We start from the raw sequence: 69,250 nt of genomic DNA, 5'->3' as shown, positions 1-69,250 counted from the left end.
AAAGGGGGATAACATTTACACTCACACCGTCGTGTCCTGTAGTAACAGCTGTTCTTGGAGGAACAGTCAGTGAACAGTGAGCGGTCGGCTGGGAGCCGAGTCCCTCCTGTGGACGACGTCCTGAGATGCAGTCCAGTGATCCAGGTCCCTCGTCGGCCTCCTGGCTCACAATCTGCTTCTTCAGTCTTAACCGGGCCTCAACACGCGTCGACAGCGCACGGCGGCACGAGACACGAGACACGATGACAACAAAGTTGCTCTAAAGATGCAACTAATGAGAAACAGCAACAACCGTGTTTGATGTTTCACAGACCCGATTGTTTTGGTGCAGCTGACCTTTGACCTTATTGTCCTCGACCTCAGATTGCCAGCGCGCCGCAGTGCACACGCTCCCACCTGTCACCTGTCGCGCGCTGACACGTAGCCGCCCGACGCATCGACCCGCACCTGGCCGCTTCTCACGGGAAGGCGACACACACGACCCCCCCGCTCTGAGTCCAACGGCTGCAGAGTGTCCAGGACGTTTTTCCCTCCGCTCGCTTCTCCTCGCCTGCCGACCCTGAAACATGCTGATCGCGCTGTTTTTATCCCTCCTGGTGTCTTCGGCCGCGGAGAAAGGTAAATCGATTGTATTCTCGAGCTCTTCTCTCTGCTTTTCAGTGCGGACGGATCAAGCGTGCCTTGAAACTCAAATACGAGAATCTACATTTTGTAAAAGTTGTTTGTCTCGTCAAACCGTCAAATGTTGTGCGAGTGTGTACGGTGTGTGTGAGCTGAATAGTCTCCTATTGACCACGTGGTTGACATCTCCGGGTGGATCGCCATGAGCAGACGTTCACGGTCACCAGATGATGCACCTTGCCTTGACTTTAGTGATCCCTCGACTCGCTTATCTCGTGATCTCAACACCGACTTGATGGATTGCCCCATAATATTGCCCTCAATGTTCAAGTAGTTCCCACACAGTGAATCCTATTCTGTGGAGATCTCCTGAGGTTTCCTGCAGAGACACTGTGAGGTTCACATTTGTGGTGATACTGTCGACACGAGGACTGAGACTGTCAGCTCCAAAATATGTTGAATTGTGTATTTTTCTGTCCCAGACGGTGCCTTTCCCAGACTGACTGACACCCAAGCTGTCGAGGCCTTCGTGGACTCTGCTGATGTGGTGGTCATCGGATTCCTGGAGGTCAGACATGAAAATTGCATTGAAAGAAACAAAAAAAAAAGTCTAAACCACAGGCTCAAAAATCATCTTTTTGACATCTTTTATTTAATAAGCCCACAGGGGGGAGGGGCTGTGTTTGATGGCTGAGTTCATTATGCCAACAGGCACGCGGCGAACAACACACGATCAGACCAATTAGCTGCGAGCGAGACTCAGAGGGCTCCGAAAACACAGCTTCTGTTTGCACCCTGCTGTTTGGGATGCTGTTGTCACGGCTAGAGTTGGAAGAAGAATAGATTTCCCGCGGCCACACCTTTGGCAGCGCTGGTGCTACGAGGACGGAGAGAAAGAGAGAGAGAGAGAGAGAGAAAGAGAGAGAGAGCGGCTCGCCATCCCACGGAGGCGAGCCCTTTGGCCAGACTGTGTGTGTGCGGGGGAAGATGGCGGCCACTTGACAGGAAAGACATGCATATCTGAGGACTTGTGGGATTGGCTTCATTGGCTTTCTGGTAAACAAAACGTGGGGAGAAGGATCAAGAGAGGAGGAAGGGAAGAGAGAGCACATGAGGATAAGGCACAGCTGGACCAAAATATTGGTGCCGTGACTCACTGGGAAGGAACACACATTACAGGCTGCGAAATGATCAAATGCGATGCCACAGCTCCTGCAACGCTGCCTCAGAATAGACGTGATTCACCTTCCTTTGAGTCTGCCCCCACACTCCCGGTATACTCCTCTGTTCCTCCATTCCTTAATCTTTAAATGCCCCCATCACTTTTTTTAAATTTACGTATTCTTGGTGGAAAGAGGATGAGCTACAGGAGCCAGTTTTAGGAAGCTACGCCGCTATCGACCGCTAACGGAACCATCCGGTAGAGAACGGTCGTTTGTTAAAGATACGATTGATCCCTCGACTTCTAGTAAAAAGTACAACATTTTCCTGGAGTGTGAAGTATAGAAACACTTATATAAACAGAGCAATACGACACATATCCTTGTCAGGGGGTCTCAGAGGGCTACCTGGATTTAAAAGACAAGAAATGTCACTGCAGATAATAATGACTCTGTCCCCCCTCACAGGGAGAGGAGAGTCGCGGCTATCAGGAACTGGTTTCAGCTGCTAAGCTCGTGGACTCCGTCCCTGTGGCCTTCTGCACCGTGAAGGAGGTGTGGGCGGACTACAGCCTCTCCTCAGACACCATCAGCATTTTCAGAAAGGTATTCTGCACCACCGGGCCTCTTTTTCAATGAGGGAAGTGATAAACCGGCAGTGATACGCGAGGTAGACTGAGAACAATGAGCCTTCACGTTAGCCTGTAGACGATATTGCTTTAAAAAATTACAGTAAAAGGAAGATGGAATAAAAATGATGATGATGATGATGTGTCATGTGATCCAGGCGGATAACCACCAGGACAACCTGGTCGTTGACACAGTCAAGAAGTTAGAAGCTGACGGTCTTGTAAACTTCATCACCACCAACGAGGTCCGATACATCACAGAGTACAACCAAGTGGTACGTCCCGTTCATGATGTCATCCACTTCCTGTTAATGTGTCCTGCTCATGCTGTCATCTACTTCCTGTTAATGTGTCCTGCTCATGCTGTCATCTACTTCCTGTTAATGTGTCCCGTTCATGATGTCATCCACTTCCTGTTAATGTGTCCTGCTCATGCTGTCATCTACTTCCTGTTAATGTGTCCCGCTCATGCTGTCATCCACTTCCTGTTAATGTGTCCCGCTCATGTCATCTACTTCCTGTTAATGTGTCCTGCTCATGATGTCATCTACTTCCTGTTAATGTGTCCTGCTCATGCTGTCATCCACTTCCTGTTAATGTGTCCCGCTCATGCTGTCATCTACTTCCTGTTAATGTGTCCCGCTCATGTCATCCACTTCCTGTTAATGTGTCCTGCTCATGATGTCATCTACTTCCTGTTAATGTGTCCCGCTCATGATGTCATCTACTTCCTGTTAATGTGTCCCGCTCATATCATCTACTTCCTGTTAATGTGTCCCGCTCATGTCATCTACTTCCTGTTAATGTGTCCTGCTCATGATGTCATATATATATATATATATATATATATATATATATATATATATATATATATATATATTATATATATATTTATATATATATATATATATAATATATATATATATTTATATATATATATATATATATATTATATATATATTCCATATATCCTATATTTCAGATTATTATTCATGAAGCAGCATTACCAATGTTTTATCTTTCTTAGTTACACAGTTTTGAACTACTGTTGCGTAGTTATTCCTTGACAATGTATCATTTAAATAAGTTAGATTTACATTTTAAAAAAAGAAATATTTCCCTCTGAAATGTAGTGTAGTACTACATGTTTAAAAGTTGTACTTGGGCGACTGTGGCTCAGTGGTCAGGAAGTATTCAACATGAACGGCGGGAAGTAGTCGCACAAATGTCAGTGCAAAGAGAAAACAACACAATGACCATATGATGACGACATGAAAATAAGCCACTCATCCCTCACCCTGAAAAAATATATATATATGCTGTATATATACTGTGTATTATATGACCCCATCTTGTGTCTCCTCAGACCGCAGTGGGCCTGTTTAACTCAGAGGTGAAGACGCACCTCCTGCTCTTCACCACCAGGGGGAGCAAAGACTTCACTGAGCTGAAGGAGCGGCTGGGCGCGCTGGCCCCGGACTTCACGGGCAAGGTGAGAATACTCAAAACGACTTAGTTCCCAATACTGCCGAGTCATCTTTATTCGATTATAGCAGAAGTTTCATTTCTGTGTGATTTAACCCTTTGTTTGGTGTTCGGGTCTGTGGGAAAAATAATATGATGCATTATTTTTTCAAACTCAGACTTATTGCCCCTGGCTCATTTTCTGCAAAGAACATATATCAGACAAAATGTTCATCGACCACACACCATAACCCCCACCCTCTCCCCAAACACACACACACACACACACATTTATATTACATACAGGGTGGAAATTGTGAACCTGAATGAAATTATTTACCATATTTGCTGTTTATATCGCTTCTAGTTGGGATGAAGAAAACATCTGTTGAGTATTTTAACATCAAATTGTTTGATTGTGTTGAATTAAAAAATTCAGCTGGTCCAACAGACCCACAAAAAAAAAATGAACACCATACGAGGGTTAAGTCCTGAAATCTGTGTCCCAGTTGTTGTTCGTGCTGATTGACGGAGCGGTGAAGTCCAACTCCCGGTCCCTGGGCTACTTCGGCCTCAAGCCTCAGGACCTCCCACGGGTGGGCATCTACGACGGGGCCTCTGACATGAAGTGGCTCCTGCCGGCCGGGGAGATCTCCACTGAGCGCGTGCGGGACTTCTGCCGGTCCTTCCTCCGAGGGGAGCTGAAGGTGAGCTGCTGGCCTCCGGAGTGAATCACACACGGACGGTTCTGTGTTACAACCACGACAGCCGGTTAGCATTTTTCAGCAAATTGAAGTGCGAAAGCGGCGTTGAGTCATCGTGAAAGTAGAAGTGTGAGTGAGGTGCAAGCGCGGCAGCAACGCTCAGCACGTCTGACTGTAAAGTACACACAACACAACACACAGGGAGCCTCACGCTGGGCACTAATGTGCTGCGTGACGTCGCGTCTGAAGAGCTTCAACGACACAGAAGGACGAGAAAACACTCAAGTCCTTTGATATAAGAAGCTGAAATAATAAGAATGTAGGTGACAGATGTCATTTAAATATATATATACATAATATCTGATGTAGATCAGTTTGTGATGCACAATGCAGTTCAAGGCAGGCGTCACATACACCAGGTTTCCAACAGATTTAGAGGACAGATGTTATTTTAAATAGTCTCTTCAGTATTCCCTCAATGTTTCAGTACAATTATCAACAACCAGCCCAAATCTCTGGTCCTGTTTTCAGCCTTGAAGCTGTTCTGTTCTGGCTCCATCACAGTTTCTTCTGCTTCCTACAGCTTCACCGCTTCAACAGGAGGACTGACACTCCTTTGAAACCGTTGAGTAAACTCTGCAAATGTGGTTAATAATTTGATTTACATCGCCCCAAAATCACAATTTGGCCTCAAAGGGCTTTTCAGTCTGCACAGCAGATATTTAACCCTTTGAGTTTCTCTCTCCTGTTGAATCGTTGAATATTCGTCTGAAACTGAGTTACTTCAGATTCCTCTCAGATGGAACTAGAAGTTGGAGACACTGGATGCATCTCTCAGAGCTTTCCTCTGATCGTAGCTCGTCTACATTAAACACACCCGTGGTGAACGAGTGTCACGTGTTCACTCTTCTTCTGTGGTGTCACTTCTTTGTGTTTTTCAGGAGGTGAAGCAGGCGGGAGCAGAGGCCAAAACAGAGCTCTAGACTCCTGGTCTCATGTAAATGAACTGCTGTGTGTGAAATAAAAAGAGTCTTTCTCCTGTGAAACGACTGTGTGTGTGTGTGTGTGTGTGTGTGTGTGTGTGTGTGTGTGAGAGAGAGAACAGAATGTCTAATAGATAGAGAGAGAGATAGAGAGAGAGAGAGAGAGAGAGAGAGAGAGAGAGAGAGAGAGAGAGAGAGAGAGAGAGAGAGAGAGGGGGGGGGGGGGAGGGGGGGAGAGAGAGAGAGATGGATGGATGGATGGATGGATGGAGAGAGAGAGAGAGAGAGAGAGAGAGAGAGAGAGAGAGAGAGGTGGATGGATGGACGGGGAGAGAGAGAGAGAGAGAGAGAGAGAGAGAGAGAGAGAGAGAGAGAGAGAGAGAGAGAGAGGTGGATGATGGACGGGGAGAGAGAGAGAGAGAGAGAGAGAGAGAGAGAGAGAGAGAGAGAGAGAGAGAGAGAGAGAGGTGGATGGATGGACGGGAGAGAGAGAGAGAGAGAGAGAGAGAGAGAGAGAGAGAGAGAGAGAGAGAGAGAGAGAGGTGGATGGATGGACGGGGAGAGAGAGAGAGAGAGAGAGAGAGAGAGAGAGAGAGAGAGAGAGAGAGAGAGAGAGAGAGAGAGAGAGAGAGATAGATAGATAGATAGACGGATGGATAGATGGATAGATGGATGGATGGATGGATACTTCATTAATCCCCATTCATTTGTCATCACAGACAACAACAGACAAAAAACACACGACAAGAAAAAACACCAGAACTTGGCGTATGAAAACAACAAATGAAACAAGACAACAAGACTCATAACCGACATAGAAAGACGCTTAAATCTAAAAACACAACTAAAGGCGTTCATTAAGAAACGGAACGCTTTGGCATCCTGAATCTCACTGAGTGAACCTCTGAGTCCAAAACATTGACTTGTATGTGTGTCATGCGTCCCCATGTATTTAACTGTGTGTGCGTGTGTGTGTGTGTGTGTGTGTGTGTGTGTGTGTGTGTGTGTGTGTGTGTGTGTGTGTGTGTGTGTGTGTGTGTGACCCCGGCTGCGGTCTGGTCCGCGGGCCACAAGCTGTTGGCCTCGCGTCGCAGAGACCTGGCGCAGTTTGTGTGTCTGTCCGCTCACGTTAATGTCAGCGGCACAACACACACCGCCCTCACGGTGACTGACAGGGGGGCGGGGCCAGGCCCGTAAAGTTTCAGGACGGAGTCGTCCTGGACAAGAACAAGCATGTCAATAAATACATGCACATGATTAAAAAAAAAAAAAGTACCAACGATGAATAGCGAGGAATCCCACGCAGCATTTGACTCAAAGACATATCGGCCTCTAAATGCGTGTTTCGCAGTAAAAAAAAGCTCTATAAAAGCCAAACAGACGGGTTTTGGAGCGCAGACATCAAGAGGGAAAAGGTTGTGAGCTCGGCCCAGAAATACGCCGTCGAGCAAGAGGGGAATTTCACTCGGGACCAGTGTAATTACTGGTGCTGCTGCCAGGCGGACGCGTCCGGCGGGATGGAGGAGGCCTGGCGGGGGGACGCTGCGCACGCGCCGGACGGGAACATGGAGCGCGTTCACGGCTGCGGATGAGACATGTATGACGTAATGAAGGCAGCAGCAGGTCACCTGTAACTTCAGGTCACGTGTGTGACGGGTTCAGTAGCATGTTGGTGTTTTATTACGCGAGGAAGAGACGCAAAGATCAGCAGTTAGGGTCCAAATATTGTACAATAATTGCTCTAATTATGTTATTTTCAAAAACTATTCTTCAGTGGTCTGTGTGTGTGTCTGATAGATAGATAGATAGATAGATAGATAGATAGATAGATAGATAGATAGATAGATAGATAGATAGATACTTTATTAATCTCCAAGGGGAAATTTGTTGTCAGAGTAGCGCCCAACACTTTACAGACACCAAATGTAATAAACTAAACACACAAAATAAAATAAAATGAAAGAACAGGGATGAACAATATAACCAAAATAAATAAAAAAAATATTTATATATATATATATATATATATATATATATATATATATATATATATATATATATATATATAAATATATATATATATTTATATATATATATATAGTTCATTATTCTATGATTTTTCTTCTTGACTTGATTTCTTATGTGAAACAGTAGATTTTTTTCTTCTCTTCTACACTGTAAAGCTCATGAAACCTTTAAATGAAAGTGACGCCACAAACAGACGATGATTTTATAGATTACAAGTCATTCCTGTAGATGAAAAATTATAGAAAGTAAAATGAGCCCAACATCACACACACAACCTCCAGCGTTTCTGAAGGAAGATCGTGTGAAACACTGATGGGGGCCATTTTCTGCACCATGAGTACTTTTCTGCATACTATGAAGTACATTTTGCTTACTTTTACATCAGTGTTTTCACTTAGGCTACTTTTACTTAAATACAGGAAACTCAAACAGTAGTCGGGTACAGTGTGGTTCATTATTAAATGTTTTACATGTTGTCATTAGAGTTATGTCTCTCTCTGGTCCTGCAGGAGATCTGCTATCAGCCCACTAAGCTGATAAGATAAAATAAGATAAGATAAGATGTCTCCTAGTAGTTTCACTGTCTATGATACGGAGCATCATTATTGAATTAATTGCAAAAACAAGTTCACTTTTAAATCCACTCTCCCTTTAACCTCCGCACTGTTACATGCTGCTCTCGCTCCTATTTTACATTCATTCACGTTCCTCATCCATAAATCAGAATCCATCCTTCCTTGACGTTCAGTGGGTGTTTTACAGGAAGTTAAGTGACACCTTGCTGAGGTCACACACGCTCTTCTACCTACAACCGAGACTGTTGTCTGGCAGCCGTGAGCCTCCACACACGCACCCGGAGGTAACGGTTTGTAAAGGAAAGTCTGAACGCTCGCCTGCAACTGATCATTTAAAGCTTGTTTGTTGCAACCCAGTGATGCGTGTCATGCCAACGTTGTCTCCAGACCTCTTTTCCCCTGTGTTTGGGTGGTTTTCCCCGTGTTTGAGTCGTTGAGTTTTGGGAAAAAAATGTATATCTGCAAAAAAAAATCACTTTTAAAAAGATTTTTGGATTGAACATCCAGCATGATATGAGCCGGATTCCCCAAAAAAGCCTCCTGGCGCGTCAATAAGACACCTTTATGGAAAGATTAGGACGTAAAGAATCAGAATATGCAACAAAAATCACAATAAAACAAAGTCTTGTCCTGTTAGGAAGAAGTTTCAGTCAAAAAACTGTGTTGTTCGGCTCAAAAATGGAAAAATTATGTATTTTATGCCAAAAGATTGTCTGAATGGGGCATGCTGGGAGTTAAAATGGGCGCAGGAGGATTTTTGTGTACGATTTCCAAAAGGTTAAACTTGCAGGCAAAGACAAAAGAAGATGAAATAAAACATTGAAATACTAAACAGACTCTTTGCTGTTTGGTACACTTTAAGATAAACCTGCTGCTAACTCGGATCCCTCGCCGTTATTGCTCGTATAGGATTCATTCATTTCTGATTTTAATAAAAAACCTTCTGAAGCCGCGTCTCCACATGTCAAGGTCCATAAACAACCTGTAGATTTAAAGGATGGGAAGGAGAAGAAAGTTACAAACAACTCTCCAGCGCTGCGATGAGAGGAACACACATGGGAAACAGAAAATAAATATATATAAAGCGATTAAACACAATAACAAATATAATAACAATGGTTTAAAGTCATACTGCGCTTTTCTGAACCCTCAAAGACGCTTTATACATGAAATCTTCACACACTGATGAGAGGAGCTGCCACATCAGGATTATTTAACTTTCATACTACGTCGTCGCAGCTACGGGAGACATTTTGGGGTTAAATGTCTTGCTCAAGGGCACGTCGACCCTCGCTCGCTTTGGGGATCGAACGGTCACCCCAAAATAATATATGTGATGCAATATAACATTTTAAACATAAATGAAATACATTATTCATTTATGAGCACCCTCTGATATTATGCATATGAATACATGCATGACGGGATTGTATTCATTATAAAATAGAAGAACTTTTAATTATAAAAAATGTCATTATAAATTAGCTATAACTTTATGATTATGCTTAGGGTTTCAGAAATACCACTGATGGTGACACATTCTTATCCAACAAGAAAAAGAACTAAAATTGATTTTTAAATGAATTTAAAATCTAGTCGTAACCTGACAGGGAAACAATGTAGTGACTTTAAAACGGCTGAAACGTGTTTTCTTCTCATTCTGGTCCTGGTGTTGTAAAGATTGGGCCTTAAAATATTTGACCAGAGAGGAAACCACCTGATGTACAAGAAGACAAGAAGATAAGTTGCACTTCAAGGTGTTATTTCATCACACGGTCTCTCCGTGCACCTGTGCGTGTGAGTGCGTGTGTGTGTGTGTGTGTGTGTGTGTTACGCCGGACACACAGGAAGTGTGTAAACCCAGACTAACAGTAAATAAAAGAGAGCATTACTCATCCCCCAAATGAAGTGATTTCAAAGCCAAGATGCAAAAACAACAACAACAGGAGTCAGAAACCAGACACTGTATTTCCAGGGATGCTGTGGCATTGTTTCCCCCCCCCCCCCCTCCCCTAAACCACAGACATGGACGCCGGACCAGACACTGAAATTACACGGCATGCAGTCCAAGACAAATCCCTGACACCAGGAATAACGCTAGACTCTGTGAAACACGAAGGACACCAAGGTCACCCTGCAGCAGCTCTTCTCAGAAGCTGTCGCTGTGGGATGGATGGAGCTGTTTGGGGTCCCTCTGGGGTCTATATATACACACACACATGGAGTGATAAGTGTGCATAAAGCTTTGGGTATGTAGTCAGTATTTACGTTGCAACACGGTCCAGGACCGAGCTGCAGACTCAAAATACAACATTTAGTTATTTTGTCATCGCGCAAACAAGAGGAGCTGCATCCAAAGCCGCACATGCACCATGCAGTTCGTCCAACGCGCTTATATTTAGCCGTATATATATCTGCTGGAATACATCAAGCGAGGCCACGCACCGGCCACCGGCTGGCGGGTCGAGGGCCGTGCCTGGTGTGCATCTGGCCGGCAGCTCGGCCCAGGATGCGTCTGTAAATAGCGACTGGCTGCGGTTCTGGTGGGACTCTGCAGCACTCTAATTAAGCTCTGTCGCATAACGAGGCTCCCTGCTGTCCCGTGTCACCCGATTAGTAGCCTGTGGTGGGGCCGGGCTGTAGTTTGGGGTTTGTGTGGGTGGAGCGCAGCGGAGCAACACAACAGCGATGGCAGACCTCATGTTGGAGAATCAGCCCTGCAGCAGGCGCCCCGATCACAATCCAATCACATTGGAAGGGTATTTTATAGAGATCAGTAACACCACCGGTTTGGACTTTTGAGGGGGTTTGTTGCATTATTTATACTCCGGTGATGAGGGCAAAGGAATTTACAGGAGCGGTAAACACGCCGAGTATAAAAATTGATTCGGTTTGACCTCGAGGGGAGTGATTGACAGGGAATGAAGACATGCTGTGGGAGGAAATATGAGAAAATTACTGTACCCAAAAGCCAGAGGGAGAAACTATTTTAATTCAGGAATTCAGGAATTAAATTCATCTGTGGGAGCTATTGGAGTTCTTTAGAATTAAAAGGTGAAATATGTCCCAGTGTGTGTATTTGCATGTGTGCATGTGCAGAAGGGGAATCCCCTAAAGTTAGTCCTGCTTCCATCATGTCACTCCGATTGTCTTGGATCGGCCACAAGTATATGTTTACATACAGTACACGCACTGTGCATATACTACATGTACTGTACACGCACTGTGCATATAGTACATGTACTGTACATGCACTGTGCATATAGTACATGTACAGTATATACACTGTGCATACAGTACATGCTCTGTGCATATATTGCATGTACTGTACATGCACTGTGGATATAGTACATGCACTGTATACACTGTGCATATAGTACATGCACTGTACATGCACTGTGCATATAGTACATGTACAGTAGATCACTGTGCATATAGTACATGTACTGTACATGCACTGTGCATATAGTACATGTACTGTACATGTACTGTGCATATAGTACATGCACTGTACATGCACTTTGCATATAGTACATGTACTGTACATGCACTGTGCATATAGTACATGTACTGTACATGCACTGTGCATATAGTACATGTACTGTACATGCACTGTGCATATAGTACATGCACTGTACATGCACTGTACATACAGTTGAATGTCTGGAATGTTTGTGGCCGTGTACGTTTCCGCGCGGGTGAACGGGTTTTTTGGGACTCTGTGCCAGGCCTGCGTGGGCACGGAGGGAAAAGCTTCATGACAAAGTGGAAGCGGAAACGTTGACGTTGGATTACCCCCTCCCTCCCCCGGCCAATCAGAGGGCTCCCTCGGGTCAGAGAAAGGAGGTGGACTTCAGTATATAGTGACCTGGAATCGGGGGGAAAAAAGCAGAGCAAATTCATCGAAGCAAAGAAGAGCGCACAGTCAAGAAAGCAACTTTTCCTTCAGAGTGAAAGCGACTACGAGGCACCATGAAGACTCTGATCCTCCTCTCCATCTGTGCCCTCCTGTCAGTGTGCTGGTCCATGGGAGGTAAGGACAGACTCGTCCCATCGCCGCAGTGATTCCTGAGATTTACCTCCGTCATTTGGAGCGATGCAGACGTCTGCAGTGTCTCTACTAAAGTGTTGTTCTCTGTGATTCCCCAGCTGTTGAGCCAGAGGTTGTGGTGGACCCTGCTGCCGACACAGAGGCCGACGCTTCACCCGCTGACCCCGCCGACATCGCTGACCCCGCTGACTCAACTGACCCCGCCGACATCGCTGACCCCGCCGACCCCGCCGACCCCGCCGCCGCCCCAGATTCATCCTCCTCTTCCTCCTCCGAATCCGATTCGTCCTCGCCGTCCGACTCCAACTCTTCCTCAGACTCTTCCGCATCTGACTCCAACTCCAGCTCCAACTCCTCTTCCTCCTCCTCTTCCTCTTCATCCTCCTCCTCCTCCGAATCGTCCTCCTCTGAGTCCAACTCCTCAGCATCCGACTCCTCCGCCTCCGACTCGTCCTCCTCTTCTTCTTCGTCCTCCTCCTCCTCATCTTCATCCGAGTCAGCCAGCGCGGAGGTCATGCAACATGCTACAGGTAGAATCTTTGCATGGTTTTTAAACTATTTAAAGTTTTGACTGTAAAACCAAGAAAATATATATTTTGCTGAATGATTTCGTGCTGCTCGTCCTCGCAGCGTCTCCTGTGGTGATGAAGAGAGACCTGGCTGCTGTTCTCCTGAGGAGGAGACGAGCTGCTCCAGGAGGAGTCCTCACCCCCTTGCAGCTGGAGAGGTACACTTATCTACTCTGTTCCTTAATGCAAAGTTCCTGTTAGACAAAACAACCCAGAACCCAGAAGTCTGGGAGGTTTTGCATCCCTTCTTACCCCCCCCCCCCCCCCCCCCCCCCGCTCTCCTGCAGCCTGAGCGAGGTGTGTGAGCTGAACATCGCCTGCGACGAGATGGCCGAGACCGCAGGCATCGTCGCCGCGTACGTGGCCCACTACGGACCCGTCCCCTTCTAAGATGAAGAGGCCAGAACTGTTTGTTTTTTGTCGCAGAACAGTGCGGCAGCAAAAGGTTTGGCCCATGTTACGTTATGATGCGAGATGGAGATTTTATTTTGAATGCGCACGTCGTTGCACAAGTGACCGGCTTTAATGGTCGTGTAAGAAGAGGCCTCGTCCAGGCTTTCAGAGAGAGGCACATGGAAACACAAGCCTGTGAAGTATTTAGGACACAAGATTATATTATTCTCTACGTCCGTAGTATAATGCAATGAACAAGTGAAGATGTATGTTAATGTATTGGTGTTTTTTTACTTTGTGCTTCAGCATTACTTCAATTAGAAGTAGTAGTTCCAGTAAGTAGTGGACGCAGTGTTGAGGCGCTGTAGTTTTAGTGTAGTGTACAGTGTGTGTAGAATGCACATCAGTTATCTGTAAGGACTGTAATCAACTGCCTCTGGGTTTGAAAAATAAATTATTTTGTTTTGTCAAATTGTTTGTCTTTCCCTTGATGATTAAAATGTTTTGATGGGATTCTGATGAAATGAATGACATCACACAGGTGAGCTTTCCCTTCAGGTTCCTCTCTACAAATGACACCTTACGCATGCAAGTAGTCCTGAAATCCATTATTATTATAGATAATATTCCATATTATTGATGCTGACTAAGATATATTCTGCAGAGGACTAGAATGAGATTATCTCTCATACATAAACATGCACAATACACATGGCTTCATCATCAGACAGAGCAACAGTGCTCCATACAGCAAGCATGCTGTTCTCATTTTGACCACTAGAGGGCAGCGTTGATCAGTCAAACAGGTGAATAAATTATATGAATATTAAATTATAATCAAATCCCGACCGAAATAATCATATACATTATACACAACATTGTCCAGATTCCCACTTTGACATTTATGGATCACATTTCCATAAATTGTGATTCTAATAAGACGTAATTCTGCGCAGAGAAAAACCAAACAAAAGGCCTCGCTCTATCGGTACATTTCATTCTTCAAACAAGATGCTGGAGATGTCAAAAATATTCTGCCTCAAAAGATGCCGGAGCGTGAAAAACATTGCCGGGAAGAGATAAGATAAACCGTGTGCAGCCTCATCGTCGGGCGTGGCCTCTGCTCATTCACTGGGGCGGAGGGACACGTGGATGAACCGCTGTGTGGCCGACTTAGTTCAGCCCAGATTAGATTAGCAGTTATAAGAAGTGTGAGGAGATTTATGCATTGCTAAAAATCCCTTCTTGCATTCACAGTTTGAACAAAATAATGCCTCCATTCATAAAGACCAGTGACGGTGACTTCCTGTTTTTAATTGGACGGTGCAACCGATTTACACATTTAGTAAATCTTTACTGAAGCGTTCATTAGGTTTGATGGTTAAGTACCTGTGCAACAATAGCAAGTAAAAGTCCTACATGCATTAAGAAAATACTTCTGTGTATTACTGTGGAGCTGATGAACTTCAGTACAGTTAGTTTTTCCAGTGGTTCCCAGCATAGGGGTCGGGTCCCCTTCGTAGGGTCACAAGATAAATCCAGAGGGTCCAGAGATGATTAATGGGAGAAGAAGAAAAAAAAGACCTTTTTTGTAGGTCTTTCAAATATTTGCTTCTCTGAAATATTGTATACTTCTACCTCTTTGGGCCATGGACAGGCATTTGAATGAAACCATGCGAGAAGTTGAGAGGAAATGTCTAAAAACTCCCCGACAAGATATTGCTTTTTTTTTTTTATCTCTGAGAAGTCCCAAGCTAAAGCGTTCAGGTTTTAATGCATGACGTTGGGTGTGACCTCAACATGTACTTGAGTACAGTACTTGAGTAAATGTACATATTCAGTCGACCGTGTAGGAAAGAGTCTCGTGGTTGTCCGTACGCTGCGGCACAGTTGTGCGGCCTCGATATTGACATATTGATAATCCATCTCATGTCATGTGCAACTTTGTTAACAACATGACAGCACAACAGCGTCCTGAACATGGGCTGAGTTTCATGCCCAGATACCTAAAAAACACATCAAATAAAGGTGATTATTGTTGATAACGTTTATGATACTTTGAGATAAGGAGCGTGTTTGTCACGCTGAACTGTGCACTGAACTTTTTTTTCTTAAAATTCTTCATTTCAATCATGCTTCACTATAGATAAAACTGACAGGAGAGCAATAAATAATCCCTTATCATAACCATTATACAGGGTTAAATAGATTGGATAATGAGGAAACCTTTCAAACGATGACTCAAGGGGTTCCTGGAAAAACATCTTTCAATCAGGTACCATTTTGATTTATTTTATTTCAAAATCATCATTATGGAGACAAAATATACAACTTTTAACATCAAAAGTCAAAATCAATTAGTTAGATGCACATTCATCTGTTTTCAAACTACATATTCCTTGAATACAATTATCTGTCTGAATTAAGAAATATTTTTTACACCTTAAAACGATGCGATAAGGATCTCAAGGTGTCTTTTATACACCGTAAGTTAAACATCCGCAAGTTTAGTGCGGATGTGATCCTGGCTGTCTCTACCCAAAGACTGAGTGGACGTCTACAGCTGGGAGAGTTTTTTAGTGTCGCCAAATAAATCTGCTGAATTTCTTCCATCGTCTATATATATAAAGTTTATTTCTGCAGCACACCTTTGAGACAAGTTTTCAATCACACGTGCATTAAACAAGGTTGATCTTTAGCTATACATCTCTTCTAAAGGGCTGGTTCATCTGTTTCATTTATGGATAAGGCCTTTTTGTGAACTGGGCCGTGATGGTTTGTCTTTTCTTTTTTTAAGTGGCTCCTCCGAAGCTGTTCCACTGTGTATTCCACTGAGTTTCTCATTTTAACGACATAAAATACAACACAACATTTGCATTGTTCTGCTCTTTCAATAACTGTTCCCTCCGAATGTCACATACATTTGTATTTCAGCATATTAGTAATCTCATAACAACAAATCCATCTGAACATTTTTAATGGTGATTTATTCTTTCATGCTATCAAAGTGACACGTTATTCCGCCTATTACAGCGAGAGTTAGAGACAATATTCTATTTATTTATTTACTCATTGTATACAAACCCCTTGAAAATTCCTCCATGACACGGACCTCTTCTTTCTTAAATTCAAAACCCAATGCACCATTTAATTTTGTTTGAGTAATATTACTATAAATTGCAGTGTTTAGCTGCTTAAATTTTTTTTTTAAATGAATTGAAAGTATTTTGTGAGCCGTTTTTAAAATGTGCGTGTTAAGCAGAAGCCAACTGGTTCGATGCTTGAGGTATGGAAAGTATTGGAGAGATGTTGTGGGATTTGTTGACAAAAGTAAAAAAGCACAACCCTGTGCTTTAAAGGTCACTTCACTTCTTGTTCTTTAAACGTTGAGATGTGGAATTCCCTATATAACCACTCCCCATCTTACTTGAAAGTAATAACATAAATATTTCAGAAATTTTAGAGTTTCATCAAAACGTGTTTGGTTCTTGTCCCATGACCAATGCACTTCTTTGAATCATACACAAATAGTCACACACGTCATATGTGTACCGCAAAAAAGTCGGTTTACAAGCCGCTAGTACCTTCGGTGGGTGTCCCCGCTAGCTTGTCGCTAGCTCGCCGCTGTAGTCAGCTAGCGCTGCTGCTAGATCTCCACTAGAGCTGCTGCTAGATCTCCACTAGAGCTGCTGCTAGCTCTCCGCGAAAGCTGCTGCTAGATCTCCACTAGAGCTGCTGCTAAATCTCCACTAGCGCTGCTGATAGCTCTCCACTAGAGCTGCTGCTAGATCTCCACTAGAGCTGCTGCTAAATCTCCACTAGCGCTGCTGCTAGCTCTCCACTAGAGCTGCTGCTAGCTCTCCACTAGCGCTGCTGCTAGATCTCCACTAGAGCTGCTGCTAGCTCTCCACTAGAGCTGATGCTAGCTCTCCACTAGCGCTGCTGATAGCTCTCCACTAGAGCTGCTGATAGCTCTCCACTAGCGCTGCTGCTAGATCTCCACTAGAGCTGCTGCTAGCTCTCCACTAGCGCTGCTGCTAGATCTCCACTAGCGTTGCTGCTAGCTCTCCGCGAGAGCTGCTGCTAGCTCTCCACTAACGCTGCTGCTAGCTCTCCACTGGCGCTGCTGCTAGCTCTCTACTAGCGCTGCTGCTAGCTCTCCGCCAGCTCACTGACAACCACCGAAGAAAGCGGACCATCGGCGGCTCGACTCGGGCAGTGGGGACGCGGGCAGTAGCAGTAGTAGCAGCAACAGCGGGGGGCTAGCAGCAGCGCTAGCTTGCTACAGCGTGGACACCCACCGAAGGTAGGAGCGGCTTGTAACCCGACTTTTATGGTATGTACATTCTCAAAGCCGAGTCATTTTTAGAATCTTCAGCTCTAAATCCATCTCATCTTCCACCTCTTTCTCTGCACTCATTGCAGGGTTGTCATACACCTCTGTGTGTGATTTATTGTTACTTCCCGCATACTCTTCCTCGGCGGGTTCTTGGTCCTCGGCAGCCAGCTGGCAGCATTTGCAGCAGCAGCAGCATTTGGCGGTGCACACACCAACCACTTTGTCCCAGGGAGCCAGGGAGTGGGCCCAGAGAGGGAGGAAGTCCCAGGATCGCAGCGCTGCAGGCAGACACCCGGGCTTCCTTTTCTGCAGCGCGTTGATCACCAGGATGACGACCAACAGGATCACCAGAGGTGCGCCCACGCCCACCAGGACCTGCCAGCCAGCCAGCGACAGGCTGAAGATGAAGAGCGGTAAAACTAGGAAGAAGGTGATGATGTAGACGGCAGCAAACCAGCGGTAGGAGGCCGTGATGTTGCCCAGGCTTTTCGCCAGCCGGATGGGGATGCGGGTGAAGGGGATTGGATACCACAGAAGGATGCCGGAGATGTTGAACAGGAAGTGCACCAAGGCAATCTGGGAACAACAATAACACACTTCATTGATATGCTTCAATCATTGTTTTTCTCTTCATAAAATAAAAATAACTTACGATGATACTAACACACTGTATTTGATAAAAAATAAATGGTGACAGTTTATTTCACAAGTTTGTAAATTCATAGTAATTTCTAAGGAAGTTTCATGGAAAGGACTATGTACAATGTATGTGACATGTGTTACTCGATAAAAGAAGTATTTCAATAATACACTTCCAACTATTTATTCTAATTAATTCTCAGTCAACAGTTAAACATGTAGAAAAACTACAAATCTTGTCCAAGAGTCTAAAGATAAGATACAAATATATAATTTAAAATAGGTCATTTGGATATAAAAGTTTAAAATCAAAGCAAAGGGTTCAAAGGGTCTGTGTGTGTGTGTGTGTGTGTGTGTGTGTGTGTGTGTGTGTGTGTGTGTGTGTGTGTGTGTGTGTGTGACTGACCTGTAGCGCATTAGCCAATGTGTCTCCTGGACTAGCCATCGCTGCCAGGATGGCTGTGGTGGTTGTGCCAATGTTTGAACCCAGAGACAATGGGTATGCTCTTTCTATGCTGATGACACCAATACCTTTTTTTTTTTAAACAGGAAAACAAGTTACGTTCTTGTGCTCGAGTGATCCCTTTTGTGCAAAAATGTTATATAGATAACAAGACATAGAGATGAATGCAATGGATGGATGACCTCACCAACAAGTGGAGTAATAGCAGAAGTGAAAACCGAACTGCTCTGCACAATGAAGGTCATTCCAGCTCCGACAAAAATGGCAATGTACCCGACGACCCAACCGAACGGAAAAGGGAAATCTGCACGCGCACAAAAAGACACACAAACGTTCATGTATTAGTAACCAATGCTGTCGCTTTGAACGCGTTGCACATGCACAGTTTGCTACTCGCCGGTGTTGAGGATCTTCTTGATGACTGCAGCCACCTGCCCCTTCAGCATGGAGTTGAGCAGCTTGACGATCAGGATAAGGCAGGAGCAGAGCACCAGCAGAGAAAGAGCCAGCAGGATCATGCCCACTGCCAGGTCAGACAGGTTGGCATTCACAAAGAGATGCTTACCTGTGGACACGCAGAAACACACATGGAAGACACAACCAGGTGATGCTTTCATCCTTCGTATTTTCACGCTGTACAAATAAAATTCATTCTAACCAAATGGGGTCAGAAAATTTCTGCAAAGTTCCATTAACACGAGGATGATGTTGCCATAACTGCACATCTCAGCTGTTTGGTTGAATGAGGCCATGCTTATCATGGTGAGAATATTGTGCATTAACTTAATTACTTAGATTACAACAAAAGGAGTATTAAAACACTGTGACAACTGGTCTTACATTTCTCGACATTGTAGGTTTTGGAAATGTTCTTTAGCGTGAAGGTGTAGTTGCCATCGACCCAGCAGAGCGACGGGGACGTGCAGTTCTCAATGCCGGGAACTGTGACGTTCATTAAGGTCTGAAACGCAGCAGCATTTTGACAATAAGACATCTAATCCCCTCCATGCTTTTGAAATGTTTGGCACGCCGCCGCTGTGCTTGGGTCTTACCGTGTTGGTGAAGGTTCGGCACCATTTCTTGATGAGGCTCTTGTTCCTGGCTTCTGGGTCTCCGTTGGCAATCCCGCTTATTACGGACTCGTCCAGCTAAGTTGGAGGGGAAAGAAGATGCGGAAATGGAAAACCAAGATATAGGTGGTTGTGTTAACTGTTATGTTATGTTACATGGCGGTATTTTGTTTCTGTGTTACACTGACCGTTTCTTTAACAGAGTTAAAGCAACACAAATTCCAAACAAATGTCTGAAGTATAATGTCAGCGAGGCAGTTTGCAGAAGCGACATCATCGGGTGTGACATGTCACCTGTATAATGGACTCAGTGAGGACGTCAGTGATCACGTTTAACAGGGCCGGGGCCTCTCCACTCTCAATGTTGAAGGAGTCGATGATGAGCTTGGTGACCACGTACAAGTAGCCAGAGGCGACTTCCAGAGGCAGCAGCACGAGCACAGAGAGCCAGTTAAAGAAGTCGTGAACTGTGGCCCCCGCAAACGCCCTGGGAATGTCCAGAAAGGAAGTAGATAAATGTAAAGTAAAATTATCTTTGATCTTTCTAATGGGAGCGACATATTATTGCTGTCCAATGAGTCATTGTAACAAGTTAAGGATAACTATTTAAACAGCAGTAGTGGAGCACTCCTGAAGACTATTGTTATTGTGGATTCTTACAGTTTATTTATATTACTCTTTTTTACTATGTGCACTTTACCCGTTTGCTGCTGTAATCCTACAAATTACCCCACCGCGGCACTAATAAACTAATATCTTATCTTGGTGGTTTCCCCATTTTGTGATTTTTTTTATCTTGAGGATCATAACTTACAGGTTGAAGAGAAACAAGGTTGTTTTTTTCAAGCTTTTCGCTAAACGACATGGTTGTACTGTGATGAAACACATCAATCCATGCATCCATTATCTGTAACTGCTTATCCTACATGGGGTCGGGCTGACCCCCGCTGACATTGGGCGAAGGAAGGCTGCACCCAGGGCGGGTTGGCCAGCTCACAGGGCAGACACGTAGAGACAGACGGCCACATACGGGCGTTTTTGAGTCATCGGTCCAGCTGCATGTCTTTGGACATTGGAAAGGAAGCCAGAAAAACACGCTGACACGACTTGTCACCAATGACAATCAATGCTGGTGTTGATATTTACCTTTTAAACCAAATTTATTAAAAAGTCTGCATTTCTTGGTTGAAAATGGCTAAACACGACATCCTCTGACTCTATGGATAAATTTAAAGGATGTTAAAATCTTCTTTATTTTCCAAGCTTCTTCCGCCTTCATATTTGCTGACGCTGCATTAACAAGAGGTGAAAGAGGTTTTATCTTTCAGCCTCTTGCCCACTCGATAGCATTTTTCTGAATGATGCAGTGTGTGTGGGCTCAGACCTGGCGGTGAAGTTACACCTTAAATATTGAATATTTGTCATTTGTCTGATAAAGGGAAGAATTTCATTTTGAGCATTAGATATTGAAGGCCTAAATGTATTTTTTTTTAAGTTTTCTATGGCTGCATGTGAAGTCGACGGACACAGCAATACAACATAATGCAAAGGAGAGTCAGAGGAAGCAATCCATCAAAGACAAAACAATTACCTGCGAAAGGTGTTGCGGTCACCTGCCTGCGTCATGGCGACCAGTGTGTTGGTGACAGAGGTGCCAATGTTGGTGCCCATGATGATAGGAACAGCCAGCTGGACCGTTAACACTGCCAAAGCAACACAGGTCCCCTTCATCATCATCATTACCATTCATGCATTCTGTACATGGATGTATGTATGTGTGCGTGTGTGTATGTCGTTTGAAGTTTCACGGAAATAACTATTTTTGAGATAGCTTTTGATGTTTAAAGTATTTTTTTGTGTTAACAAAAAAATATCATGATTTTAGCAGTTGAAATCATGACTCTAGACCCTTCAGAAAGGATGGTTCCCACAAGTGTGGTACAGGTCAGTGGTCCCCATGGGGTCATAAAGACGGGTATGTGTGTGCGTGTGTGTGTGTGTGTGTGTCGTACTCACGTCCAGAGGAGACCATGCTGACCACTATGGAGGAGGAAGTGGACGAGCTCTGGACCAGCAGGGTGACCAGAACCCCGATGACCAGCCCGGCCAGAGGGTTGGACAGGACCGTGTTGTCCTGAAGGATGTCGCCCGCTGCTTTACCTGGCCGTGGGGAAAATTAGAACTTGTGAATATCAAAGAAAAAATTGCTTTTGTATGCGTATGTCTGAGCTACTGGGATATCTGAATGGAACAAAGCCGTCGCTCATGTTATCAGGAACAAAGTCAGAGTGTCGTCTGTGGTCCGGTTGACGGGCCTTCGTGACCGTAAAGCGTGACTGTGTTTACCTCCGACGAGCTGGAAAGCTGAGCTGAGGACGTCGAGGGAGCAGATGAACATGTAGAGGAAACCCAGCAGCAGGATGAACTTCCCCACTGACACCACAACTCTCCACACCTTCCCTTTGGTGCTCAGAGCTGGAACACGCGAGACATGAATGGGATCATCAAGCAAGAGGGAAAAGAGAAAAGTTTTCTACACTTTTATATTCGTCGTAGCAGGAAACACAGAGGTGTGATTGAAGCCATAAACATTAGCTGTGTTACATCTAAGCGTCTCAATGGGTTTGTCTAGTGAGCCAGCATGCAACCCTGGGACGGTTAAAGCTAAATAGAGCGCAGCCGCTTGTTAATATTAGTAATCACAGCTATGGTTTTTGCACTATTGGAAACACCCGGTGCCTGCAGTGTGTTGGCACAGCCTCAGCTGTTTGTCCGGCTACTGTCTTTATCACATCCATTACTATGCTTTCTAATCAGATTATAAACTCTGATGTGATTAACTATCAGTCTCTTGATGCCTTGGTGAGTTGGCTTAGAAAGAGTATGGAAGTTTTGAATCAAAGTAGATTAACTGTGACTTTTCTGACGCTGCTGAACGGAAGAAAAATATAGAATAATAATAATAATTTAATGTCAATACCTGTAGTGATAAGATTGTTTTGGTCTGAGTGTTGGAGGTATCAGCCGTAGAGAGCGGCGATATGATAAATATTATGTTACTCAATCCACGTATTGTGTTGTGAGCAGTTTCATGTAGGAACTATTTCAGTATTATTTTAGTTAGATTAGAGAAAAGGCAGAAGGCCAATACCTCCCAAAAATGAAATAGGCAAAATTTGAATTGATTCTACTTTGATTTGATGTTGGTGATTAAAACATAAATACTTACAAACACTTTTTATTCATTGCACTGTAAGAGGAAGTTATATAGATTGTGAATAAACATTGGACATATAGCTATGTGCTTCATTATTAGACTGCTCAAAAACAGTGTACTTGATAGCTCTGGAGGTTATGTAACGACGTGTGGGACACTTTATCACATCGACTGCAGGCTACGGAAGTAATCCATGAGGCGTGTAAATGTATTACTTACTGATCATGTACTGTATATCTAATCAGGACAGCCGTGTTCCTTTAACGGCACAAGGATAAGACAACACATGTCCGAGTTGTAGGAGCTATTTATTAGATATTATGTTATTTTACTTAATTATAATGGTTCTATTTTTGATGTATTAGAATATGTTTTTCTTTTGGTAGTTTTTAGTTAAATCTAAGTATTTGTAGTTGTAGTCTAGATTTACTTACTTGTTTGTTAATCGGGTAACGCTGTGGGCACCTTGGGTTTATATATAGGAGTAGATACGTACAGGACCAGCATGCACCTGGGTAGGCCTATGTTTTTTTTCAGGCAGCATGGGGAGTTATTTTGTTCTTTTTCATTTGTTTGCTTGTTTTGTTCAATAAATGATCAGAAAAACTGAAACCTGCACGGACAATGCATTCTTTTGCATAATCCACATACCCACGGTGTGACAATGTCCCTTTGATTTATGTTTATTTTCTTTGATTTATTGGACAAATGGCCTCTACACGAGTAATAATGTGACATTACGAGTCCCCACCTGACCATGGGACCCCGGTGTCCTTCAGCTCGGGCATGTCCCACAGGTCCTCCTCTTCCTCCACCTCCTCGATCAAAGCCATAGTGGAGTGTGCAGGGCTCGCTTTGACGTCTGGGACAAACAAGAACCCAGAATAAACCATGTACATTACATAAAACTGTTTTTTCAATATATTCATCGATAGCTAATACACTATGAACATTACTTATGGTCTTGCTTCCACGTCTTTCCTTGTGGTCTTCGTTGCCGTTTTTTTGAGCAGCTGTTGGCTTGAAGAAAAAGAAAATGTCATCAGGGTGGGGCTTGCTTTGTTTGTAACTATTTCAAGGTTGCATATAATTCTCTCTAGGAACTGTATGCAAATAAAAGCCTCGGTGCTTTTCAAATAAAGAGATTCCAGTGAAAACAAATACGTCGACATGCATCATACTGCTGGTCGGCATCATATCGTGTTATCAAATTTGTCAATCTGTTGCTTGATAATCAAGAGTCAAGATGTTTTACTGTCATATGCACAGATAGCAGACAGTTATTCTAGACAATGAAAAGCTTATTTTGCTCGGTCCTCTTAACACACGATTACAATAAACTTAAGGTAAAAAATATATTAAAAATAAGGCACAAAATATAAAAGATATAACAGTATTGCACAAAAATACGATAATAGCATTGCTATGATAAAATACAATAATAGTATTGCTCATTGTCTCTTAATACACTATGCATTGCTACAACTACTAAAAAAATCACAGTTGGACTATTAGGGCATCAGATTAAAAAGTGTCACACACACACGCACACACACACACTCACACTCACACTCACAAATAGACACTTTCCCCTCACATGCCGGGGTATTGATCGTAACGTCACGTGGTCTCGCTGCAGTAAAATTCCATTCACAACAGTATGTCATAGAAGGAAAGCTAGCTAAATTGATATTTTAATAAAGTGTTGCTTTTGGGTATATACATGTACTAATAATATATTATTACAACAAAAATATCTTTTATGTATAATTGACCTAATTACTTAAGTTCATAATATTAATACTACACATTTTATTGAAGATGAATTCTGTTTTTTAGTGGTCTTTTCCATGCTAAACGTCATATGAATATTAATACAGAGGGTCTAGCGGTCTGTCATGTATAGAGATTCATTTTGCCAGGTGAGTTCAGAGTCCAGGTGCACACATGCGTTGTGGTCTGCTTAGACGCTCGTACGTCATTTGTAAAAATATCAAGAATAAAAAACACTTAATTTAAATGTATTTCTATGTACATCATAAAGCAAAATGTAACTTTTATATGTTATCATACATTAAAATATGTTAACATCCAAATAGCAACAATGCTAATAATGGCAACATGTACAAATATTAACATTATGTCATTGGTAATAAGCTTAACAATAACACCATTTTTGTATTTTAATGTATCCTTCATGCATATTATTAAAAGTACATTGATACAAAATGAAAGAAATGCTTGTCCTCACCTGTGGCAGGCGGAGCGAGTCCATGCTGCCTGTGTGTGCTGAGCTCACCTGCAGGTCCAGGAATGAAGGCCGAGGTGGTTGAGGTGTGGGTGGGTGGTTGGTGGGTGGAGGGTGGAGGAGGAGGAGGAGGAGGGGGGGTTGTTTAGGGCAGAGGAGAGTGTGATGTGCACCGTTCACATCACCGGGGGACACTTCCGCCTCAGAGATAAGCGCACCTTACAAACCTCGATTATTCTTACGCTGACACTGTAGTAATCGTTCTGAGGAGATGTGTCGCAATCCAACTCACAAAGTACCTGATAAGCTTTGAGTCGGTGGTGTTTAAACCGTCACTGTCACCTGCTGTTACTGATATGTGTAACTCACCTAAACCCCCTGCTGGTTTTTACGCCGCAGATTCCTATGTGGTGCTAATGTCTTGTTAGTTCGCTTTGAAAATATGTCTATCCATTTTAAAATATTAATAGAAAAATTCTGCATTGCCTTTTAGAAAAGAAGAAAAAAGAATCGGTGATAGCTCCGGCCGGTGGCCCATGAGGAGAGGAGTGGCAGAGATGATGGCTCCCCTGGCCAAGGTTTAGTCCACTGACAGATAGACCACATGGTGAGGGGGGGGGGGGGGGCTTGCCGGGTGTGCACTGTCCCTAAGGTCTATTTTTGGCACACAATGAGATTTTCTTTTTTTTTTTGAGAGGAATCTATTGATTCTTTTAATACAGCTACCCATTGTTCAACACTTGAACATATCAATGACCCGCGTTTAGGCCCGTACAACTATTAATAATAAATTATTAATGATAACTTAGGGGAGAGAAAGACAGCCGAGGACACGCTGAGCCGATGAGTTTCCATGGAAGTTGTGACCTGACATTGTTAAGAGGGGGACGTCATCTTCAACAGCTTTTATCCGTCTTTCTCTCATTGGGACACACATTTCCTTTGTCGGAAATTAAATGAAATTAAATTCAGTTTATTTAGTACAGCCCAAAATCACAAATACAATATTTGCCTCAGAGGGCTTTACAATCTGTACACATGACATCCTGTCCCAGGACCTCTCATTGGATCAGGAACAACTCCCCAAATAAAGATAATAAAAACTCTTTCACAGGAAAAAAAAGGGAAGAACCTTCATAGAGCAACAGAGGAAGATCCTCTATCAGGATGGACAGAAGCAACAGATGTCATGTGACCAGAATGAGCAACGTAACAGAGTTACAGCAAATTACATGAATATGACAGAAATTATTTATATAATGAGCAGTATGCAAATGATGAATCCATGCTTGATTTCTGCCTTTATACATCGCTGCCAGTATATTAGGTATATCTAGCCACAACAAATGCAGTGTAACGCATCCTTGCATTAAAAGGCGTACCTGAGTGGCCCAGGTGTCTATCTGATTAGCTCAAGCGACCCCACAATGACCCGAACGATTGTCAAACTGCTCCCGTCGTGCTGCTGTGATCGGCCTTAATGCCCCGCTTTAATGCCCTGCGGTGACTCAAGGACCAGAAAGAACCCACAACACTCTCCTGATGCCCACCGGCACAGATCAGACACAAATATATTTTTGGCCTTGCACTTCCTGTCATGCCGTGTTGCCAGTAAAACTAAATGGTTGATAACTGGGACAACGAAGGAAAAAATGTCCCCTCTATTTTTAGTTTTATCAATAAATGTCAGCCGATTGATTGTGATGGAGCTACTCTTCTTCCTCCCTCTGTCGCTTCCTCTCTAGAGCTGCTCTGGGTTATCAGATGTGCTCTATCTCTCTGTACTCGAGGAGGCGCTCGCGGCCCAATGGTTAAGAATCACTGCTCTAGCGTTACCACATTTTTAGTACTAGCATCAAACCTTTTTGTGTGCATTATGCAACCATATATAGAGGCAATTGAAATCTTCTTTGTCATACATGTGCCAGTGCAACAGCATCTCTTAGGCACCGCACAACGCCATTACAACATTGTACCATTCTGGCAACTTCTTGACACAAGTAACCTACGTTTATTACTGTATGTTTGCCTCAAACCATTTAAGTGGCCAATACTATGTGGACACACAACCGATGTAAAGTAAAGTAAATCTCACATTACCGCAGCAAAGCAACAAGCTATAAAGTAAGACATTTTATATCTAATAAAATGATTTACCTACCTATGTATTCAGTAAAAGAAAGTTAGTGTGATGGCATCATATAAACAATATATGCATTACAATACCATAGATAATATCTATATGTTTGAATTGTGTCAATACTTTTACAGAAGAAGTCCAGTTGTGCAACACAATGTGTGAATTATATATCAGAATAGATGTGTAAGTGTGAATAATAAATACATTAAATATAAAGATATATACAAGTACAACGTGGTATATACAATATGTGCAGTTTATGTAATATACAGTAACACTTCCATGACATGTATCATACAACTGTAAAGGAATACTACCATGATAGACACACACAATGTTATTAATAATAATACAGCAGTAATAATCTATTAAAATATTGTGATATAAATCACAAAATAATACATTAGAAGTGATTTTCATATAACGATGTAAGTTATTTAATGCAATTTAATATGTTGTTATGTGACATATACTACTACTATCCTGCATAGCAAAGTCAGATTCCTACCACTAGGGGCCGTAGGTCGGCATTTATATACCTTTCAAAATAAAAGACCCAGTTTCAATCTCGACAAATGTACTCTTTGTGGGTTTCGTACACTATGACGGTTATATTTGATAATTTTAAACATGATTTAAGTCATAAGTGTTGTTACAACAACACCTCGGCTAACCCACAAGTGGAACTCTTGTTTTTGTTTTACTTCCGGGTTACGCGGGTGCAACCTGGAGTAATGACATTGTACCAAACAGAAGAAGTCAGGTCGCCGAGTGGCTTTTACTTTGGTGCTTCGCGGGGTCTGAACGCCTAAATTTGCCCCTTCACTGCCGGCGACATGTCGTCCGCCACCACGGACTTCACAGAGGAGGGGCAGCACGTGAGTGCTCAGGTAAAATACACACCTTTCGGGGACGCTAACGTGTTAGCTAGCTAGCTAGCTAGCATCAACTGTACATGAACCGCGGGTGTTTTTGTTGTCCGCAGGCACTGACAGAGCCGCTAATTAGCTCACTGAATTAAAGTTAACACCGGTGTTGCGTGTCTTTGTGTATCTGCAGTCCCCAGTGGCCTTGGATTACGTCCCCACGGAAGAAGAGAAGAGAGTGTTCAAAGAGTGCAACCGAGAGAGCTTGTTGTACAGGGGTAAGTTTCCGTCTTTCACACACACACACACACACACACACACACACACACACACACACACACACACACACATACACACAAGGGTCACACTAAACATGTCAGCCAGAAGACGCGAACGTTGGTGTTTGAGTTTTGACGTCGACATGCTTTCCTTCACAGCGGTGCCCTCCTGTTTGCTCTCCGTGTCCATCACTCAGGCCCTACTAGCCAAAGGTAACACTCCTGTGGAGCTGTCAGCACCATGTCTGTGTCATGAACACGAACACACATCTTTGAACTACAAATAGACCCTACTCTGCTTGTTTGCAGGGATTCTGTCTCCCTCCCCGAGGTTTGGATCTCTACCTAAAGTGGTCTGTAAGTTCTGAACGTTTATCATATTCCCAAAACTTGTTTTTTTTTTACCCTCCACTGAGGAAAATCACCTGCAACCTAGCTGAAATATATATTTTTAATGTTACAGCGGGGTATTTTAAAAATGAGACATTGATACCTTTTGTCTGTCTCTCCAGTCGCTGGCGTCTGTGGCTACATAGCGGGGAAAATTTCGTACATGAAAGTGTGCCAGGAGAAGTTCAAGAGGCTGGAGAACTCTCCTCTTGGAGAGGCCCTCAGACAGCGAACAGGAATGCCTACACCATCGTGAGTGACACACACACACACACACGATTCTGGTGCTATGCATTTTCATTCATCGACTTGCTGACCGTTTTTCTGTCTCCCACCCTGCCCCCCAGTTCCAAGGGTCCTCAGTCAGAGATGAGTGACCCGGACGCCCTGTCGTTCGAAAGCATGTTCAGGCCAGCAGACGCCGCCGTCCAGACGCCCGCCGACAGCAGAGATAACGAGTATGGGTACAACACAGAGTCACCAGCGACAACACGCAGAGGAGACAACTTCAACGCTTCAGGTATCACAGACAACGACGACTGTATGTGTTTATTTTTTTTAATACAATATATTGACGACCATCTGCTGTGCAAACACACATAAACAAAAGTGGCGTTTCATGTCCGCCTCTCAATTAACATAATTACCGTTAATCTGAATGATGATAATTGATAAAACAGTCGTTTACAAGCCGAGCCTTTGCTAGTTATAAAGCATTCATATGGCAAACAAGGACGCCATTACCCCCAATATATCATTCATTTTTTATTAAGTCCAGCAATATCTAATATTTTCAACACATACTGAACAGTGCTGGTTTTTAATTTGTATTTAAATTCATGTGTGTGTATATATATATATATATATATATATATATATATATATATATATATATATATATATATAGTGTTATTCCTTTTTACATAAGTGAAGTAAGTACTAAGTAAAATAACATAATGGATTTGGACATGCGTACTTTCTTAAACATTTTACTTCCTGAAATCAAACACTAGTTATGTCACATGCAAAGACAATTAAATGAGCCGAATGTTCTCCTTTTTCTCATTCTGGTGCTTTACCATTTTGTCATAATCGACCCTCTTCTGAAATGGGCTTCTCACCTCTGGTGAGTAACTTCTCCGTCAACTTCCCCCAGATAACTCTCTTTGTGCCCTTTCCCTATCCCTCGCCACCGTCAGTCGATAACGAGGAACCCAGGAAGAAGGCCACCCTCTACGAGGACCTGAGGCTCAAGAACAGGGAGAACTACGAGGTCACGCTCACTCAGAAGGCTGAGACGCTGCTCAAATCGTCGCCGAAGAAGGAGCCGGGGTGGCACAACAAAGACGGTAAGCTTCCACTTGCAGTGATGTGGGGAAACTCGGCGTCGGAAAGGTTATTGCTCAAGTACATTTGATGCCTTCAGGGATTAAACTCTTCCTGCTTTTCTTTTACAGATAAGAAAAACATCTACGGGGACACCTGGGAGGACTGAGACCCTATTTGCAGCCCGGTGGCCATTTTTCTCCAGTGAGACTTGGAAGTGTCATGAAGTTGTATAAGTCTGTACAACTTTACAAGTCAATTAAACCAAACTACATAAGGATTACAACAGTCTCTCTGTGCTTTAATCAGAATGTATGGCTTATCTTTGTCCATGTGCTTCTAAAACATCATTTCAAACAACAAGAAAAATAAGATTGAAGCCACATTTTCAGCTTAAATGCTTGCAAGATAGTGCTGCTTCGGTGTTATCTACTTATTTTATTGTCTTTAAAAATGAAACGGATTAAATTCAACATACATACGCAAGGGTTTTAAATGTTGAGTGGGAGTAGATAACAAGGTAACTTATTTATTTTTTACAGAAGAGAAAAAACTAACAGTATTTGGATGTTTTAATTTATATCTGGATTTTTTTAAATTTGAAATAGACTATTTTGTATGATTTTTGTGATGGACACTTTTCCAGATATTTAGATTTTTGTTCATCAGCAGGATGTGCATTGATGTTCTATCACAGGGGTGTCACACATTTAAAGTGACGGGCTTTTGCAAACATTAGCCTAACGAGGAATACTGTGACAGATAGGATTTCCGATCTTTCAGCAGATTTGGAAAGCCGAAAGAAGCAAAAAGTAATTTGCAGCACTGTCAGTTGCAATCGATGACAGCACTGACATTACAGATGTTGCTCAACTGGCTGTATTCATCCGTTGTGTTTTGGCAGTCATCGCAGAGTTCCTTGCGTTGGTGCCCATGACAGAGACAACTCCAGCAAATTACATTTTTAGCGCTCTCATTGAAGCGCCGGATAGGGTCGGTGTGAACTGGACTGCGAGGCATTGTGTTGCAAGTTGTTAAAAATTGATTATGTCAGAAGTGGCGTCACGAACACGTCACAAAGTGAAGCAATCTGCAGAGGAGAACCCAGACAGATCAACAGTAGGCTTTGTTTCTAGTTTATTTTAGAAAGACTTTAAAATAGGGGTTATCATGCGAAAACCTTTACCAATGATTTAAACATATAGAAATATTGTCGTTACGTATGCGTTATGATTTTACTGGTCTGGACCACTTAAGATCAAAATGGGCAGCATGTGGCCCCTTCACTAAAATGAGTTAGACACACCTGTTCTATTAAGTTATAATATAAATCATCGAATCAATTACACTACACAGAAATAACGTGCCACTCGCCACCCAATCAGTCCTACACATGTGCAGCGCTCCATCGATTTTAGACAGCGGTCGCTTTTTTCCCCTTTCTTTTAAAAACCGATGATGGAAGCAAGAGCTAAACAGTCGCAGTGTCGATCATGCAGCTGCTCAGCAGAGTTCAGGCACAGCTAGCAATATTTTACACTTCAAAACTGTATCAAACTAGATGTTTAAAGTTCTATGGCATCCATTCTGTGAATGTTGCATCATTTGCTGAGAGCCGCCAGGTAAAAAAAAAGTTAAAATCTAAAGACGTCCTATGTTTTGCATACCACTTTATTTGTAGAAACAAAGGGAACTTTGTACAAAAGTATGTTTACAAAAAAATGATTTACAAAAGTCAGCCGTATCTAAAACAAAGAACAAAAAGTACATCCAGGCAGACGCTAGAAGACAACTGGTAAAGTCAGCTTTAAAGTCCAAGCATTTTACATTGAAGACGACGCAGCCCAGTGACGAGATGCAAGTGTCCACGTGTGAAAAATATAGTATTGACAATCATAAATAACCATGACTATAATTAACCATGACTATGGCCGTGACCAACACCATGACTGTGACCATGGCCATCACTATGATCGTGACTGTGACCATGACCATCACCATGGTCGTGACTATAACCATAACTATGGTCGTGACCGTGACTATGACCATAACTATGGTCGTGACTATGACCATGCCCATAACTATGGTCGTGACTATGACCATGCCCATAACTATGGTCGTGACTATGACCATGACCATCACTGTGGTCGTGGTTGCAGCCCTGGCCAAAACTCTGCTCTGATAAATGTCCTTGACCGAGCCCAAAGCTATGTGCGGAGCCATGCCCGTGAGGATTGAGGAGTGGCGTGGTACCGGACAGAGCACTGGTTGACTTCGGCCAGCCTTCGTAAACATTGGCCGTGCCGACGCTGGACGACGGAGCGTAAGCCTGAACCGGGTAGGACCCGGGTGTCGGATTGATCTGTGGAAGGAGGGTCTTCCTCCTCTCCTCTATGGAAGCGGAGACAAATGTCACTCCCCTGATGCTCCTCAACCACCTAAAAGGCGCCCTCTTCTCCAGAGCGCCCGCCCGGGCCTCCGACATGTTCAGAATAGACGGCCACCCTTTGCCATACAGCCACCCGACCAGGATGCCAACGATATTACAGGGGAGCACACTGTAAGGAACCAGGGCCGTGGTGATGAGGAGGAGCACCCAAGGGAGGGCCATGGTGGGGAAGCTGACTCCGCACAGGAATCCTTTGGTCATTTTGGTGTGCATGGTGGTGAGAGCCACGCACGCCAGGGCCACGGGGACCAGCCCCTCGGCGGGACTCTGGCCGCCATCACTTTGCAGGAGATCCAGGAAGCTGTAGACCAAGCCCGTGGTGGTCGACAGCAGCAAGAACGAGAACAGGAAGCGCACAGTGCCGACCCCTTTCTCCAAACTGCCGCTGAGGAACACCAGGACTGTGACGTTCAGGAGCAGCTGCGTGGGGGTCTGGTGGTAGAAGGGGTACGTCACCAGCAGGTGCAGGTGTCCCTTCTGAAACACGGTGGCCCCCACGCTGAGAAACCCCAGAGGGAAGTTGAAATACATTTGGACGCCGAACAAAACGCACGACAGAAGGACCACGGTCAGAATCCCGCTCGTGACGACGGGAACCAAGTCTTTGAGCACTTGAAAGATCATTTTAAAGTTGTCAGTACGCATCATCTTGCGAATTAACTCGGGACGTCCAAGTGAGCGGAGGAAAAAGTTCACCTGCCGGTTCAATTGTCTCCGCACCTCCTAAACCGGAAGTGGCGCTACCGTCATGTCGTCCCTGCTTTGAGTCGACGTCTCCGGTTCTTTCGGACTGATTAAGGCTATGAGGGATTGCTAGAAGATGTACGGGCATCAGTTCACTTGTAACGCTGTCCAGTCGTGGGTCTCAAAGGTATGCGTTTAGCTATCTTAGCTGAAGAACCAGGTTAGCCGGAAAGGTTTTAAAAAATCTGGTCAGATCTTTCAGAATAAAACGTGTATTGGCGAATAGTGGCACATTTTGAGTACACGTTTAACTTAACTGGGGAGAAAATTAAAGAATAACAACTGTATGTGAGTCAGGACTACATAGATTCACTACACATACCATAGGGAGTTAAAAAGCAGGCGAAATGTAACTTATTAACACCGTTTATGTTGTATTTTGAAGGAACATTTGTACAACATCCGGTTTCCTTTTAATCCTTTGAAACTAATGAAGTACTGTATTACAAATCGATTGTACTTTGTACTGCCCATCCTCTACGATTACGAATTACATTTTGTATTTATTTTAACGAAACAACCAATAATATAATAGATAATATAACACCACATTCAAAAAGGCAATACTTTTGATACTTAACGTAACCTTTGTTGATACTACTTATGGAGTAGTTCTTAAATAACAAATAATTATCCAATTTATGTGAAACAAAAACATGACATCGTACAATGTACCAAAGCATCAAAATTATATTTTTGTTGAAATTAATAATTCTGATTTAACAACGTCCGTCCCATTTCCGGTGTCGTACTGCTGCGGCGGCGGATGTTGATGTTTTGCTCCGTAGCTGGCTGGACGATGTGAACTGTACCGTCTCCGGGACGGGTTGATATCTTTTTTTATATATATAGTGGTTGTGTCTTCGCAGTACAACTCGTGTTTCCTCCCGCTCGGTAAAGTCTCGCTGTGTCGTCGGCATCGTGTCTGTCCCGGTGTCTCTCCCGGGGAGCGCGAGGCCGAGTCGTGCGATGATGGAGGACTTTGACGAGATCTACGAAGAGGAGGAGGAGGAAGAGGAGGACGAGGACAGGGCCGCGGAGGAGCAGCTCCTCAAGTACGCTCCGGACCCGGTGGTGGTGCGAGGGTCCGGCCACGTCACTGTGTAAGCGACCGGCGACACTTGCGGGCATCGGGACAGGCGAGAACCGGGGCCGTTAACCGAGAAGCGGACAAGCCGCCCGCGAGTTGTCTCGCTGGGGGACCGAGCTGAGCTACTAAGCTAGCGGCGAGCTAACTCCTGCGAGGAGTGGCTTCTTCAACTGAGTTTCGTTTGAGCCCTGATATATATATTTATGCACCTTGTCTACCGCGTGGCGCGGCTCGTTCACCTTCATTGTTCAAGTCGGTTTGCTGGTATTACTGCTGCTTTCATAGTTTATAGTTTATCCCCGTCTTTTGTTCCACTCTTTCAGGACTTGAACACGGAATTAGAGGTTATATTATTATTACTATACAGCTGCCTGGTAATTCATAGTCAGTGCGCATGAATTTGAGATTTATCCAATGCTCTGAAACTACTATTGTATTCCCATAAACGTGCGGGCAGACCAAATATGAACACAGGTGTTGTTGTTGTGTGGCCCAGGCACACAGGTGTGCTGGTGTCCTCAACAGGCTCGTTTGAGATGAGCTAGTCCTGCGAAGGACCGGTTAAATTGGTGTCCGACTTAATCCCAAATTTCTCTGACGTCATGCACACGTGGTCAACGATAAACTCCAGTTTTTAGAGCCAGTAGCTCTCCACCGACTTTATGGCCCAGTGCATGATGGGAAACTCCTGGCTGTGCTAGATCAGACAGCTGATCGGCTCTTTTGATTTGACAACATGCACCACATGTTGGATAAATTCATATTTTACTGTGTAGTTGTAATACTTAATACTGAATTGTTGCTATCAGTCTCAGGTTTAATTTAAAAATATATCTGGTGAGGTTGATAATAAAGCTAATTTGTATAACGCATCAAAGCGAGCAGCAAAATGTTTCACATAAAAATAACAAAGGTTGCAGATTCATGCACATTTCTACATAAATATATATTTACAAATGCATGAATAAATCTGACCGAGGTCTGTTAACTACATGTAGCCTGCATATTGGATCTAACAGGAAGTTTTCCTGTGAAAGAACAACTTTAAAGGAGGCTGAAAACTGTTTGACTTCACCTCAGTTTTTTGTCAACGCCCCCTGCTGACGCTGCCTGCTGTCGTCTACTTTCCAGGCGAAGCGCAGTTTATTTTAAACGGACGGATTGTGTAGCCGACGGCTGAGTTAATCGCGTTGTTTCCCCTCACCGCTCGTTGTCAACACTGTCACACCACATTGAATGTAACGCGATCCAGAATGAATTAAAAATGTGTTTATTCGAAGTCGGGAATAATCACTTCTAGTTTAATTTTATCTCTTATATCTGATGTGTTTTCTTTATTTATTTAGATACTATAATAATGTGTCCGTGTTATGGGGCTCCATCCAAAACAATATGGTACTCAAGAACTGGACGTGGTAGATAAGTGCCTTAAAATGTAAAGCCTGTTTGTTTAAGCTAATTATTGAAACAGCGCATGTCTCCTGTGTTTACCTCTCCTCCCACAGGTTTGGGCTTAGTAACAAATTTGAGTCCGAATGTCCTTCGGCACTTACAGGAAAGGTGAGTGTCGTCTTGTTCATTAATGCGTATTAACTATGGCACAATGTCACTACAAGAATGTCCTTATGTTCTTGCCTCCAGCATACGACACATTGTATTATTTTTGTATCAAAATGAATTGCTCAGTCGGTACAGACCTCAGATTAGATTAGCGTACAATTACAAGAATGCTCCACGTTACTATACAAACTGTGCCGCGTGGGTTCACTCCCTCAGGTGGCACCGGAGGAGTTCAAAGCCAGCATCAACCGTGTGAACAGCTGTCTGAGGAAGACTCTGCCGGTGAATGTGCGCTGGCTCCTGTGCGGCTGCCTCTGCTGCTGTTGCACACTGGGCTTCAGTTTGTGGCCTGTCATCTGCCTCAGCAAGAGGGTGAGAGACCCCGTCCACGTTGCATCGGCAACAACATCTCAGTGATTGCAAATCAACCAGGGATTTAGGAAAAAGGTCCTTGTGTCGATTCTAAATATATTATCTAATATCCCTGTTGCCTTCCAGACAAGACGATCTATAGAGAAACTTCTGGAGTGGGAGAACAGCAGACTTTACCACAAGGTGAGCATGAATGGATATGTGTGTGTCTAATAATATTGTACCCCGTTCAGACATGTCATTGATTAGTTATCTGACCTCTGTTTGCAGTTGTGTTTGCATTGGAGACTGAGCAAAAGGAAGTGTGAAACCAACAACATGATGGAATACGTAAGTATCACTGGTGGTTGGATGACAATGTGCAGCACGAGGAGGCGGGTGTGAGTAGCTGCAGTCGTTCTGTCCTCACATATTGCAAAGTTACCAGCAGAATGGCCGTACTCATGTTGAGTAGTTATCTACAGAGGAATGTGTGGTGTGAACAAAGCGGCCGGCTAAATGACGGCACACTGCGTGGTAACAAAAGTCTAAGGTTCCAACACCTGGACAACACCTGCATCTTTCTACATCCGGACCCACGCAGCGTGAATGTCGTTAAGAGACGAACGAGGAGTCTCTGTTGTTTCACAAAGTGCTAATGTTAAAACACATCCTCACTTACACACCAGGTGATAAATTATTCATCAAAATGTGCAGGATTTTATATCCAAATAAACACAAAATCCTCAATTAGTTGGAATAATGTAGTCTTTATTTATTTATTTATTTATTAAATTAACTTACTTTAATGACTGTAACTCAACATTGTGAATGAACCCTCGACCTCTTTGGTACGGCCCAACATGACTTGATCACATTGATACAAATCTGATATCGTGGTGTGCAATCTGACCTGAGATATTCAAATGATGGCTGCTTTGGGAGGAAGGTTGTCGCAAAATCTTACCACTTGAAGAATCGGTGTGTTTTCTCTCAGTAACAGCTCTTCTTCTCTTGTCTCCGGCAGGTCATCCTAATAGAGTTCTTACCTAAGATCCCCATCTTCAGACCGGACTAGCCCGACAGCGGCTGACCTTAGACCTCCAGCTGCTCTGTCGAAGAACGCGATGGCTGTTGTCAAGCTCCCGAATAAAACCCCCCCCCCAATGTTTTCGTTTACAGGGTAGCATCGATCCTCCCTCCTTCTCTCCTTGACCTGTTCTCCCACATGTACACCACTCCTTGATGACGAATCCGACACACCACCAACCCTAGTTTTTGGAGTGAATTCACCACGACCTATCGGAGCGAGCTGGGCCACCGTTGAGCCTTGCTAACCAGCACCAGCCTATGGGATGTTTGTGGATGGGGATCAGGGTAGCCAGCGTTATGGAGTTTTGGAACTGAAGCTGGAAACCGGACTCTTAAATTGAGTCCTCTGAGCTACGACTGGAAGATTTGTGGCTTGTATGTTCCTTAACCTAAACACATGGCACAGTCGGACCATGAACAAACCAAAACACGTTCGCATCTTACCGATTGTCTCACCGGCACACTTCACCTGCAAAAAATAATACAAATACACCCCAGTGCTTTTGTAGCGGTTGGTCTGGCGCACTGGATGCTTTTCTCGAGGCCGTGAAGGCAACACAACCCCAGAACTGCGGAGGGAACCGCCATCCAAATGGACTCTGTAGCGGACAGACCGGTCTTACAGGCGCATGTGAGGGGCTGGCGAGTGGCCAGAACAGCTGATCTCTGTTATGTTTCTTACCAATTACCAGACACCCTCTCGCCTCCTCCCACCCCCATCTCTGCACACTTCACGGTGCATCACCCCGAACCCAGTGACAATCACACACCCTCGACTGTAGTGTGTGCGCGTGTGTGTGTGCGCGTGTGTTTCCAGCTGATGGGCTGGCCACCGACCAACTGCTTCTCAGTCGCAGTGGAACAAGTAAGCTGGAAAGAAAGCCACTCGTGATTAAGAGGAGAAACCTTTTTTTAATTTTTATCTCAAGTTTTGTTTACTATTTTTGTGAATGAAAGGCGATCAATGCTTTTGACTTTTCACTGTATTGTTTTCTGTGTGCGTGTCTTTCTGAGTGAGAGAGAGAAACCTAAGCAAAAAAAAAAAGATGAATCAGACATGAAGAGATACTTTTTAGGATTTTTTCTTTGACGCATCTCTTTGCCATAACCGATCTGTGTCACTTTTGTTGTAATAATTTATAAATGAGTGCACATTTTATCTGCGCAGTCATGACATGGGCCTCCAATTTCCTTTTTATTATAATTTTCTTTGCAAACAATTGTCATGGTTGTTTCCTTTTTGTCCTTGTGGTCATGTTTCAACACTAAAGCACACAATCGGTCCTTAAAACCTTCACTTGGCCTCTGTTCCTGCTGACCGTGGCTTATCGGAGTGTTTCAAGTTAGGCATTTGGCTCTTCTGAGAAATCATAGAAATAATCTGACTAATTACATTCAGAGGGCCGGGGCGACCCAGAGCGCTAGGTCCTCTTCATGGGGCGTTAAGTAATACCGGGGTTCTGGATCCTGAAGCAGGAAGTTAGCTTGATAACTGCCCGAAAACCAGAACACTCCCAAATCAGGAATGTGGACTACGGCGCTAATCAGTGTTTCTATATTAGGAATGAAAAGTGACTGCTGTTAGCAACTATCTGGTGACCCTGGTGGGGCGTTTAGCGGCTAACGGGGAAAACATTTCTCCGTTAGCAACTAGCTGGTGAACCTAGTGGAGAGTTTAGCGGCTAACGGGGAAAACATTTCTCCGTTAGCAACTAGCTGGTGAACCTAGTGGAGAGTTTAGCGGCTAACGGGGAAAACATTTCTCCGTTAGCGACTAGCTGGTGAACCTAGTGGAGAGTTTAGCGGCTAACGGGGAAAACATTTCCCTCGGGAGTTGGTGGACACCAAACTTTTAGCTAAAAAACAAAGTCTTGGACTTCATCGGGCAGTCAGAAACCTTTTGCTAACGAGTTGTTCATGAGTTCAGTTACCTAGCTAACAATCCTGCTTGGTAATAAAAGCCGAAGAGTATTTCTTAAAACTGTCAACATGTCATAGAACGCATCATAAAGCACATCTCTGTTCAATGAAAACATGCAACCGTCTGCCTGTTAAAAGTTAAAAAGGGCATGGCGTATATTTAGCTTTTCTCATTCGGCACGCCTCATGATTTATATAAATATTTTTTTAAACATCCAGAGACTGAGATTGAACAAAGCCCCTTTTGTTTGAGGTCACACAGCTCCAGCGATTGTATGGGTCACACTCAGGGGATTATACTTCTAACACCCACATGTAGTATTGGGAAATCTCACTGTCAGGTATGTTCCAAAGTCACAACAAGAACCCACAACAATGGTGTGGTCTTCCTGTTCAGATAGTGAAGGAAACACGTTCATGGACATACAGAAGACCCACACTCACTTGATTACCACTGGGCTGCCTATTGGTTCGTCAGTCACTTTTTCTATATTTTTGATTATGGTCTGTTCCATGTAAATCAAGGCGTAAGGCCATATGAAAATATTTGTTGTGTGCGTGTGTGTGTGCGCGCGTATGTGCACGGTGTGTGCAGATGCAAATGTTCTACGTAGATCTCAGACTGTGATTGAACCCTGCACAGAAAAAGAGTTTATATATATACATATATATATATAATCTTCAGTGGTCTGTGTGTGTGTGTGTGTGTGTGTGTGTGTGTGTGTGTGTGTGTGTGTGTGTGTGTGTGTGTGTGTGTGTGTGTGTGTGTGTGAGCTAGAGAGATAATGTACATACGACTCATGTGCAGATGTACAGTAATAAACTACCAATAAATAAGGCTATGAGCATCTTCCTCTCTAACTCAGTGTGTTTTCTGCTTGTTGAAGTCTGTACGAGGATTGCGAGGTCGGAGAATCTGGAAGCACCAAGTCAAAGGCGACTGGATCGTATTTTTGCTAATGGATGTTTAATGGAAGTTATGGTGTCCAGAAGCAGGTTAGTCTCAAGACGTAAAGAGTGTCACAAAAAGAGAGACATTGGGGATGTTCATGCTGCTCAAAAGCCGTGAAAGAAATCGCAGAAAGGATAAAAGGGTTTTACTTCTTGGGAGAAGTTGCAAAAGAAACTAATTAGCTTGACCATAGGTCAAAAATTAACCTTTTAGATCGACAGGATCACTCAAAACATTCAATACTAAAAACAATTAGGTCCTGAAAAATGCTTTATACGCCCAGAGGGTAACTTCGGATGCACGACATGTTCCAGGTTAGCAGCAGCTCCAGGCAAAGACAGTATTCTTATCCAGTGCATGTGATAAGAGGGAAAGGCAACTGCTGACCAGGCGGCCTTGAGGCTGTGGAGATGGGTCTAGACTCAATAGACTCTAGTGGACAGTTTCAAAACAAGTGGGTTGCTAAAAAGGCTAAAGTGGTGAAACAGGACTTGTCGCCCATTGTGTAGGAAACGATGCCAAGGATTGCCACGTTTAAAAGTATTCACACCAACAGGATACTCACTACTTGTACTGTCCCGCGTGAGAGGGATAGCGAGAGCAAAATGGCCGACTCCTTGATGGGACTCGAAGGTACAGAGTTCCACAGTAGATGGTATACATACTCATATATAAAGCCACCGAGGAAACCCAGAGGCATTGACGCTCGGGTCTCGAACTGAAGACAAAAACAAGTTGCAACCAAAACAGGTCGAAGAGGGCCTGGCCAGTGAAGGGTCTGATAAGTACCCGTTTGGGCTTGAGCTAAATAGCTTCGTAGCAACAGAACGTCACAATGTCATGTACGATATAAGTGCAGTTGGTTTCACATTGTTGGTTACAATCATAAGGATCGCATTCAGATAACAACACCGTTGCCGTGTCCTCGGTGTATAGAACCAAAAAGTTGCTTTGGATAAAAGCGTCAGCTAAATGTAATGTAAAAGACCAAAATCAACAGCAGCAGTAACCCTCACTCATCTCAGTACTTAGAGATGATAGTTGCTGTTGTATTAATAATAGATAAGAGTAGAAAGCCCTTCCAGTGCATGAAGGTGATGCGGGGCCATACAGGCCGCCTCCGCTGGTTGTTGCTGTTGGCTGAGAAGTGAATGAGTTGCTGTCCGCCGGACCAAATGAGTAGCAACCAGTTGCTTGTTTCTTTTTGAAGATGGACTGCAGAAGAGGGGACATTTCTACCGATTGTTGCCCGAGTCACACGTCAAATTAATTCAGTTTTCTTTTTTTACTGACACAATTCTCCACAGAAAAGTAACTGAGATTACTCTGTTGGTATCTTGGAGCTCTTATAAGCCGGTGCTTTCAAAACTAGTTACTGCCGGATAGAAGAAAAAAAGGTTCCCAGAGTAATAAGTAACAAAGGGCATTAGGCTCTGGGCTCTGAGCCCATGACCTGTCCTATGACCATGAGCGCCACAAAAAAAACAAACAGTGGCTGGCCGTGAACTTGCCACGGCGGCACGGGAAAAAAGATTGAAAAAGAAATAAGAAGTTGCAGGCTGGGTCCAGGTGTCGGCCGATTTGTTCTGTAACGTGTAAAAACACGAATTAAACACAGACATGCTACTCATGAGGAACACGCAGTACGAACCGACAAGGAGACAGGAGACAAACAGGGTTTGAATACAAGAGGAAGAGAACGAGGAACAGGTGGATACAACGAGGGCAGCACAGGTGAAGGGAAAACACAATCAAGAAGCAGGTAGCGGTAGAAAAAGTCGATACGGCACAGTATCGCGATATTTTGCATGGCAATATTGTATCGATGCACGGAAGTAAAAAAATATCAATTATAAGCTTTTTGGTCCTTGGATAATATAATCAGCTTTTTCATTTTGTTGCAATAAGTTGCCAAAGTTTTCCTTTGGAGATAATTTGCGGTGGAAAAAAGGGGATGAATCGCAATATTTGATATATCGCAGTATCGCGACGTTATCGAATCGGGTTTCAAGTATCGTGATAAAATCGAATCGTGGGGCCTCTGGAGATTCCCACCACCAGTAGACAGACAATCACCAGGACAGGAAGTGCAGAGACACTGAGGACACAAGACTACAAAATAAAACAGGAAACAGAAATCACAAATCATGACAAAATTAAAGTAAACACATTTATTCTTTTATTCATGAACATGTCATCAGTGATGGAGGACATTTTGAGATATTTTGAGAATTTACTACAGTAAATGTAGCAATACCACAACAACAATACTCCCATCAGGAATAAAGACCCTGCAGTCACGTTGCACATTGAGTATTTATTCATTTTACACTCTGAGAAAAAGGGTTTAAAAGTGTACTTGCAATTTGACTTCTCCTCTTTAAATTGCATTATTATTTATGTAAATCAAGGAACAGCATTCCACATGTTCTCATCAACAGAATAACAAACTAATCAGTTCACAAACATGTCAAAAAAAGAATCCAGGAGTTGTGTAACTCGTTTTACCGCCTTGACCCCGAACGCCAGGTTCATGAATGTGACCCCATCGGAGGGCTCTGCGTCGTCTTGGCAGGGCTCTGCGTGCACACACACATTGAAAATGAGACAAAGCAGCTCTGTGGGCGTCAGTGTGTGGAGACAAATAGTTCAGTGAATCTCACCGCCGTTTTGGTTTATCATGGTGGCCGATCGCATCCGGAGGCACTCCACCTGGTTCTTGAACTCCTCCAACACAGCGGGCGAGACGCTCTGTCTCTTGCCTGGAAACAAAGTGAGATGAGACGCACGTTCAGGTCCAGAAAGGGTTTTGGGACTGCGGAGCGAGTTCCTTACTGAAAAGCATCAGGCTGGTGAAAGATTCCCCGTCAAAGACGATGTCTTCTAAGATCACCAGGCAGTCGGCGCAGCTGGTGGGCAGGTAGACTTCCTTGAGTTGGAAAGGTTGCTCTGTGAAAACACACAAACACGCACACACACACACAGGAAATAATGTGACTTTTCAATCCAGGCCTCCACCCTTACTGGATCTCTCCGATACGTTGCGTCTCTTCTCACCAATCAACATGGTGCTGTCCTTAAAGATCACCTTGAAGATGATGCTGGAGCAATGGCCGTATCTGCAAAGAGGAAAAGTCAAACGTCGCACCACGATGATACCTGCTGATGTCGGCGCTAAGAAATATGGAGAGAGCGGTTTACAGTCTCTGGCTCTGGACGACGTTGAGGACGCCGCTCTCGCCGGTCTCAGTGACGTTCAACGAGACGCTGGACATCAGATGGACCAGGGAGCGGCTTCCTGGGACGTCAGAGCTGCCGCCGATGAACATCCACTTCCCCAAAATCTGAAGTCGACACAGACAGAGCACACAGGTCAACGTCGGGGGTTGCGGCTCGCGGGGCAATTGGCAACCCTCCATGCTTTGATCACAAAATCATGCAATATTTGTTGAAGCTTTGTTTTACAGCTCTGGTATTTCAGCTCTGGTCTGAATCATTTTCCTAATAAAAGACATTTCTCAGAAAGAATAGTAGACTTCTTGTTGTAATCAGAGGGACGAATACAGTGTTTGTAGCATAAAATAGAGGGAAATACAGATCAAAATATATAATAAATGATAAAAGCATATTTACCTACATTTAAATGTTGCTTTTCTGTAAGGATGTTACTTTATTTTCTTTATGATTTGGACCATATTAAAGAGGTATGTTCAGGAAAAATCCTCAGAATGGATTGGGAAATGAAGGACCTGTAAAACAGAGTTACCTGAAGCTATAAAGAGACTCAAAGACGCAGCCAGAGAGGAGAGAAGAGTCACTGCAGGTAACTTCTGAGCATCGTCAGATTTACTCTGGAAAGGCCAAGTCTCATTGAAACGAGAGCTCGAGACTCAAAGAGGTGAAGTGAACTTACTCCTTCGGTGCTGAGCGTGATGGGTTTCAGCCTCGGCTCACAGCCGTCCAGAGGAGCAGAGCGTCCCACCGAGAGGAGACTCAGCAGCACCACAGCGGCAACGCACATCCTCATCCTCGCCATGTTCGTCCTTTCTGGGCCTCGGCTCTCTGCTTCTTCTTTTTATTCTTCTTGGTATCCTCTGGTGACTCTGCTCTGCCTGCCACGAGCTTTAAATCAACAGTGGATGCATCTCACAGCGTACGTTGACCTTTCATGGAACCCATGAAGACAAAGCACACAGCGGGAGGGACTTTGATCTGTTTGAGGAACTAACGGATCGTTCTGATCTCATGGGACACTACAGTTGTGTTTTCATTTATGTAAAAACATTTCTTTTTTTATGTCACCAGTGATGGAGGACATTTTTTGGATCATTTACTACAGTAAAAGTAACAATAGCACAACAACAACAACAACAACACTCGCATCAGAAATAAAGGCCCTGCAGTCATGTATGGAGGAGTATGAATAAATAAATGCTTAAATAAATGTATAAATAAATACAGGAAAACATAAATAAATGCTTACATAAATGAATAAATAAATACAGGAATAAATAAATAAATGCCTAAATAAATGTATAAATAAATAAATGCTTACATAAATACAGGAATAAATAAATAAATGTATAAATAAATACAGGAATACATAAATAAATGTAGTCAGAAAAGAATAAATAAAAAAATGCTTAAATGAATGCATAAATACAGGAATAAATAAATACATGTATAAATAAATACAGGAATAAATAAATAAATGTAGTCAGAAATGAATAAATAAATACAGGAATAAATACATAAATGTTTAAATAAATGTCTAAATAAATACAGGAATAAATAAATAAATGCTTAAATAAATGTCTAAATAAATACAGGAATAAATAAATAAATGCTTAAATAAATGTATACAGGAATAACCAAATAAATGTATAAATAAATACAGGAATAAATAAATAAATGCTTACATAAATGTATAAATACAGGAATAACCAAATAAATGTCTAAATAAATACAGGAATACATATTATTATTCATCTTTCACAAAATAACAAACTAATCAGTTCATAAACATATCAAAACAAGCGTCCAGGAGTTGAGCAACTGGACGTAACACCTTGATCCCCAACGAGTTGCATCTGATGTCATGGAGGCGTCGTCTGGGCCGAGCTGTGTGTGCACACACACTGAAAACCTCTGGCTGGATGCATCTCACCAGCGTACGTTCACCTTTCATGGAACCCATGAGGACGAAGCAAACAGGACTTTGATCTGTTTGAGGAACTAATGCATCGTTTCAATCACATGGGACGCTTCACTTATGTTATAATGTAAGTAAACACGTTTATTTCTCACTCATGAATACGTCATCAGTGATGGAGGACATTTTTTCGGATCATTCACAGGAACAATACTCCATCAGAAATGTGTTTTGTGTGCTGTTACTTTCAGTACTTAAAGTATATTTTGATGCTAGTACTTTAACTTTAGTGCATTTTCTAATGCAGAACTTTTACTAGTATTTATACACTAAGTGATGGAACTAAGGTGATGAAAACACTTAAAGTGAACTATGATGCAAACACACTTCACATGTCTTTATTGAAAAGCAGGAAATGTGCAGAATAAAGTCATACACATGATTAATATTCAATCATTCATTTGCATTGTTGAGCAAGAAATATTCTAAATAGTTTGATTTTCATCGACATTAAGTTCAACACGAGAAACAGAACACTTTAACACTTTTACTTGGTGATATTGAGTGAATTTAATGTGATGAATCATCATTTTTATTGAGAAAAAGAGAAAAGAAAAGTTGAAGAGGCCATCGCCAACCGCCTCTGCTTTCTACTTCAGTGAGTGTTGGGAACTCTTGCCATGAAGGAGGCTTTTTGCTCTCACTGGTACACACACAGGTACTCACTGGAGCCTTGATTCCCCGTGTTGAGATCTGCAACGATAACATTGAGACCGGCCTTGATGGACTCATCAACCAAAGCTGTGTTGACGAGCAGGGCGATGGCCTTGATGGGGTTCCTGGATGCCCCTCTCTTGTACCACAGGTACACTGAGTGACCGCTGGTTCCATCGTTGAGGTCGACACTCGCGGGTGTGTAACCTTGCTTCTGGAAGAAAGACGCCTCCATGTTACTGACGGAGACCTGCAGGTCCGTCAGCGCGGGCTCGGAGTCGGTGGTCTGCCGGTACCAGATGAAGACGAAGGACCCTCCGGCTCCCCTGTTGGTATCTTCATCCACGCGGACGAAACCGCTTCCGAGCAGGGCGGCGTCTGATCCGTAGGAATTGGTGGCGATGATGTCGCCGATGTAGGTTTGGTTCTCTCTCTTCAGCCAGAGATGGATCCAGGCCCCTCTGGCGCCGCGGTTCAGATCACAGGCCAGTCGCTCCCAGCTGCCGCCGAACATTGCAGCTTCATTCTTTGCATCCGTAGTGACGTCAACTCCCACGATGGGAGTGTCATACTCTCCAGAGCCGCGGTGGTACCAAAGGTAGATGTAATCGCCTCCCGCTCCAGCATTGAGATCTTTATCGATCTTTGTGTACCCTGCGCTGCTCAATCCAGTAGCCATGCCAGCGTTGAATGTAACTTGAAGCCTGGTGATTGCTGTTGGCCCCTCTTTGTACCAAAGATAGATATAATTTCCACCTGCTCCTTCGTTCAGGTCCTTTTGGATTTGCTTGAAGCCCGCGGCTCTGACAATGTGCTCTTCATCATGGTTCAGGGACACGGCAAGTTGTGAGATGAAGGTGTTCATGGCGGGTAACTGCAGAAAAGACACATCAGGAATAATCAGGTAGCAGCCGGTCTTTGTGTTGGAACTTTCCCTCTTAAATTGTATGTGAACCTGCAGAGGACCGATAGAGAGCATCCTCACCGCAGGCATCACTGTCTGGTGTGGTGACACCACACCGGCAGAGAGGAAGGCTCTGCAGAGAGCCAGAGAGACCGCGGAGAGGATCGCGGCCACAAAACTTCCCTCCATGGACTGGATGTATGTGCAGCGCTGCAGGAAAAGAGACTCACTCCACCGGCTCACTCTCTGCTCAGACACAAACACTGCAACCTGAGACACAGCATCGTCACCCACAGAACACACTTCCACCTCCACTGTTGTCCTTCTCAATGACAGATAACGAGAAAACGATGGATTCTTGGAGACTTACGCGTCTGCTGACGGTCAATGAAAGAGCGGCAGGAAGAAGTCAGCTGGTCCTCTGGATTCTGTTGTGCTGACTGCAGCTCAGCCGCCTTCATACAGAGAGCAGAGATGCGGGAGCTTATTGTTTTATTATGTTCCTGTTATTCTATCTTCAAGCCTGAGAGGAAGATGCTAAGATAATCATGAATAGAAGCAGAACTTCAACACACACACACAATGGGTGAAATGCAGCTGTGTTCAAATCAGATAACACGCCTTGGTTACCTCTGAAATAGGTCAGAGCCAATGATATTCGTTATTTCAGCTAAAAAAAAGACTCAACAGCGGGTAAGATGAATGCACCACCATACTTCCCAACTCTGGGAACGGGACCACCCGACTCGTTCAGTGAGTGTCTCATGATGAAACTACAGCAAACACAACCAACTCTTCTCCCGTGTCCGGCGAGCGAGATGCCGAACCGTCCACATACAGCTCGAAATCTGCATTCGGAAGGAAGGAAGGGAGGGTGAGGTGTCTGTGAGTCATCTCATCTCACGTCGCCGGACACGGGAGAAGGGCTGGTTGGGTTAGATTGAACATTGAACTGTTCGCTCGAAGCTGGGGACGTCTGAAACTTAACCAGGAAGAACAACAAATGGATGCACTCACATGACACTTCATTGGCATGGTGTTGAGCTCACATGGCCCGGCTGCACACAACGTTATCCAGTGCAGCAGCGGCACTGGATGCATACGAGCAAGTGCCCATTGACGGACATCACGGCAGGTGCATTGACGTCTCCAGGTCCAACGCAGCACAGACTGCCGTGTGGGTTCAGGGAGGCGGCGCCCGCTCACTCTGTGACCTCCATCATCCACACGGTCCACCTCTCATCCTTTCTCGAGCGCCTGAGGAGAGACGTCTGACCTCACATCCTGTGCACAGCAGTTCATATTCTGATAGTCGTTAGGCATGTTGAGAGGCCGCTGAGTGAAACATCTCGTGTCTCTGGAGCAGCACCGGCTTTAACTCGCTCCATCTGCAAGGAGGGAACCATTCAGCTTCTCGTTCAAAATGTATTGACAGAGTCAAAGCAGAAGCTTTCCCCCTTTACTTTTAAATGGCTTTGATTGTTTTTTGCTGCAATTTCCTCCAATTATGTATATGGATCATTTCCTACTGTGTAAAAGTCTTAATGTATGCTAAGCTAACAGTCTCCTGGCTCTCAACAAGAAAGCAAATGAGCATATACTTCGAATGCCCCACTTCCAAAGACAACATAAGTATAGAGGACAGAAAATGACGAGTATGAATAAATAAATGCATGAATGAATACGAGGTGGGACGCTACGCCTTTACGGCGACGCCATTGATCAAGAAAACTTCATTCTCTCCTCAGGTAGACATCACACGACAGCTTTACGTAGAAATGTATGTTTGCTGCGATATTAATGTTGAAAATATTGTATTTAGAACCGTGAGAGATTAGTTTTATGCTAATTGGGTATAGATTATGCATTAGATTATGATTTGCTACAAAGACTCGCATGAATCACTAATGCATGAGGAATGTTTGGGTTATTTATTAGAAAAATAAAAAGTCACAAAAAGATGTCTTATCAAAAGTGTTTGTTTTTTTATTCAACTCAAACTGACACTGGAGATGTCTTCACACAGGACAAAACAAACTAATGACAGAAGAAGAAAAAAAAGAGCTAAATCTGCTGATCATTGGGACTATACAGTGAAATCTGAGCGTGACCTAATGTTACAGAGGTGCTCTGAGAGGAGGGGGGAGGAGTCAGATTGACGCCTCGTCTGCTGTGATGGAGAGATGGATGGAGTAAACAGGACGACCACCCTTCCTCTAACACCTCCTCTGCTCCGTCCGTTCTCCGCTCGAGGTGACGGCGAGGGCGAACGGCAGCCGGATGGAGGAGGATTGTGATTGACGGAGAGGGGGAGTGACGGGGCGCATCGACCGCTCTGCTCTCGTTGGTCTGCGCTCATCCCCCCCTTTCCTTCTTTCTCAACTCGGTGGGAGACGTGGAGGGACAGACCGGACCCAGAGACAGACGGGGGGAGGACAAAAAAAAAGAAGAAAAAAAAAAACAACCAGACGCGGCGATCGCTACTCCATGACCTCCTGGTTCTCTTGGTCCGCGCTGATCTCGTCGCCGCCCTCCTTGCCTCCTTCCTTGCTCCTCTTGCTCTTCTTGTGTTTGTGCCTCCGGTGGCTGTCGCCCTCCTCGCTTTCGTGCCTCCGCCTGCTGCTGCTGCTAATCGAAGCAGAAGGGAACCGGTGTGGAAAGGGCAGAGGAAGGCGAGGAGGGGTAGAGGACAGAGATCAGAGGAGGGAGAGAGAGAGAGAGGAAAGGGCACGAAGGGAAGACGATAGGAGCGAGGGAGATAAAAAGGTCGGGGAGGAGACAAGAAGATCAATGAGTGAGAGAAAGAAAAGGTGAAGTGAAAAGGAGACCGACAAAAAGAGTTAGGAGAATAACGGGGAGACACAGAAAGACAGTTTGATGTTCTGCGACAGTTTGCTACGCCCTTACACCACCTCGTCTCGGCCGTTAAAGCGTAACTGTAATATTTCCCCACCTGGACCCCCATTTTCCACCATGAAGAAATAATAAAACATTTCCCTTTTGCTTGATCTGATCGGTCTATTCTCAGCTTCTGAAATTTATGTTTCCAGTTGATTTATTAAATATATATATGAACAGTCATTCTCGCATTGCGGCGTAGAGATCCTGTGACCATGTGGATCAGGAGCGTGTTCATATTTTCAATGTTAGCATCACGTGCTAACGTGATAAAGAGCCAGACAGACCTGCCGACATGAGCCCAACTATAGCACCCAGGATCAACTTTATGGGGGGAGTTAGCAAACATCTGTCTTCGTTGGAGGTTTTTGTGTGCGTTTACGTACCTGCGGGAGGACTTGTGGCGTCCCTCCTCCTTTTCTCGGTGCCGTCTCTCTCGGTGTCTTTCCTCCTTCTCTCGGCTCGACCGCTCGCGGTGCCGATCCCCGTAGCCTCGCTCCTGCTGGTACTCGCGGTAACGAAACCGCTCCTCGTCGCTGTGGAAGTGTGGAGGGAAAAGTGTGGAGCTCTCACTGGGCTGCGTTTGTTTCACGCACAAAAAAACAACAAACAAGCCCGTACTCTGGGTAAAATAGGTCTTTATGGAAGACGCTCGTCTCCGTCCCGCTCACCTGGTGTAGCTCATCGCTGAAGGGCTGTGCTCCCTCTCTCTCTCCCGCTCGTGTGTCCTCTCTCTGGGCCTCTCCCGCTCCTTCTCTCGCTTGTCGTCTCGACGGGCGTAGTAGTCGCCCCAGGGTTTAGTGTTGTCCATCATCGGGGGCCAGGGAGGAGGGACGCCTCCGGTCATGGGCGGAGGGTACGCGCCTGGCGAAGTGATAAAAGTTATTGCTCCGCGATCAAACACTTCCTGGAAACGAGCAGAGGTTAGAAACACCTGGCCAACGCGGTAAAGCCTCCTACCTTGAGGGAACGGGTAGGGAGGGACACCGCGTCCATCATAACCTCCAGGGTGGCCGCTGTGGAAAGAGAAGAATGCTGCTTTAAAACAAAAAAAAAGGTCATATTGATAACATTTGTGTGTAGATAAATACTAAATCCATCATACTACAAATGCTCTTTTGTGAAGTCATGTTTTCTTTATCATATTATCTTATTAAGCCCATGAGCCTACAGTATAATTACATCAGTATCATGTATCTCTGTGTCCTCAGGGATCAAGTTGCCAGTTCTGCATCAGGCTGCACGAGTATACTACGTATTGGCTATCTCAGCGTAAGTATTTAAAACAGTTACCTGTCCATAGAGGGGATGATAGCGGGAGGAGGGCCGCTGGGTGGAGGCGGGAAACCAGGAGGAGGAACAGTGATGGGCAACCCTACAAGAGCGGAAAAGAGAGAATTAACACGTTGACCAGAGCAGAAACAGGGTAAGATAAGACGGCTGCTTAAGAATCCCACCAGGAGACCAGCTGAGAAATTGTAAAGGTGATGATGATGATGGTGATAAACTTACTGGGTAGGGGGATGAGCGGGGGTGCAGAGTTGACGTTGGGTGGAGGAGGGAGGAACGGAGGTGGGGGGATGTTTGGAGGATGTGGTCCAGGGGGGAAAAAGGTGGGAAGCTTAGCCGGAGCCGGGTCGGCGTCCGTCTGTTCGGCGATCACCTGCAGGACAGCAGACAGTATGAGAAACACACACACACAGTTTCTTTCAACTTGAACTCTAGTTTAGTGGAACACAAGAAAAGTGTGTCCGTGTTGCGCTGGTGTACCTGGATATTGTTGCCTTCTAGGTTGTGTCTGCGGCGCCCTTCGACCCTGCTGATGGTGGCCGTCCCTCCACCGATCACATCTATCGTACCACTCGTCTTCCTGGGAAGCGGATATCAAAACGTGAAAATTAAGGCCGTGTGCATACCAGAACTGTAGTCGTGTACTTCTACAATACGCAAACAGCAATGTCAATGTCAATGCCAATCATTTGCCAAACGTATGATGACTAAACAGAAACCCGACACTGGATTTATTTTGATTTTTTAGGTTCGGTCAGGGATTTGACTCCCGTGTTTCAGAGCTATTACAGGAATCTATTTGCGCCAGAAACATCCACGGCCCCCAAGAGGACATTTAATTACTCCATGAAATGATGCCATGAAAAAAACAAGTTACAAAAAAAGTATAAAGTACTGAAGTTTCCCTTTAAGGAGGATTGGAAGCCTTTAAAAAACCTTTAGGCAGGTTTTATCATTAACTTACGTATAATAGGACATGTCCTGAGGAGGCGGACCAGGGGGCCACTGAGGGGGGGAGATCCTACCATGTTGGGAAAAAAAGGACAGGAGTAAAGATGATTAGTGCATCGGCCTAATCACACACACACACGCATACGTACAACCCATGGGATGACCTCGTCTAACCACCGATGAACTCGGTTGTGACCAGGGGCTTGGTATTTACAAACTTGTAATCTGGATCAGAATGGATCCAGTGTCCCCCGAGCAAGACACTTAACCCCGAGTTGCTCCTCGGGCTCCTTAAGCAAGGACGGGTCAAATGCAGAGAAGAATTTCCCCCCAATGGGATTAATAAAGGATTACTTTCTTATTCTATTTTTTCTATGCGGATTGCTTTTGAGATGCCAAAACCTGCAGTTCATCAAATGGCCACTTGAGGCCCCGTAGACCACCTCTGTGAAAATGCATCACCGTACAACAGAAATAAATGTTTAAAAAAGGTCTCTTGTTAATTTTCACACTAATGACAACGGTACGAGGGAGTGGATTTTTATATTACTCACCCATTTAAATATATTATGGATTGAATTTATGCATAATTAAGACCTTTAAGTGACGCCACAGCCGCAAGCTTTCTGCAAGGTTAAGTCACATGAGAGACCAACTTTTTCAAGTGTTAAACACATTTTACATATTTTGACCTGATGTCTGTCTGTCTGTCTGTCTGTCTGTCTGTCTGTCTGTCTGTCTGTCTGTCTGTCTGTCTGTCTGTCTGTCTGTTTGTCTGTTTGTCTGTTTGTCTGTATATTCTTTTAAGCGTTTTTGTTTGATACTTAACTTGAAAACGTTTACAACACAAGTGGATGGAAAGACTTTGTGGGATGTTACCAGATATGGTAATAAGCGACGCTAAAAGCAGGAGTGTTACCTGGGGACCAGGTTGACAGGGGGGGGCTTGTACATGTTGATGGGAGACGTGAAGTCTGGCTTTGGCGTGTGAATGGGCAAACTGGACATGTCCTTGTCGTTCCCCGTCCTGCCTTGCTGAACCTGAGAAAAAAAAAAACACAAATATATTTCACGTGTTATTGAAAGTTGTGATAGTGTTTTATTTGTCTCTGCACAACATTGTGGAAATATAGATGAACGTGTTTGAAATGAAACTATAACGTTTAGTTTTGTTAATGTTCCTTAACAAAAAGGGGGAAACGTTTTTTATCATGTAAAGTTTCCAGATAAAACCACACAGGAAGCTGCTTTGATTCCAACTAACTGATGAGAGGGGGATGCTTATGAAGAAAAGAGAAGTTTGAGAAGAGTCTAGAGGGCATTGACAGAAGACAAAAAAGTACAAAGTAATCGCTGGTCTCTCACGGTAATCTTGCTCGTCACCGAGCCGACATTAGAGACCTCCAGGCCCATGCGCAGTCTCTTCTGTTTTTCACAATAAGCCTTCCATGTGTCTTCATTGAAGCCGTAGTTAAAGTAGTCCGACAGATCCGCTCCTACACACACACACACACACACACACAAAAGTGTGAAATACAGTACATGCTAGGCACGACATGTCATCTTCCCCCTGGATCTCGGGGCGCCAAACATCCTGAAAGTGCACATAACTGTGGTGGCTAAAGAAACAGCTGCACATTTTCACTGGTTGGTTTTTCTTCAGCTACACACACACAAACACACACACACCTGGCTTTCTCCAAGGTTTCTCTTCAAATGACTCCACGTCCGCCTCCAGCACTGGAACCCCGTTGATGTTACCGGGAGCGTCCAGATCCACTCCCTTCAGCTTGGAGGCTGTGGGAAAATAATAAACATCAGAACAAGTTAAGTGGACATGAACATGTTGTTTTCTTTACAAGAAAGAAAGCGGTTTAAGACCAGAGGGCAGTACCTTGTCCATACGGTCTGGAGCCAGTTGTCTTTATGTTGAGATTGACAGGTGGAGCGCCATACGTTCTGGGAGGAGAAATAAATAAATAATCACACATCTCCTCTTAATTAGCTGTTATATGCATCATAGTTTTATTTAAAATTTGTTATATAGAGTTTGTTAAAAGGTGGATATGCAAGTCAACAGTAAAACACGCCACACTTTGACTGAACACCTACGTGTACTGTGGCGCTCCTGTCTTTATGTCTCCAATGGTGACGCGGACATCGTCGTCGTCGTCATCACTGTCGCTGTCACTGTCAACGTCCTCACCTGCGGGTGCTGCTTCTACTGCCGCCACGTCGCCATCACCTTCAGCCTCACCGTCACCTGTCGCCTGATAGAAAGGGGAGGGAGGATGAGACATGAAGAGGACAGAAAACCCCCGAGATGAAGAACTGAACCCCCTTCCAGAAAGCCAGTTTAACAAACTCTGAGCCGAATTTTAAGTTGACTAACCCTGAGGTGGAGTTTTTTTTACTCCAGAACAGGTGAGCGGTGTTCGTTCACCGAGTTAAACTCATGCACAGAGCGAAAGAAAACCAGGCCATCATCAATGGAGCTCTGCATCCGTAATTAACAATAGCAACAGGTAAATACATGGCAGAGCCACCATATTAATCCAGTGGATGTAGAGATATTAATGCATGTAAACTATATACAAACTATCCACATTTATCTTGACACAGGGGCCTAAACTCTGTGTTATCTTATTGAAACGTTTCCTCAATTTGGTAAACAATGAATGAATGCCGAATAAAACCCGACTAGGATAACGTGGTGAACTCTGACTGTATATTAGCTACTGCAAGAAAAGTAGTCAAGTTAAACGCTGTCATTGAAATGCAGTTAAAACACGTTCACTAGACGCAACCTCCGAAAAAAAACCTCACTTTCAAACTACATTTTGCAGCTGCCCCACTCTACGGCTCACACAGAAGTAGTGACATCACCCGCCTCTTAGGCCACAACAAATACGCCAACGACAACAGTTCAAGGATGTTACATACGATCTTCAATATAATCTGAATTATTTTTCCATCAGTGACCGCCAAAATCCAATGTGTGCACAGGGTCAGAGCATTAAATATATTCATAGAAAAAGAACTTACACAGGAAACGATTGAGAAAAAAAAGACAAACTGAGGTTTTATTCTGAACTGAGGGTGACCTGAAAGTGTAATATTTGAATTTGAGGGAAGCAAAAAAAACGATGATCAAAGAAATGTCTGACAAGCCAAAAAACAGACTAATACCCAACCAGGTTTTACGAACTGACCTGAGATACCTACTTCAACACTGAATGAATGAGGAAATAAAACCAGGTGTCCGTCTCTGCAAGGAGAAAACCTCGTGGCGAGCCGGTTAGGTTCACAGTGACAGGTTAAGTTACCCATCCTTTTGGAGCTGAAAACCCGGAGTGTAGCTAACTCAAAGGTTTTAACTAAACCTGCTTTCTTTCCTGCGGCCCCTTGCAGCGAAGTAAGCACTCAAACAAAAGAGAGAAAAAAGAAGCGTTACCCACAATGCAACACATTCTGTGACTGTGTCCATGGTTACCCACCTCAGAGGCCACTCCATTGCCTGTAGCGTGTGCTTCCTCTGTCAAAGCATCAGCAGGCGCACTGCGGATGCAATTTAGTTTTAATTATTGTGGTTTTCAAGCAGAGTTGTCACATTCTCAAACTTCACAATCACTATCTTTTTTTTAAAAAAAAAAAGGTACTATTCAATACAAAACAATAACTTAATCCAGGAATTTTTATGTCGTTATTATTCCGGTGCTGTTAAAAACATGCATTTTTAATCTGCCTGTTAAATGGTATTGCTGTAGATTTGTATTCAACGGTAATGTATTGTCAATCAGTTTGTGTCTTGTGAAACTAATGAATGCACAGCTATGGATGTGCACACCCCCTGGATGTAAACAGGTGTCTTCTGAGTTATTTTTAAAGTAGCTTACACAAAGCCAAGGTGTTAATGGGTGAGCACGGACGACACACACCTGACAGCAGCATTCAGTTTGGCTTCCTCGTCCTCATCTTTGGTCTCCTCATCTGCAACATGAAACAAACAAAAATTGAAAAGCCGTTTTCAATCATAACTAGCCATCCATTAGCTTCTCCTGTCAAACGTATGGACACAACACAACGGAGAGACACCGACATTAATATTTAACACATCTTAAGTTTCAATACACTACCTGAACAATTCAACAGAGACATGTTTCATTACTTTTTTCCTCTCTCAAATTGTACGGCTGCAAAAGGCCGGGAAAGCTGCTAGCTTAGCTTCCAGGCTAACTGTTATCTCAGTGGTTGTGGTTAGCATCTCATTACCAGAGCGGCGCGCGCGCACACTCTCTCCCTTTCTCCCGTTCGGTCAAGAGGAGCTGTGTTTGCGGACAGCATGCTCTTTCCTTTCTTTTCCTTTTACCTCCGTAGAGCCATTCCTCCTCCTCGTCTCCGGCGCTGGCATCAGTGGTGGCTGTTTTGTCCGCTTCCTCCGCAGACATGTTGAGCTCACGCGGAGTACTACACGCTACACCAGCAGCGGCGTCACTAACACAACAATATTCAACAAAAGCTTCCCAATGCAGAGAGTCACGTATAGTTTATCCCTTTATGCAAGGAAACGCAGTTATGTACAAACAAGTATTATGCCTTAGCTAAATTCATCTTCAACCGAGTTGAGCGAGTGAATGGCGTGAACCCGGAAGAGGATGTTGACGTCCTGCTACGGTGAACGCGTCGGTGGAGAAAACCACAGCGCCCCATGCGGCTGAGACAGGTAGTGCAAGAGAAATACAAATCCATTGTGTGCTGCTTTTAATGCGTGGATAATTGTATTGCATGGACGTAAGATAAGATCATGGCTCAAGCTGACCTTAAAAAGTTCCTGTCCCAGCCCAGGACTAAATGTACAAGTCTTGACTTTGACTGAAACCCTTGTCACTCTTACAAGAGATGTTAACCGTCACGATCATGTGACACAGAGGCTTGGAGACCCCTAACATGGCTCCAGGCCTCTGTCCTCTGGTCCATAGGCTTCAACTGTAAAATGCAATGCATGGCCAAAAGTATGAGCACACTCCAATTAATAATTTAATTCCCAAACTATGAGCTCTCAATCACTTCAACACAAGTCTCTGCTCTTCTAGAAAAGACGCAGGGGTCATTAAATAACCGACAACACTATCGAGGACTCAGTTATATTCCAAGTGTCTCAGTGACAAGGTTGAGTGTTCAGCCTTTCATTAGGTTCATTATTTACGCCTGAGCTTCTCCGAATGCAACGTGTCCAAACCTTTAAAAGAAGAGCTCACAAGAAAGAAAAAAAGAGATGAAACACACTAAACAGTTTGTACAAAAATCTGTGTACTTAGTGCTCACAAAGTGCAAACCCTTGGTGACAGCGTACACATAGAGACTTAGTGGAGGTGGTGGTGGTGGTGGTGGTGGTGCAGCCAGTAAGGGGCCACAGTTCAATATTGCCCCAGGTCTCCTAAGTGGATTCATCTGGCCATGGCCACCAGAGCGAGGTCGGCCCTGAAGTTCAGCTATGTTAACACTTGCAGAGCCCTCACCTTCATCCCAAAGACAAAGCTGGTTTGAACCTAGTTTAAGAGTTAATCCATATTGGTGCAGCCCAGCCTCTGTGTGATGAAACTTGGGTCGAGTAAACACAAACCTCCTACAGGTTAATTTGACCCCGTCACACCAGAAGAACAGACCATACGTGGAAAGCCGGATGGGTTTTGTTTGTGTTTCTGATTGATGGAAAGTGATCTGGGAGGGCTGAATTACACACTAAAGCTTATGGTGAAAGGTCTGAACTGTGGCTTTGTTGTGGTCATTAAAACACTTCCCGCCGGGTCGCAACTCCGAATCAACGTCTCGCCATGAACATTCTTCATGGACAAGAGACGGCAGCACACTTTTGTGTAAAAACGTCATAAACGGATGTCCCCATCTATAAAAGGCAATCCCAGACCAAAATAAGACAATGTCTGCGCATAATTTTGTCCCTAAATTGTAGACGTATGCAATATTGTGACATTGTAAAAAAAAAAAACACAAAGAATCAGAGATGTACAGCTGTGAGGGGAAAAAGCTGCGGGATTTAATCACCGGACTTCTAAGGAAGTGAACATTCAGGCGCTCCGCCCTGCTCCAGCATTAAGACTGTGGTTGTTGCATTTCACTGAGCAGGGTGCAATAATCTATATACTGTAGTTCTATATGTCTACATTCAAAGCAGGGCGCTGCTGGACAAGAGGAAACATCCTCAGTGTATTATATATATACCACTACCCTGACTGTAATAAGACAGAGAGACAGATAGTGATAAATAAAGCAAGAAATATTTAATGAAATAATCCAATAATGTATGTATATATATCTTCAGGTTAAAAGAAAATACAGTGTGGCTTGTGAGCGGTCGTTAAGGTTAAACAGCAGCTACTACACGGTGACCTCTGGTCACAAATCCAGACTTATAGAAGCTGCCTCTCCTGACTTAAGAGTGCACCCTTGCATGTCTCGGCTTAGTGGGTCTCGGCGCTTGGCGCCAATCCATTTAATGCATACGAGAGATTTAACTTCATCTTTGTTAAATGCACTGAATGTCTTTTCTTTTTATGTAGTTGTTTTGCAGAAAAACCCACTCATTCCACATTATCTTGCCCCACGGAGAGAGACAAACTGCATCCCCCTTATTTTCTACGTTTATGACATGAAGCAGCAGCTGCTGCGGCGCTCATCACCAGCAAAACAGATTGCTGCTGTGGTTCTGTTAATGCAGAGAGGATTGTTAATGCATTTAGGGCCTTTTAAGTGGAGGCCACTTGCATTGTCAGTAAACGACAAAGAAATCTGTGGAAAAAATGATCTCGCTCTCTCTTTTTTCCCCTCCCTCTATTATCATTTCTTTATGTGGTGATTACACGGACGCAAAATCCACCAGTACTCAAGGCGAGGGCACGTGCACGTTCGCACGGACGTAGTGTCTATACGGCATGCGCGACGTGCACACACTGTGGTCGTTTATGTGTGAGTACATTGATTTTTCTCTTATCACAAGTACTCTATCGCATCGTACATTTCAGCTTTTGTGTGGATCCCTGTATGTTCACAAGCACGCACACACACACACACACACACACACACACACACACACACAGTCAGACTGTAGACAGAGGGAGAGGGAGGGATACCAATGGTCTCTCAGTTAAACTAATCATGGACATTACATTTATTTCATTCACTCCGTCTCCCCTGACCTCATCTTACTCCTCTCGGTGTTTCACCCCATCTGCTTTCACATCATCACAGCCCCTCCCCCTTTTAATCCTCCACCTCTCCTTCCACATCTGATGGAAGGAGAGGTGGACTGAAACATCCTTTTAGTCCAGATTTAGAATGTGTTTTTGAGTGAAATCAATGCAACTGTGCTCAGATTTTATCAGCCGTGAGTCTTGTGCATCGTCCCATTATGTGTGTATACATACACAATGGAGAAGTCTGTTTTTTCGGCAATGTCGCCACAGACAGCCATCTCATAATACTGCAAGTATACAACAATGCCAGTACTTTCATCAGAAGGCCAAATGGTTTAATTCCCATTTACTCTTTCAGCGATATTGACTGAACAGACACTTAGTGCCACTTTAACTGCCATACCCGGAGATTGTCAATGGCTTGTACGAGGTTTAAACTGCACGTGCGATGACAGTACACGCACTACAACACTCACTATACAACCACGTCACCATAAAGTACATTACCATTGCAAAGAAATTACTAAAATGAACGAAAATTAGTGGAAAAGTTTGGATATATTCAGCTGACAGGTGTTTCTATTATTTTGTCCAACCCCTTTATGTCAGTGAGGGTAGACTAAACAAGGGAAACCCCTCTCTGCATAGTGAACAACAGTACTTTACTCCTCCGCTCTCCGCCCACTTGCACCCTGTTTGCCTCTAGTTCCTCCTCTCTCCTTTCCCTTTCACCCTCTGTATCCTCCCGCCTCCCTCCCTCCCTCCTTCCCTCCCTCCTTACGGTGGATTAGGCCGCTCTTACAGCCTAGTCGATGCTAATCAGGTTTATCCAGACAGAGGGCGATCATTGGACTATCGGTAATTACACATGCTGATATTAGCTTACTCAGATATGTGCCCTGGCACATTTTCAATCCCTCATCTCTTTGGAGCTAACATGTGGTCATCACAACAGGGTGATGCCACACTCTGCGGTTTATCGCGACAGTTTTGACCCTTTTGTTTCGCAACACAAAGCTCCATCTGTCACGAAAAACAACCGCTCGTCTCACGCTGAGGCCTCCGAATGCGACACAGTTGTTTCCGGCGTGATTGTTTTTCACGCCGATGTGCAATTACGATTCGGAGCTCGTTGGTTTCGCATCAGAAGTTCACTGCAAAACAAGAATTCACACAACTGACAAACTCCCCGTTGTGATCACGTTTCCAGCAAAAGTAAACATGAAGCTACGGCCAGTTAGCTTAGCTTAGCACAAAGACTGGAAGCGGGGGGAAACAGCTAGCCTGGCTCTGCCCAAAGGTAACACAATCCACCGTCCGGCTCCGCTGAAGCTCACTAATAAGCAACTATTTCTTGGCTCCGAGCAGTTACCAGGCAACCGGTGAAGATTCCAGGATGTTACCGCGTCTGGCCAAGAAATGCTCCAGCGCCCAAAATTGTCTTTTTTCTTTCATTTTTTTTTTATTGTACTTTGGTTTTTGTGCAGATTACAAAAATAGACAGACATGAGAGTTGCATCTATCTTCCACTTAACGCTAACAGATGGAAGAAAAGCAACTCTTCCTCTCAGAACATCACTGGATTCAATCACAGTAAATTGCATCAAAGTGAAACTAAGGCCGTGCATTGTTTCTCTGAATAAGTGGTCTTTATTTTATTTTGTTTTATTTTTTTTTTGACCCACCTCTCAGTCTGAGGTCATAATTGATGTGTGAAAAACCACGATTGAGCCGCGGATGGACACTTAACAACCGCACAGAGTGGGGTCAAAAAAAAAGAAAAGACAAGACAAGTGGACACAGATATCAGGTTGATGATGTCCAGTCAGCAGACGGAGAACAGAGCTGGACTGCATCAGGAAAAAAACAACAGAAAAAAGCTTGTGCCGAGTCATGGGCCAATCATTGGAAAGGAGACTAGACGAGGTATTGTTTTTACTTCAAACGTGTGTGTCCTAGTGCAGTGTGTGAGAGTGTGTGTGTGAGTGTGTGTGTGTGCGTCTGCGTTTTCCTGTCTGGCTCCCGTGGTTTTGTAGGAACAGCCAAAGGCGGCCTACGTACGTGCCCGCCTGAGGGTGTGAAGATCCATTTGTAGGTGATTGAGTTAGAATGTGTGTGTGTGCACGTCTGTGTGTGTGTGTGCGTCACTCAAAAGGAGAAAGGAGAGAAAGGGAAGGTGAATGAGAATAAGAGAGGAGGAACAAGGAGAGAGAGCGAGAGAGAGACAGAGAGAGAGGGAGGGAATGTTTTTTCATTACGTAATCTAATCTAAGTGGCTATTTTTCTTGTATAAAACCTCCGTTGCCCTCTGTGAGAGCACTGTCCTCATCTGTCTAAAAGCACTGAGTGAGTCATGCTGTGGGTCCACACACACACACACACATATAAAACACACCGAGTCACAGTGAGTCAGCCGAGATCGGCCATAGACGCTCACCTCAGTGATGAATAATGCAATAGGGAAAGGCATAGTACAAGCTGCTCACATGACATGTGAACCCGGTGGACAGCAGACGTACGGACGATCCTGACGGACTCCCACGCGAACACACACGGCGGCGTCTTCGCGGGGCAGCTGGCGGACAGGTGGATGGTACTTTGACACCTCCGAGGTGCCGGCTTCCTTTGTCTCCGGAAATCCAACAGCAGATTCGCAAAAGGTGCCGAAGTCAATCTGTCGCTGAGGCAAAAGTTCAACATCGTGGGGGGGAATTGTGGAGTTGTTCCACTGTTGGTTGGAGAGTTGGATGAGAAGTTTGCAGCTGGTTAGCTTAGCTTAGCACAAAGACTGAAACCTTCCCTTCCCCTCCTCCTGTTTTCAGTCTGTGTGCTAGGCTAAGCTAACCAGCTGCAAACCTCTCATCCAACTCTCCAACCAGCCACCCTGACACAAGCAATACGATGAAAGTTCACGAATGAACACGTTGTATATCATTAGATAAATGTGTACACACACACACACACACACACGCAGAAGGTTCCAGTCCTTGTGCTAAGCTCTGCTAACCGCCGTAGCCTTTCAGTCAACACACGATGAGGATGGCGGTGATCTTCTCTTCTGAGCCTCCACCAGAACAACAATACGCATAATTTCCCCAAAATTGTTCATCTCACACCAGACTGAGGTCGTGCAGAGACACATATTTGTGTGCAAGAAACAACCAAACATTGTGTTGTCTAAAGGGTAAAAAAAAAACCCTTCGAGGCATCGCCGCCTGCACAAACATCTCTGTGGAGCACATGGTCGCGCTGCGGCGGATCTTTCTGACCTGTCTGACCTTTTTTGACCTTTCTGACCTTTCTGACCTTTCTGACCCCCCTCAGGCTTCTCTTCCCACCCCTCCTCTCGTCCCTCAAAACCGTCATCACCCTCCAAGGGCGTCACGGCGTCTCGACAACCTCCACAGGACTGTTTGGTGCAATTTCCCTGGAAATTCACAATGACCCAAAAAGACAGGACCAACTGGACTTTGGTTCTGTTTACATGTTTATATATTTATTTTTGAAACAGGCATTTGGTGCAGTTTTGGACAGTACTCACTGTCTAAAACTGTCCAGAAGTCCTGGAGCTGAGCCCCGGTCTGAACGGGTGTGTGCATGCAGAAGTTCAATTTGCCCACAGTTGTTTTTTCTTTTCTTTTAAAAAAAAAATCTGGAACAAGTCACATTTTCCAGAGAATTAAACTGCAAAAACAAAGTAATGAGGTAAACAAAATCAATTAAATAAATGTTGTGCTATATAGTTTAGCATCATCTTGCCATCATGTGCTGAAAGTCATAACGCCACGGGGCGGTGCGCTGAGGTTACAGAATAATCATGTGTGTAAGAACAGAAAAAAACACACACAACGGGCCCAGTGTCCTCTCACATATTCCTCTGGAGCTGCAGGAAACACACAAACCAGAGGATGAAATCGCACACACACACAGACACACTTAGATATGCAGAGCCAATGAGGCGTAAAGTGAATTAAGTGGCAAATGACATTAATATTTGAATGTTGTCACAGCCCAGCAGTCCATCTTCATCTCTTTGATGGTGCTTTTGAGGTTTATGGCGGAGAAGGATGGAGGAGTCCTTCGCTCTGTTGGCTCCGTGTCGCCGCTTTGTTCATCGCAGGGTCTCAGTATCGTGACCGCTTCCATGAAACTGCATTTACCAAACACCCAAGCAACTCACCGTAACACGAGCAATATTATAAGTCATTGGGGATTCCTATTTATAGCGAATAATACATTTGTGAAGACCGACAAGAAAATACACAAACGTTCAGGGCCACAAAACCCTTCAGTGGTGATGATTGTTTTTAACTTTTTATTACTTCCCCTAAGATTTACACTCTTCAAAACACGCAATGAAGGCTCGTTTGACTAATGCCACAAATGTAACATTGAGTGTGTAGGTACACACACACACACACACACACACACACACACACACACACACACACACACACACACACACACACGTCTATTGCCTCCTATAGGGGGATATTAAATTGATTAAATATGTGTGAGAGGGAGGGTGAGTAAGGAAACTCCTGCCAGAGAGAGAGAGAGAGAGAGAGAGAGAGAGAGAGAGAGAGAGAGAGAGAGAGAGAGAGAGAGAGGAAGTGAAAGAAAGAGAGAGAGAGAGAGAGAGAGAGAGAGAGAGAGAGAGAGAGAGAGAGAGAGAGAGAGAGAGGGAGAAAGAAAGAGAGGGAGTGAAAGAAAAAGAGAGTGAAAGAAAAAGAGAGAGAGAAAGAGAGAGAGAGAGAGAGAGAGAGAGAGAGAGAGAGAGAGAGAGAGAGAGAGAGAGAGAGAGAGGGAGAGAGAGAGGGGAGGGGGGAGAAAGAAAGAGAGGGAGTGAAAGAAAAAGAGAGAGTGAAAGAAAAAGAGAGAGAGAGAGTGAAAGAAAAAGAGAGAGAGAGAGAGAGAGAGAGAGAGAGAGAGAGGGGGGGAGAAAGAAAGAGAGGGAGTGAAAGAAAAAGAGAGAGTGAAAGAAAAAGAGAGTGAAAGAAAAAGAGAGAGAGAAAGAGAGAGAGAAAGAGAGAGAGAGAGAGAGAGAGAGAGAGAGGGGGGGGGAGAAAGAAAGAGAGGGAGTGAAAGAAAGAGAGGGAGTGAAAGAAAAAGAGAGAGAGAAAGAGAGAGAGAGAGAGAGAGAGAGAGAGAGAGAGAGAGAGAGAGAGAGAGAGAGAGAGGGGAGGGGGGAGAAAGAAAGAGAGGGAGTGAAAGAAAAAGAGAGAGTGAAAGAAAAAGAGAGAGAGAGAGTGAAAGAAAAAGAGAGAGACAGAGAGAGAGAGAGAGAGAGAGAGAGAGAGAGAGAGAGAGAGAGAGAGAGAGAGAGAGAGAGCTGTCACCATGATGCTGCGTTCACGTCCGGGTTTAAACATTTACAGTTTTTCATCATCTGATAAACACGAGCCTGCCACAGAGTTTAATTGCCATTTCTACTTCTTCCCGATGAGTGTGTAAAGAAGAAGAAGAAGAGGTCAAGGTGTGTTTTCTCTCTCCCGCCTCCCGGTAATAACCGACTCATCACCTTGGCTGCTCTCCAGCCGATGCGGGACAGGAAGGAGCGGCGGGAGGAGAGGCGCTGTGTCTTTAAGCTCCAGTGAAATCCATCTGGGAGGAGGAGGGAGGAGGAGGAGGAGGAGGAGGAGAGAGGGGGGGCTGTAGGGGGATTGAGTCGCAGCCGTATGCATGATCATTTCGTGAGTGTGTGTCTGTGTGTGCGTGCGTGCGTCCAGCGTGGTGGAGGTATCGCTGCTCTCTGGATGGATGGATACACGCAGGATGGTCGCTCCTTTACTTGAAACGCGCGGAGCATAAGTGTCCAAACATTTCATATATTTTTATTATTATTATTATTATTTTTGTTAAAGCTTCAAACGCGCCTATAACCATGAGATGCTCCTGGTTGGCTTTCGCCTCCTTTCTGGTTCTGCTGCCACTAACAGGTAAGAAAACAGGTGGAATGTTGCTTGAATGTCGCTTTTAGTGTCTGTGTGCGCAATAATGACTTTATAGTGACCTCATTTTATTACCTTTACAATATAGCCTCATACATTCTACTTAAGTGCTATCTCGGGATATGAAAGAACACCATGCCTTTTCTATATTTAACATTATTTCTCGTATTTGGATTAGACTGAGTGCTTTTCATGTCACTCAAGTGTTGCCGTCTCCAAATGAGTGCCTCCACGTTGCCGCCCTTAACTCCACTCAATCAGATGTCAACAGCTTGAAAACATACACATATTGAAAAGCAGCGTGTATCATAGTGCGGCTCGAGGCTCACGCATTGTCTCCACGTTGTTTCTGGAAACGTGGGCGACTTTCAACACACCCAAGTGGCGTTTAACGGTGCAGTGGATCAACCTGTCGGCGCGCGTCTCCACATCGGCATTTGCATAACTCCACTGTTTGGGTTGACACAGCCTGCGAGGGAGATGCCTTTGGCAGCCAACAGGTGTGTGCGTGCGTGCGTGTGTGTGTGTGTGTGTGTGTGTGTGTGTGTGTGTGTGTGTGTGTGTGTGTGTGTGTGTGTGTGTTTAAGGATGATTAATAATGTATCCCACCGAAAATAAAAAGGGGATTAAGTTGTGCCAGCAGAAGGAACAAAGAAGAGCCTGAAACACGCACATCTTTGCACACAGAACACACACCCAACAGCACCTTAACATTTACTCAACTCTGCCTGCTGTGATGATAGCCGTGTGTGTTCGTCATATAAAACACAGCCTCGGGTTCTGTTTGAAACCTTTCTTGTTTCTTCTTTTTTTGTGTGTGTTGCTTACTCAAACACCAACCGTCTCACAGAACATGCTCTTTGCAGCCTGCACAAACACAGATATTGATATATATATTTTTCCTCCTTCTTCTTCTTCTTTTTTTTTTGCATCCCAATGCTTCTCTTCTTTGACTTCTCGGGCCTCGGCTTCCAGCCCCTGAAGGCACAACAGTCACATGAAAATCGTGTTCTCGAAATGGCGCCTATCATGTGGAAATCTGAAAGAAAAACTAAAGTTGGAAGTGGAAGAAGAGGGTGAGGGGGGTTAACTGAAAAATGTTGGTTTGCTACACACACTCATCTTAAGGGAGTGCATTCAGGGGCCTTAATGCATGATTACTCAGCGGGTAGACGGCTCATAATTATTGATTGCTCAATTGAGCCGTGGTGGTTTGATAGCACTCTGTCCTGAGGGGCCGTGTGCCAATCATAACATCCCATTTAACCGTCGCGTATGCGCATAACTGTGGTGGGAATTTTATAGTCTGGACAACTAAAGAATTCAAAAATAATCTGTAAAGGAATCGCTAACGACGAGAATCTTTTGGTGGCCTCGTCCTGTTTAAGCTCCTTTTCGCTGATTCCTATCTCTTCCTTGCGATTCCTTTCCGGAGCGTGTAAGTTCATCCACATCAGTGTCAGTGGATCTGTCGGTATGGACCCTCCACCCCCACCGTACATGTCATCCACGTCACCTGCACGCGTGTGTGTGCTGTGTCTTCACAGTCTGGTGCCAGCCGGTCATCTCCCCCGGCGGGCCCCACGTCGTGGTTCCCAAGAGGGGCAGGCTGGAGCTGCGCTGCCGCGACAACGCCACGGCGTCGGGCGCCCCGTCCAGCCTGCGGTGGCAGCGGGAGAGGGCGCGCAGGCTGGAGGGCGAGGTGGAGGAGGGCGCCGCCGCCTCCGTCACGGTGGCGGCGGCGCAGGCCTACCACATGGGCCGCTACGTGTGCGTCAACAACAGCACGCTGGAGCACAGCTCCGTCTACGTCTACGTGAAAGGTGGGTGGAGGGCGTGCACGTGTGTGTGTGTGTGTGTGTGTGTGTGTGTTGCATGGAATCAATACTGCAATCTCCCTCCCGCTCTCTCCTCAGACCCCCAGAACGCCTTCCAGCGCACCATGGTGAATGTCATCCTGGTGCGCGAGGGGGAGAACTGCACCATCCCCTGCCTGGTGACCGACCCCGAGGTCACCCTCCTGGCCTTGGAGACCTGCGATGGACGCCCGCTGCCCCCCGGCCTGAGCTACCGCAGCGACCCCCAGCGGGGCGTCACCATCAGCACCGCGAGGAAGGAGTACGAGGGCTGCTTCGTGTGCGTCGGGCGGCTCGCCGGCGTCAAGGTGACGTCGAGCCAGTACACCGTGGACGTCCGACTCGGTAAGGGAGAGAATTCTCGCTTCCCAAAAAACCTCGGCTTCAGCACGCCGGCGTTTGGTGATTCATCTCGTGGCAGAGGTTCGCCAGATGGTGTCATTGTGGGTGATGGTTGAAGCTGAAAGGCGAGAGGCGAGGGAGAAGCTCCCGTCATCGTCACGGGGCCGTGCTTTTGAGGGCAGATCTGTAAAGTCAGAGCTCGTAAATTAAGTTACGTCTCTTGCGGCCGCCCAGCAATGAGTCAGTGGAAGGTTCAGCCAAAGCGTTTGCCTTTCTGCTAATGCCTCCCGGGGCCGGATCCATAATGCAAATGTCCCCAATACTCGCGTAAGTCAGAGTAAACAGTGGAGTGCACACAGGATAAAGTGGTTCTGACCAGAAACCCCACAGCTCGCTTGTTCTCGAAAAACAACAAGCAGATGTGAGGACAACAACGGTGAATAGAATATCTTCTTCTGACACACAAGTGGACAAACATATGTCACGTTTTGATGGACAACAACATTTTTTGGAGTGGGAGGGTGACATGCAACAAAGGTCCCAAGGCAGACTGTCATTAGGATTGCAGGGATGTGAACATTTAAAGTGGTCAGCATGGATTCCTCTTTGCTGCGGGGATTGTCAACGCCAAGGGGAAATGTCATCCGAGCAATAGTTGCTGAGATATCTCAGCCTGAAGCCAAAGCAGGGGCCCCAACAGGCCAGCACAGCCGCGAACGTGCCGACAGACCTTGCACAAGAGCCCATAATGCATCTTGGCGGAGACCAGGGGAATTCACGCCGACTATTGCAGATGTGTTTTTTTTTGCAGAAGCGGAGCAACATTAATGGGAAATGAAACCGATCACATTTCTGCTCGTCCCCTGCATTGCATCAGCATTTTCAGTCCTCTTCTGCAGTGGGAAGAAGTCCAAAACAGATAGGAGTGGAGGGGGGGGGGGGGGGGGTAACAGTGTCCTTCTGACTGATGGAGAGGAGTGACAAAAGAGAGAGGAAGGGAGGGATTAGAGCCCCGCACCAAACAAAGCTCTGTAACGGCGCATGAAGGCCGTGTCTGGTGTAAACAGAATTATCTTCATCCAGCAGGCCCCGAAGTGACGTTGGCAGGCGTTAAATGTCTGGGGAAATAATAGTCCGGTTTATGTGCGTGCAAGTGTCTGCACGCGCAAATCTTAGAGCTGTGTGTGTGTGTGTGTGCATTGTCATTAGTGTGTGTTTGTCCACTAACTGGAGCCGCACGCCCTCTAAGGGTCTTTTAGTCCTTTCAGGCGGCTCAATAACAACCACTGGCGAGTTTAAATGAGTCACTCGACTACATCCGTCACGGTAATGTCGTCTCTGCGTCTCTTGACCTTAGTGCCAGAGGTGCCTCCGGGGATCACGCTGTCCCAGAAAGACGCCGTCATCCTGAGGCGAGGGGAGCGGTTTGAGATCACCTGCAGCTCCGCCAACGTCAACCCGGACTTCAGTGTCAAGTGGGATTTCCCTCCAGCGGCGGTGAGATTGATGGAGGGACGGACTCCTCCGCGGCCTCTTTGTGTCCGGGTGACTGGCTGTCAGGGTGTGACGCTGACTCGTTAACCCTCTATGTCCCTGAGTTTAGTTGGTGGCAAATCTATTCTGGATAAAAACATTATAAGTATGCCAGCTGTTTTAAGGTTAATAATAAA

General features: G+C 44.6%; 8 protein-coding genes across 10 annotated transcripts in view; 5 read left to right on the top strand and 3 right to left on the bottom strand.

Annotated features, from left to right (window-relative positions):
- The first annotated feature begins 566 nt into the window (after positions 1–566).
- LOC137794986 (endoplasmic reticulum resident protein 27) lies at positions 567–5,561 on the top strand. Its single transcript, XM_068592186.1, has 7 exons — positions 567–618; positions 1,104–1,189; positions 2,250–2,387; positions 2,569–2,685; positions 3,777–3,902; positions 4,384–4,581; positions 5,520–5,561. The coding sequence occupies exons 1-7, from the start codon at positions 567–569 to the stop codon at positions 5,559–5,561; spliced, it is 759 nt and encodes a 252-aa protein (XP_068448287.1).
- A 6,575-nt stretch (positions 5,562–12,136) lies between these two features.
- On the top strand, positions 12,137–13,174 carry LOC137794941 (osteocalcin 2-like). The gene is made up of 4 exons (XM_068592103.1): positions 12,137–12,197; positions 12,314–12,745; positions 12,846–12,942; positions 13,072–13,174. Exons 1-4 carry the CDS (start codon positions 12,137–12,139, stop codon positions 13,172–13,174), a joined length of 693 nt encoding a protein of 230 aa, XP_068448204.1.
- Positions 13,175–17,439: 4,265 nt separating this feature from the next.
- slc34a2a (solute carrier family 34 member 2a) lies at positions 17,440–23,932 on the bottom strand. Its single transcript, XM_068591948.1, is given in 12 exon segments — positions 17,440–18,092; positions 18,562–18,686; positions 18,806–18,922; positions 19,016–19,183; positions 19,459–19,606; positions 19,608–19,766; positions 19,983–20,175; positions 21,280–21,391; positions 21,705–21,848; positions 22,035–22,163; positions 23,657–23,767; positions 23,862–23,932. Coding segments are annotated over 11 exon segments (1,944 nt in total). The 5' UTR covers positions 23,739–23,767; positions 23,862–23,932; the 3' UTR covers positions 17,440–17,525.
- Positions 23,933–28,013: 4,081 nt separating this feature from the next.
- Positions 28,014–30,439, top strand: LOC137794905 (OCIA domain-containing protein 1-like). Its single transcript, XM_068592041.1, has 8 exons — positions 28,014–28,183; positions 28,353–28,437; positions 28,597–28,650; positions 28,747–28,794; positions 28,950–29,079; positions 29,175–29,347; positions 30,027–30,176; positions 30,285–30,439. Exons 1-8 carry the CDS (start codon positions 28,130–28,132, stop codon positions 30,320–30,322), a joined length of 732 nt encoding a protein of 243 aa, XP_068448142.1. The 5' UTR covers positions 28,014–28,129; the 3' UTR covers positions 30,323–30,439.
- Positions 30,440–31,893: 1,454 nt separating this feature from the next.
- On the bottom strand, positions 31,894–33,497 carry rhbdd2 (rhomboid domain containing 2). Its single transcript, XM_068592100.1, has one exon. The coding sequence runs from the start codon at positions 33,248–33,250 to the stop codon at positions 32,069–32,071; it is 1,182 nt and encodes a 393-aa protein (XP_068448201.1). The 5' UTR covers positions 33,251–33,497; the 3' UTR covers positions 31,894–32,068.
- A 640-nt stretch (positions 33,498–34,137) lies between these two features.
- chic2 (cysteine-rich hydrophobic domain 2) lies at positions 34,138–40,143 on the top strand. The gene is made up of 6 exons (XM_068592184.1): positions 34,138–34,449; positions 35,942–35,996; positions 36,213–36,368; positions 36,495–36,551; positions 36,639–36,698; positions 37,375–40,143. The coding sequence occupies exons 1-6, from the start codon at positions 34,316–34,318 to the stop codon at positions 37,423–37,425; spliced, it is 513 nt and encodes a 170-aa protein (XP_068448285.1). The 5' UTR covers positions 34,138–34,315; the 3' UTR covers positions 37,426–40,143.
- An 8,901-nt stretch (positions 40,144–49,044) lies between these two features.
- Positions 49,045–56,857, bottom strand: fip1l1b (FIP1 like 1b (S. cerevisiae)). Of its 3 annotated transcripts, none has more exons than XM_068592034.1 (16): positions 56,590–56,857; positions 56,159–56,210; positions 55,718–55,778; positions 54,333–54,490; positions 54,115–54,179; positions 53,910–54,017; positions 53,586–53,716; positions 53,140–53,261; positions 52,234–52,290; positions 51,750–51,849; positions 51,492–51,642; positions 51,273–51,354; positions 50,940–50,995; positions 50,651–50,843; positions 50,366–50,515; positions 49,045–49,709 (listed from the first exon to the last, which is right to left on the bottom strand). In XM_068592034.1, exons 1-16 carry the CDS (start codon positions 56,666–56,668, stop codon positions 49,562–49,564), a joined length of 1,713 nt encoding a protein of 570 aa, XP_068448135.1. In that variant the 5' UTR covers positions 56,669–56,857; the 3' UTR covers positions 49,045–49,561. The 3 variants fall into 3 exon arrangements, with proteins under 3 accessions (XP_068448135.1, XP_068448136.1, XP_068448137.1); XM_068592035.1 differs by having other exon boundaries at positions 49,045–49,706; XM_068592036.1 differs by lacking the exon at positions 56,590–56,857 and adding an exon at positions 56,357–56,465.
- An 8,310-nt stretch (positions 56,858–65,167) lies between these two features.
- Positions 65,168–69,250, top strand: part of kitb (KIT proto-oncogene, receptor tyrosine kinase b) — a 16,137-nt gene continuing 12,054 nt past the window's right edge. The window contains exons 1-4 of the mRNA XM_068592119.1: positions 65,168–65,370; positions 66,930–67,205; positions 67,299–67,583; positions 68,938–69,077. Of these exons, the coding sequence (XP_068448220.1) occupies positions 65,316–65,370; positions 66,930–67,205; positions 67,299–67,583; positions 68,938–69,077 (756 nt within the window). The 5' untranslated portion in view covers positions 65,168–65,315. The remainder of the gene's footprint in view (positions 65,371–66,929; positions 67,206–67,298; positions 67,584–68,937; positions 69,078–69,250) is intronic.

This window comes from Clinocottus analis, unplaced genomic scaffold (assembly GCF_023055335.1).
Source record: "Clinocottus analis isolate CAN_PGR_092001 unplaced genomic scaffold, fCliAna1.0.p SCAF_26, whole genome shotgun sequence".
NCBI lineage: Eukaryota > Metazoa > Chordata > Actinopteri > Perciformes > Cottidae > Clinocottus > Clinocottus analis.
This window is presented reverse-complemented; position numbering and strand designations above follow the sequence as displayed.

Excerpts from the sequence above, each read along its gene's own strand:
- LOC137794986 (XM_068592186.1), top strand. The coding sequence starts at position 567 with ATGCTGATCGCGCTGTTTTTATCCCTCCTGGTGTCTTCGGCCGCGGAG. Across the intron at positions 1,190-2,249 it reads TGGTCATCGGATTCCTGGAG|GGAGAGGAGAGTCGCGGCTA; the intron begins GTCAGACATGAA and ends CCCCCCTCACAG. Across the intron at positions 2,388-2,568 it reads CCATCAGCATTTTCAGAAAG|GCGGATAACCACCAGGACAA; the intron begins GTATTCTGCACC and ends CATGTGATCCAG.
- LOC137794941 (XM_068592103.1), top strand. The coding sequence starts at position 12,137 with ATGAAGACTCTGATCCTCCTCTCCATCTGTGCCCTCCTGTCAGTGTGC. Across the intron at positions 12,198-12,313 it reads AGTGTGCTGGTCCATGGGAG|CTGTTGAGCCAGAGGTTGTG; the intron begins GTAAGGACAGAC and ends GTGATTCCCCAG. Across the intron at positions 12,746-12,845 it reads GGTCATGCAACATGCTACAG|CGTCTCCTGTGGTGATGAAG; the intron begins GTAGAATCTTTG and ends TCGTCCTCGCAG.
- LOC137794905 (XM_068592041.1), top strand. The coding sequence starts at position 28,130 with ATGTCGTCCGCCACCACGGACTTCACAGAGGAGGGGCAGCACGTGAGT. Across the intron at positions 28,651-28,746 it reads TCAGGCCCTACTAGCCAAAG|GGATTCTGTCTCCCTCCCCG; the intron begins GTAACACTCCTG and ends GCTTGTTTGCAG. Across the intron at positions 29,348-30,026 it reads AGACAACTTCAACGCTTCAG|TCGATAACGAGGAACCCAGG; the intron begins GTATCACAGACA and ends CGCCACCGTCAG.
- rhbdd2 (XM_068592100.1), bottom strand. The coding sequence starts at position 33,250 with ATGATGCGTACTGACAACTTTAAAATGATCTTTCAAGTGCTCAAAGAC.
- chic2 (XM_068592184.1), top strand. The coding sequence starts at position 34,316 with ATGATGGAGGACTTTGACGAGATCTACGAAGAGGAGGAGGAGGAAGAG. Across the intron at positions 36,369-36,494 it reads TCATCTGCCTCAGCAAGAGG|ACAAGACGATCTATAGAGAA; the intron begins GTGAGAGACCCC and ends GTTGCCTTCCAG. Across the intron at positions 36,699-37,374 it reads CCAACAACATGATGGAATAC|GTCATCCTAATAGAGTTCTT; the intron begins GTAAGTATCACT and ends TGTCTCCGGCAG.
- fip1l1b (XM_068592034.1), bottom strand. The coding sequence starts at position 56,668 with ATGTCTGCGGAGGAAGCGGACAAAACAGCCACCACTGATGCCAGCGCC. Across the intron at positions 51,643-51,749 it reads TAGAAGGCAACAATATCCAG|GTGATCGCCGAACAGACGGA; the intron begins GTACACCAGCGC and ends GCTGTCCTGCAG. Across the intron at positions 50,516-50,650 it reads TCAGCGATGAGCTACACCAG|CGACGAGGAGCGGTTTCGTT; the intron begins GTGAGCGGGACG and ends ACACTTCCACAG.